The sequence below is a fragment of the Salmo salar genome, chromosome ssa03 (assembly GCF_905237065.1).
Source record: "Salmo salar chromosome ssa03, Ssal_v3.1, whole genome shotgun sequence".
NCBI lineage: Eukaryota > Metazoa > Chordata > Actinopteri > Salmoniformes > Salmonidae > Salmo > Salmo salar.
In genome coordinates, this window is record NC_059444.1 from 35,573,156 (window position 1) to 35,644,713 (window position 71,558).

Genomic DNA, 71,558 nt, shown 5'->3' on the forward strand with positions numbered 1-71,558 from the left:
CAGGTGTCCCCATAGGAGTCCAGAGACGCAGTCCAGTCTCAGAAAGCATGACAATCTCAAGTGCACACTTGATGTCTCCCCTGAATTCTCTGTCCTGTCAGGGCATTGATCAACAACCCAACAGGACACTGCTGCAGTGCTGCTTATAAAATATACAGACAGATCTGCTCATCGGTGTGAAAGGTCTTTGTTGAAAATGTATTATAACCACACAACCTTGCTCCAGGGACCGTACACACAGACACAAATAGACCATAGTCCTTTTTATTCCCGTTGCGTGCTTTTCTCACCTGGCTGGCTGGCAAGTCCCCGGGGTAGGTGACAGAGGTCAGGGGAAGCGTGATGAGGGTTCTGGGGCTCACACACACACACACACACACACACACACACACACACACACACACACACACACACACACACACACACACACACACACACACACACACACACACACACACAGGAGAGGGGCCCGAGGGCAAACCACCCCACCACCATCATCATCATCACCATCATCACATCTTCTTCTGAAGGTACCCAGGGGGGGTAACCATAGTGACAAACAGAATAAGGGGGCAACTTACTCACTAGTTAGAGAGTGGTGCAGACAGTGTCACTCTTACACTATGCCTTGTACAGGTCTCTGTAGCAATACATTTGTTAAGGCACTGTAAAATAACTTCTTTACATGCATGTTCAGTCTCAGTTCATTGTGGATAAACATCAGGATTGCGTTCAGTAGGGCACACCGTAGCATAACGTTTTGTATACGAACCGCGAAAAGACGTGTTCTTATTGGACAGCTCAGGTAGTAACCTAGTTTGTCGGCGGGCTCGTTAATCACCGGTTATCACTGGTCATCAGTCACAATGTCATCTAGAAACACAGATATGACTCAGCTATCAGCTGGCTAAATGTGAAACGCCTCTAAGGAAGTGCGTGTCCATGTGTGCTTATGATGACTCCATACCGCAGGCTGGGGTGTGTGTGCTGGGATTAGTCAACATGTCTCAGCCATGTGTGCCCAGTGCACATGGGCAACAATTCCACCTTGCATTGGGTACGTGTATGTAGTGAGAGTCCATATTGTCCACATCAATATTGTATGTAGAAATGATGCGAGTGTGTGTGTGCATACAGTATGTGTGTGTACATGTGTGTGAGTATACACCATCACACCTCAACGAGCCATGATCACACACACACTTCCTGCCTGCCCTGTCAGAGAGAGCAGCAAATCTCAGGCGACAGAAGGGCCACGGAATGAAATAAACCCATGAAACATTGAGCTTCTCTTCTCTGGGGAGCCTCTCTGCTCAATGTTTTATGGTTCTTCAATATATATATATATATATATATATATATATATATATATATTAGCTCTCCAGGTCTTATCAAATGTGACATGTCAGCCTCTGCTATTTCAATGGCTGGTCCATTCTACACGCCTGGCCTAATCATACATTAATGGGGCTGGAACGGGGCTGGGGAGGCATCACTGGGGACTTATAAGGAGGGGTAAAGGCATGGCTCAATTGATTTCAAGTGGCTGCCAACGTCTTATCAGTCTGTGGCTAAGCGGACCACTAAACACCCTCCATCAGAAGGCTATTGTTGCTGAGGCATGAAGAAGATATCGCTGAAGTATAAATCGCACTACGACAGTTTATTGTGATGCTTTTTCTTACTGCAGAACCACATCAAATGTGCAGTGAATTCTAAAATTGGAGGGGGCAAAAAAGAAGCGTCTCAATAACAGTCAAAATACGGTGGGGGGGGGACATCTGGAACATAAATTGCAAATCCTCATTTTATTCGGTGGTCTCAAAGGGTATCCGCGTAACATCAAAGAACATCCCCCACAAATCAAAGCAAGCCAAACACTCAAAGGATTCTCCTCCTCCAATCACAGAAGGCCTCACTGAGGGGATTCTCTTCTCTCTTTTTCTGCACTCACAGATGAGCTCATATACTCCCGGACCCAGAGAGAAGGAGAGAGAGGGGGGAGGGGGCAGGGAGGGTGAGGGGGGATGGGAAAAAGATGGAGAGGGGGAGAAAGGGAGGAGAGAGAGAGAGAGAGAGAGAGAGAGAGAGGTGGGGTAGAGAGAGATGAGAGGGTGGGAGAGAGGAAGTAGGAGAGAGGTAGTGAGAGGAGGGGGAGAGATGGAGACATGGAGAGCAAGAGATGGAAAGAGAGACAGATGGAAAGAGAAGGAGAAAGGAAGAGAGAGGGGGGCGGAGAGAGATTGAGAAAGGGAGGGAAAGAGAGAGTGAAAGGAAAAGAGATGGAGAGTGGGATGGGACAAATAGGGAGGAGGAGAGAGACAGAGATGGAGAGAGGGTTAGCACCTCTAGGCTTGAGATGAGCATTTAACCTCCTTTAAAGGATGGATCAGCATTCTCAACTAATGAGACCTGACATTGGTATTTGAAAACCCCAACAGCAGCCAACACACACTCACATCCTCATCCTCCCACACTGACACAAAAAAAAATAAGAATCTAAGAATGCTGTCAAGATGAGAATGATTACAAGTGTTGGGAGAATGCTGTTGAAGGCAGCCCTCCCCTGCTGTCAATATTAGAAAACACTCTCAGTCATAACAGACAACTAGCCACAGTAAAGGTTTTCTGAAGGGGAAGTTATTCAAGAAAAATGTTAGCAAATACTGAGAGTAGCCAGTGGAGGACCTCAGATGAAAACAGAGCCCCAAAGTAAAGAGGATTGTAGCCTTACGGCAGTGCATTTACAGATAATCCTCGGGATGAGAGAGAGAGAGAGAGAGAGAGAGAAACCTCGGAATTCTGTGCACCACAGAACAGAGTGAAGGGAAAAAAAAGACCATCAGAGACGCTTATCTGTGAAACGGTCAAAGGAATAAAGAGGTTTTAACCTAATTTCTGACATCAACCACAACTCTCGCTGGGCCCGTCCACAGAGAGAAAGAGAACGAGGGGTGGGAAATTAATCCAGTTTTTCACATAAAAACAGCAGCAGCAGCTGTATGTAATAAATCCATGTTGGTCAAGGCTGCACATCAAAAGCTATAGCCTACAATGACAATAGAGCAGGGTTTCTCCCCCCATTATTTTTCACTACAGATACAGTAGGCTATACACAAAATGGGTCGGGTGAGCCCTTTGAGCATCATGGAAATGTATTTCAGATGCATTATGATCATACATACATAAGGGAACTGACAATCAATGAATTGCTGCCCCAACAGTGATTTGTAAGAAGGTAGATGTCACACAACTAGATTATTGGGGTTCAATTCCCACAGAAATGGAGGCACAGATGTAGGATCATAATTTGATCACCCTGTTGCAGGATAACTTTCCTGCAATGCAAAAACATTTCAGACTCGATACTCCCTTCCAGAAAATGTTTCAATCCCTACAAAAATTTAAATGAATTATAATCCACATAATAATTCACATTTCCTGTTCCTGCAGGATTATTTTCATGCTGTAGCAAACTGTCTCAAATTAAGACCCTAGATCTGTATACTACAGCCATCACCTCAAATTGAATCCAAGGCTACAGTGCCCTCTGCTGGGCCCAAAATGCCATCTCCACTCTCCAGCACTGAACGATGATGATGGTTTGCAGGTTTGTGTTGGACGGCACCTGCCTGTATCTGCTGGGCCTTTGATAACGGCTGACGTAAAAAGTCAAGTAAGTAAGTAAGTAGCCTTGGCTTGGATGATGTGAAAAGGGCTTTATAAATATATATGATTGATTAATACTGGGGAATGTTTAGGAGGGAGCAACATTCTGACTGTGGCAGATGTGATATGTGCGGACTTACCTCTATATGACAGAGACGCATGTCTGTTAAACACATTCTTGTTAGAGGCTACGTTAAGAACTAGTGAAGGTGCTCTTGTAATAGACATCGAGGTTTGGATGCAAAAATAGCCTTTAAAACATATGTAAACAGACCATAAATATTTGTTTTCTTGGTAAGCTGTGAGTGCTATTATATGATACAATATCAGTTCTTGTTGCTTTTACAACTTGTCTCGGACCTATCACCAACTGATTTCAGCCAGTGGATTGATGGCATTGTTTGAATGGAATGTTGGCATATTGGCAGTTAATTAGAAAAATGTATGGAATCATTCCTCTAAAACTGGCTGGCAAGCTAGCAAACAAACATACAGTGCAGATAAATTCTTCAAATTCATTGTTTTACACAATATTTTATCACAGAAGTGGCAAACCATGGTTGACAACTCCCTGACCAAAATGACTGACCTTTTATCCCATCATAAGAAGGTTCATGTCCATTCTAGTATTCTAGTATAGGAATTCCTATAGTCTGAGTCGATAAGGAATTTCCCTCGACCACAAATTGGGGAAAACAAACATTCTTTCCCAGTCACCCCCATTGTCAGAGCCAACTTCGGAGTTTATTTTGTGTTATACAGATACAACAAAACACACCGTATAGCTGCTGTTGTTCAATGTACATGTAACCAGATAAAAAAATACAGACCTATGGATCACAATGCTCCCACGTAGGGAAATAGAGCCTTCTGAAGAGCCCTGTGGCTTCAGGCTATTTGGCGTGGAAGAGTGGGAAATGTGGGGACCCGGTGTCCAAGTAGGCTACACGCAGCTGTGTGTGTGGAAAACATTTCATTACTGGTAAGACATTTAACTTGTTTAGTATAGTCCATTTGTTTGTGTTATTGGTCTTGCCTAGCGTAATGTTCTGGTCGGTAGCTAGTTAGCACCCACTCACCTGGCTGCTAGCACCGTCATGAAAAGGGGCATGAGGGAAGCCTTACAATATTACGTTTTTTTAAGTAGTGAGAACGCTCTGGAGGAGGCAATGTTGAAAAGTAATCTTTACACAAGTTGTACTTTCCTTAAATGTAGTTTTGTAATTGACTTAAACAAGGAAACAGGAAAATTGTGTTTGTTTCACAGTAAAAAAACTTTTCAATGGGGTAACCTAGGTAACCACAAGTTGTTTTCCTATTCGTTCTATCTAATACCGATTGGGGACTATATCAGCAGAGCTTGAAGATTATATTGACTTTTTATGAATATTCAAGGAAATAAATAAAAAAAAAAAATAGAACTTCATTAATTTGTCATTATCATGACAGCAAACAGAGCAATTCTGTATTAAAATATAAGATAACAAATGTATTATACGATATATTATACTAAAGGTCTTGACTTTTTCCAAATGTTACGTTACAGCCGTTTTCAAAAAATTATTAAATAATAAAAAATCCTCAATCTACAGTACACACAATACCCCATAATGACAAAACAAAAACAGGTTTCTAGAAATGTTTACGAATTTATAATAAATATAAAACAAATACCTTATTTAGGTAAAAGACTCCATGTGAAAGGCTGCCACCTGCCATTATGCTGCATGATAGTGCAGGCTGGGGGGGTCTTTCTGGGTGGGAAACAACCCATGGATGAATTTCCATGTGGGTCCTGCTTTTTGTTAGAAATCCATGGGCTTATCAACACCAAAGATAACAATTATATCATTAACGTAACATTCCTTTTTGAAAAACAACGGCAACGCTAGCTATTCTCTCTTGGAATTTGAAAGGACTAAATTGTCCTATCAAACATTCCAGCTGTCTTGATATCCTAGCATGAAACCATATTGACATAGCAATGCTCCAAGAAACACACCCGCTACAAAAGGACGCACATAGAATAGAGAACCATTTGTACAAACTGGCTGTTTTTTCCCCCCATCAGCCCCAAACAAAACTAAAGGTGTAATTATAATGACGCATAAGAAACTCAAAATCACCATCTTGGGTAAAAGCGAATAATAAAAAGGCAGAATCACTTTCCTTAACTGTAGCCATAATGGAAATAAAATTGCCTTTACTCATATGTATGCTCCAATAACATATGATCCTACGTTTTTTTATTCACTGAACAGCATATTGTTAGAATTAACTCAATTCTAACTGGTTATTGGGACAGACATGAAAACCATTTCGGACAAATCTAATAAGAAACTACAATCCGCACGCAACCAAGGGCTCTCCAACACATACTGTCTGATTACAACCTCATTGATGCCTGGTGAGCACATACTCCAAAAGCAAGAGAGTACACTTTCTACTCAAATAGATATAAAACATTCTCTCAATGTAATTTATATCATCTACACCTGTATCTTCTACAATGAAGAAAATAGAAACATGTGAGCTCGTCTGATCACCACGCTTACTACTGCCAACTGCACATTTCAGATTCCCCTAAAAAGAGCCACTACAAAATCCTACATTCTGGGATCAATTTGAAATTAAACTAAATGAATGAATGATGATCAATAGAAGTGTAGTCGATCTCAGGATTCTATGGAATGCCGTAAAAATAATGCAACTGCATTTGCATATGGGTTGAATAAATCACAATTAAAAGAAGGTATCAGAATGTAAAATGTTAACTGCATTAGAGCGTTCTCAACAAACCATTTTTTTCAGAGCAGGTAGCTACAGCGCATATTCGGGAAGATTCAGACCCCTTGACTTTTTCCACATTTTAGCCTTATTCTAAAATTGATTTAAAAAATAATAAATCCCTCAATCTACACACAATATCCCATAAAGACAAAGCAAAAAAAGGTTATATTTTGTGTGCACATTTATAAAAAATAAAAACCTGAAATATTACATTTACATAAGTATTCAGACCCTTTACTCAGAACTTTGTTGAAGCACCTTAGGCAGCGATTACAGCTTTGAGTCCTCTTGGGTATGAGGCTACAAGCTTGGCACACCTGTATTTGGGGAGTTTCTCCCATTTCTCTCTGCAAATCCTCGCAAGCTCTGTCAGGTTGGATGGGGAGCGTCGCTGCACAGCTATTTTCAGGTTTCGATCGCGTTCAAGGCCGGGCTCAAGGACATTCAGAGACTCCTGCTAAGCTGGGGGCTTAGGGTCATTGTCCTGTTGGAGGGTGAACCTTCACCCAAGTCTGCGGTCCTGAGCGCTCTGGAGCAGGTTTTCATCAAGGATCTCTCTGTACTTTGCTCCATTCATCTTTCCCTCTATTCTGACAAGTCTCCCAGTCCCTGCCGCTGAATAACATCCCCACAGCACCATGCTTACACCACCATGCCTCACCGTAGGGATGGTGCCAGGTTTCCTCCAGACATGGCGCTTGGCATTCAGACCAAAGAGTTCAATATTGGTTTCATCAGACCAGAGAATCTTGTTTCTCATGGTCAGTCCTTTAGGTGCCTTTTGGCAAACTCCAAGCGGGCTGTCATGTGCCTTTTACTGAAGAGGGGCTTCCATCTGGCAACTCTACCGTAAAGGCCTGACTGGTGGAGTGCTGCAGAGTTGGATTTTCCTTCTGGAAGGTTCTCCCATCCCCACAGAGGAACTCTGTCAGAGTGGCCATTGGGTTCTTGGTTACCTCCCTGACCAAGGCCATTCTCCCCAGATTGCTCAGTTTGGCCAGGCAGCCAGCTCTAGAGTGTTGGTGGTTTCAAACTTCTTCCATTTAAGAATGATGGAGGCCACTGTGTTTTTGGGGACCTTCAATGCGGCAGACATTTTTTGGTACCGTTCCCCAGATCTGTGCCTCAACACAATCCTGTCTCAGAGGTCTACAGACAATTCCATCGACCTCATGGCTTGGTTTTTACTCTGACATGCACTGTCAACTGTGGGACCTTAGATAGACAGGTGTGTGTGCCTTTTCAATCAATTGAATATACCACAGGTGGACTCCAATCAAGTTGTTGAAACATCTCAAGGATGATCAATGGAAACAGGATGCAGCTGAGCTCAATTTCGAGTCTCATAGCAAAGGGTCTGAACACTTATGTAAATAAGGTATTTCTGTTTTCGCTTTGTCATTATGGGGTATTGTGCGTAGATTGATGAGGAACTAAGTAATTGAATCCATTTTAGAATAAGGCTGTAACTAAACAAATGTTGAAAAAGTCAAGGGGTCTGAATACTTTCAGAATGCACTGTATATACAGTACTAGTCAAAAGTTTGGACACACCGACTCATTCAAGGGTTTTTCATCATGTTTTTACTGTTTTCTACATTGTAGAATAATAGTGAAGACATCAACACTATGAAATAACACATATGGAGTCATGTAGTAACCAAAAAAAGTGTTAAACAATCAACATATATTTCAGATTCTTCAAAGTAGCCACCCTTTGCCTTGATGACAGCTTTGCACCGTCTTGGCATTCTCTCAGCCAGCTTCATGACGTAGTCACCTGGAATGCTTTTCCAACAGTCTTGAAGAAGTTCCCACATATGCTTAGCATAACTAGTTGGCTGCATTTCCTTCACTCTGTGGTCCAACTTATCCCAAAACATCTCAACTGGGTTGAGTTTGGGTAATTGTGGAGGCCATGTCATCTGATGCAGCACGCCATCACTCTCCATCTTGATCAAATAGCCCTTACACAGCCTGGAGGTGTGTTTTGGGTCATTGCCCTGTTGAAAAACATATGATAGTCCCACTAAGCGCAAACCAGATAGGATGGCGTATTAATGCAGAATGCTGTGGTAGCCATGCTGGTTAAGTGTGCCTTGAATTCTAAATAAATCAGACAGTGTCATCAGCAAAGCACCCCCACCCCATCACACCACCTCCTCCATGCTTCATGGTGGGAACCACACATGTGGAGATCATCCGTTCATCTTTACGTCTTATAAAGACACGGCGGTTTGAACCAAAAATCTCCAATTTGAACTCATCAGACCAAAGGACAGATTTCCACCGGTCTAATGTCCATTGCTCGTGTTTCTTGGCCCAAGTAAGTCTATTCTTCTTATTGGTGTACTTTAGTAGTGGTTTCTTTGCAGCAATTTGACCACGAAGGCCTGATTCATGCAGTCTCCTCTGAACACTTGATGTTGAGATGTGTCTGTTAGTTGAACTCTGTGAAGCATTTATTTGGGCTACAATCTGAGGTGCAGTTAACTCTAATGAACTTATCCTCTGCAGCAGAGGTAACTCTGGGTCTTCCTTTCCTGTGGCAGTCCTCATGAAAGCCAGTTTCATCATAGCACATGATGGTTTTTGCGACCGCACTTGAAGAAACTTTCAAAGTTCTTGACATTTTCTGGATTGACTGACCTTCATGTCTTAAAGTAATGATGGACTGTCGTTTCTCTTTGCTTATTTGAGCTGTTCCTGCCATAATATGGACTTGGTATTTTACCAAATAGGGCTATCTTCTGTATACCACCCCTACCTTGTCACAACAACTGATTGGCTCAAACGCATTAAGGAAAGAAATTCCACAAATTAACTTTTAACAAGGCACACCTGTTAATTGAAATGCATTCTAGGTAACTACCTCATGAAGCTGGTTGAGAAAATGCCAAGAGTGTGCAAAGCTGTCATCAAGGCAAAGGGTGGCTATTTTGAAGAATCTCAAATATATTTTGATTACTACATGATTCCATATGTGTTATTTCATAGTTTTGATGTCTTCACTATTATTCTACAATGTAGAAAACAGTAAAAATATAGAAAAACCCTTGTAAGGTAGGTGTCCAAACGTTTGACTGGTACTGCATCTTTGACAAATAGATGCATATCTGTATTCCTAGTCATGTGAAATCCATTTATTAGCCTAATGAATTGATTTCAATTGACAAATTTACTTATATGAACTGTAACTCAGTAAATGTTAAATATTGTTGCATGTTGCGTTTATTTTTGTTCAGTGTCGGCGGTCTTGCATCCCTGTGTACTGTAAAAGCGGTAGCTGGGCTGGTAAAAGCATAACAGTTGTAAAGGTTTCAACTTCAGAGAATGAGAATCGATCTGGATACAGTACACTACTGTTTCTATGAACGATGTGTCTAGACCGGCCACTCCCCAGTAAAAGCATCTTCAAAACTTCAAATAAATTAGATTTTTCTAAAAAAATATATATATTCCTTTAGCCCATCATTGACATTGGCTATTATTTGCAGGTTTGATTGTTACATAGCGCAGCTGTAGGGTTGATAGTATTTACAAAAACAAAATGACATTTTGAAGGACAGATGGAAAATATATTTTTTCCATTGGTCAAAGCAAGAAAGAAACATCAAAGCCCGACAAAGGTTCAACAGAGAACATGGACAGAACATAACATACTGGTTGGGAGGTGGACGAAGAGCGATTGTCTGATTTCCTAGCCGAAAGCTTCCTGTGTATACAGGGATAACAACGTCCCTCCTTTCAGGGGCTGACTGTTTCAGAGTCTGTTTTCAGGAGGAGCAGACAGGAGACTTTAGTCTAGGTCCGACAGGACCTCAGAGTGCCGTCACTCCCAGCATCCCTGCAGACAGCTCCTTCCCCCCACCCATGAGGCCCTGCAGGGTGGGGGTTATGGGTGTTGCATCTCTCTGCGGGGCCTGCAGGAGATCCTCCACCACCACGCACCCAGGCTTGGAGCGATGCCGCTTGAACGCCCGCTTCTCTGCCCTGCTCCTGGGCGGGGGCAGGCCGTCACAGAGGCGAGTGCAGGAGATGGCGGCAAGGCCGCATAAGGAGGGCTCGTCCGACTGGGAGGAGCTCTCTGAACTGCCCCCGGACGGGGGGTCCATGAAGGCGTGGTGGCTGAGACGCCCCATGCGGGGTGTAGGGTCTGTGGTGCCACCAGGGGTGCCGCCGTTACATACGGATGCTCCGTCAGCAAGCAGAGGAGCGCAGAGTGCAGTGCATTTCAATGTCTCCACGGTCTTCATCTTACTCCGTTTCTTCTGCAGAGGGAGAAGGGTTGGGGACAGAGGGCGGAAAGGTTGAAGAGCGGGAGATTTGACTTGTCGAGGTTGGCGATGAGAGATCATGTTCACAAGACAGTTATACTCTGAGAGTATGAGAGAGATGTTCCTTGAGATAGGGACACTATTCCATCCATACCTTTTTATTAGCTGGTAGAAAACTCAGTGGTTCAATAGTGCGTGGTAACTCTGGACCTGCGAGCACAAGGAGGAAACCAAGTAAATACATTTTAAAAAAAAACATTTTTTTTACTGTTGAAACAATATTATTAATCAGCAAAACAAAAACTATCATTAACATAAATGACAAAGATCAAGACCCAAAGTCAGGTTATATTTATATTCATCAGCAACAAAGAAATCACAAGGGAGTACACTACACACAACACAGTCATAGGTAAACTTGCCTTCAGTGGTGGGTAACTGGAAGGAGCCCGAGTGCAGGAGAGGATACGACATTCCTCTCTTCAAGCTCATGTCTTCATATTCCCAGAAACGCCTGAGAGGAACACATGTGTCGGTTCGATTAGGACAAGACTTGAACACAGTATCCTGATGAGGCGAGTGTGTGGTGTCCCTTGGATGGGATAACTCCAATTCAAGGGTACCCTTGTAAGGACTTCATAACACGTTCATAGTAAGCAGTACATAAGCACAACCAATGGTGTTCCCCCCCCCTAGTGTAGATACCTCTCTGGGCAGCAGTAGCTATAGCTCTTGGATATAGGACGCTCCGGGTCTGTGGAGGGAGGATCACCGGCAGACATGCGACTGTGCTGGACACACAGCAGCAACCCCAGGAACAAACACAACACCAGGCACAGCAGGAGGTAACTCTGCCTTTCAGACACCTAAAACATCGGCAGAGCAAAACGAACACACAGTGCATCCATGTGGTGTGGGTTGGTAAAGCCTTTAAAGAAATATACAATTCATTTGAATACGGCTACATTCCAGGTTTGGGACCAATTCCATGTCAATTCAGGAGGCAAAACTTCCTTGTTCAAAAGTAATGAAGAATAGGACTTGTTTACTTACCGAATTGACTGACTTGAAATGAATTTGACCCCAACCCTGCTGTATTCAAAAGGCTAGGTAGGTATGCAGTATCTACCTGGCTCTGCAGCTGACTGACTCCGACAGACAGGTTGAGAACCAGCTGTGTGACGTCCTCCAGCTGGCCCTGCAACGACTGGATGGACTCCGTCTGTCTCTGGTCCTATAGGGATCCAGGAAACTAATGAGCTGGCCAATCACAAACACTCCCACAAGCCACATTCCCATACATAGCTTGATTTTTGATTGATTAACATCCAACCAGAGCCTTTCACACGACAGCCTTGACATTCTCATTATTCAAAAGGCCAAAACGGTGCGAGATTCCATCTTAAGATGGGCTTCGTAGTATGTAACACTCTATACAAACACATTGAAGGTGGCCCTCCACTCCCCACCTGCTCCTCTGCTATCCTGGATGTGTTCTGCAGTTTGATGATGGTTTTGTTGAAAGCCCTCTGCATCTCTTCCATCTGCCTTCGGTACCTTCAACACAATGACAAAACATCCCCATCTAAACCTTCAATGGACTGACTGTGTTCAAATGGAATTGAAAGCACTGGTTATTTCAACAGCATTTCACTGTTTGACATTGGACATTTTAACGAAGGCTAACTGGATGATGCACAATGCTTAGTACGAGCCATCAACCTTAAAGGACCCGTACCTCTGACTGAGCTGCTCTAGGTAACGTCCGCTCAGCGACATGTTCATCTCCAGGGCCTTGATGCGGTTGTTGAGCCTCATGAACACAGACTCCTTCTGGCTGGCAGAGGCGTGCATCGGGTTCCCGTTCGCCTGTTCCGTGGGTTTGTGGAGCTCTGTGTAGAAGTCTGAGGGGGAAGGAGAGGGGGAGGGTGGGTGAAGCAGCTGCTGCCCGTTGCCATTGGGCGACGAGGTGAAGAGGATGTCCTCCACAAGCTCTGCTTCCCCCTTGGTTTCTGTTGCGACAGCCTGGCCATGCGAGGGGGGTTCTGTCATAACCACGACGGGGACAGAGCGGGACTCCCCAGGAGTAGTGTTGCCACTGCCAGCAGCACTCTCTGGTTCAGCTGTGGGGGCGGGAGGCTGCTGCTGCTCTGTGGGTGTGGAGACAGTGGGGAGGGGATGGGGATCGGCCACATGTGGGGGGTGGATGACTGGGATGTCTTGTTTGGCAGGCTGGACGTCCAGACAGGGCCTCTCTACAGGGGCTCTCCAACTCTGCTCTAGTGGACCACTGGGGCTGGAGGTGGTGACAGTGGGAAAAGGCTGCCTGTTCTCCTCCTGCTGCACCTCCCGGTTCTTCTCTGCCCCAGTGGCGGGCTGCTTCTGCCCGGGCAGGTCTTTCGAGGAGGCCTGGTGTGGAGGCTCAACAGCAGGGGTGGGCCTAGTAGCAGAGCTGTCGGTGTCGGTGGAACTGGGTCTGGGCAGGGTGGAGGTCTGGCTGGGCTCCAGGTGGGGCAGCTCAGTGCTGGGCTCTCTCTCTCCCACTGCCTCCGTCTCAACCCATAGAAGGTGTGGTGGGGCTTGAGTGGGACTTGCTCCCCTCTCCCCGAGGGCAGGGCTGGCTTCTCTCTCCTGAGGCTGTTCTCCCCGAGTGTGGGGCTGCTGTGGGGTCTGAGTGGTCGTGGGGGAGATGGTGAGCTGCTGTGACAGGGTGATGCTGGTTCCTGAGACTGGGGGTGCCTCTGGCTCCCTCTCCTGGCTGGTGCAGGTCCTTTGAACAGAACACTGGTGGAGGAGGTACTCCTGGAAGGAGGCTGAGCAGGAGCAAGAATAGGAGGAAGACAGGCCACAGTAGTCAAGGCTTTCTAGCTGTCGGAGGCCAGGGCAATGGTGCACCTCTCTGTCCCTCCCTTCCTCTTCTTCTTCCTCCTCCAGCATGGTAACTATAGACTGGACCTCCTCCTCCTCTATAGGAGTCACAACCGGCTCCTCCCCAGTTAGATTCTCTAGTTTGGGTTCCTCTGTGACAGGGGGTTCTGGAGTAGGGGGTTCTGGTGTGGGATCCTCTGTGGTAGTGACAGGGTGTTCTTGCACCTCAGACTGTTCCACGCCTACAGTGTCAGGCCTGGAACAGCGAGACGGGGACATAAGCTACTACAGCTGCAAAACAACATTATCATGCACATCCAAGCACGGTACATGCTAGGCAGAAAGATGCAAGACTCAAAGTCTTACTAATGACAAAGTTACCTCTAATTTACCCTGGTAAATATCATTGCTTAAAAAAAATAAAAAAAATACGTTTTAAATGACAAGATGTGTGACATAATTGTACATGTAGATAAAGTAAAAGACTAGGAGAAGAAGTGATTGGTTGGCTGGTACTTACACAGGGCTGACGGTGGAGGTGGTGTCTGGGTCAGATGATTTACTGGCAGTCAGGTTCACTGCCTGGCCTGAGAAGTTCCCTTCCCCTGGTCCTCCTCCCAGCACGTTGACTTTAATGTTGTTCACCATATTCAGAATGACATCTGGAACAACAAACAGCCCATTAGTGAACACTTATCCCAGTCACCGAATCCATCTCCACATTGGCTTCGCAAAAGGATAGCGACTCAAGTATGACACAGCACATTCTTTCAATAGTGATATGCAGTTTGATACCATATTTTTGTGACTGGTGTAACAGGATATTTAGCTGGCTGTACGTGTCGGTAACTCACCCTTGGCTGATCCTATGAGGTCATTTGAAGCTTCGTCCTCTACAGGAACATATCCAGGAGGATAATCTGAGGGTCACACGGCAGAGCGATAACACCACACTTACCAACATCAGTCATCCAAACAGTTCAAAGGTGAGAGGTAACATGTACATATAAAACCTGCAGTAGAGTCGCTTCAGGACTTCAGACGTTCACATTATATTACATCAGGTCTCCTCATGAAAGTGAAAATGTTGTGTACATGTAACATATAAAATGACCATTGGTCAATGTGTCATATCTTATCTAGCATTCACTGTCCCGGTGATGGTAATTGACAGGTATTCAAGCTACTGTAGAAGATGAGGCTCTCCTCTCACCGAGGTGGTCATCCTGGTCGCCATCCTGGTCTTCCGGTCTGTCCAGGGGGTCAGCGATCTCCTCGTACTCCTCCACCATACTCGTTCCAAACACCCTTCAACAGAGTGGAGAGAAACAGCTCTAAGGCATCGCACATAGTTGTGTTTTTGAATGAGATTGAGGATTGCCAAAGAATGGCCTACACTGACTGGTGGCTATATTGGTGAAGAGATGTTATACTCTAGGAGCCACTAAAGGGAAGAGAGATACGCCAGTAGCCCAGTAATAACACGCCAGTAGCCCAGTAATAACACACCAAGTAGGTTGAATAATAGTTAAGGTTATTATAAGAATCCTAAAGGAAAAGGTTTCAACTAGGGTATCTACCATCAAACTGGGACTTGGAAATACTACAAATCCCACAGTACTTACTATGACTGTGATATGTGCTTGTCTCACCTAGCTACTTTAAGATGAATGCACTAACTGTAAGTCATTCTGAATAAAATGTAAATGTAGTCATTATCAAGGGTGTATGCGTGGTTGAGTCTTTGGTCCCTTACAATAATGACCCCCTATGGTCCCTAGTGATTGGATTTGGGACATTATATTCCAGTTGCCTTTAAAAACAATTATATAAAAAGTTATATAAAAAAGAAACGTCCTCTCACTGTCAACTGTGTTTATTTTCAGCAAACTTAATATTTGTATGAACATAAGATTCAACAACTGAGACATAAACTAAACAAGTTCCACAGACATGTGACTAACAGAAATGGAATAATGTGTCCCTGAACAAAGGGGGGGGTCAAAATAAAAAGTAACAGTCAGTATCTGGTGTGACCACCAGCTGCATTAAATACTGCAGTGCATCTCCTCCTCATGGACTGCATCAGATTTGCCAGTTCTTGCTGTGAGATGTTACCCCACTCTTTCACCAAGGCACCTGCAAGTTCCCGGACATTTCTGGGGGGAATGGCCCTAGCCTTTGCTCAATGGGATTGAGATACGGGCTCTTCGCTGGCCATGGCAGAACACTGACATTCCTGTCTTGCAGGAAATCACTCACAGAACGAGCAGTATGGCTGGTGGCATTGTCATGCTGGAGGGTCATGTCCACCTCCAAATCGATCCCGCACCAGAGTACAGGCCTCGGTGTAACACTCATTCCTTTGACGATAAACGTGAACCCGACCATCACCCCTGGTGAGACAAAACCGCGACTCGTCAGTGAAGAGCACTTTTTGCCAGTCCTGTCTGGTCCAGCGACGGTGGGTTTGTGCCCATAGGCAACGTTGGTGCCGGTGATGTCTGTTGAGGACCTGCCTTACAACAGGCCTACAAGCCCTCAGTCTAGCCTATTGCGGACAGTCTGAGCACTGATGGAGGGATTGTGCGTTCCTGGTGTAACTCGGGCAGTTGTTGTTGCCATCCTGTACCTGTCCCGAAGGTGTGATGTTCGGATGTACTGATCCTGGTCTGCCACTGCGAGGACGATCAGCTGTCCGTCCTGTCTCCCTGTAGCACTCTTAGGCGTCTCACAGTACGGACATTGCAATTTATTGCCCTGGCCACATCTGCAGTCCTCATGCCTCCTCGCAGCATGCCTAAGGGACGTTCACGCAGATGAGCAGGGACCCTGGGCATCTTTCTTTTGGTGTTTTTCAGAGTCAGTAGAAAGGCCTCTTTAGTGTCCTAAGTTTTCATAACTGTGACCTTAATTGCCTACCGTCTGTAAGCTGTTAGTGTCTTAACGACCGTTCCACAGGTGCATGTTCATTAATTGTTTATGGTTCATTGAACAAGCATGGGAAACAGTGTTTAAACCATTTACAATGAAGATCTGTGAAGTTATTCGGATTTTTACGAATTATCTTTGAAAGACAGGGTCCTGAAAAAGGGACGTTTCTTTTTTTGCTGAGTTTATATATTTTTTTACAACCATTCATGCCTCTATAGGAGAAAAACTATGTCGGTGATTGGTTGGCTGTAGTTTTTGAAGAGATAATGTTCTGCAATCTCTGACTGCCAGAGCTGCCCCCCAGTGCCCCTGACAAAAGGCATCTTATTTCTATGGTGTTGGAGAGAGCTAAGTTCAAAGGCACTAGACTAGCAGTCTCAGATGCAACAGTCCCCTCGGCTCAGCCTTACCAACTGGTATAGGAGGGGCGACTAGGGGCACATTTTTACCACTCCTACTCTATTACTTAACAACCCCCCCCCCCCACACACACTATCTTCAGCTTGATGGTAATCCATTACTGTACAATACCTGTGGATTCGGTAAATTGCTGCTTTTTACAGCTATATGTTATTTTATCTGCGATTTTCCCAATTTCCTTTTAAAATGTTCCATTAATTCAGTGTTTTTCTATTCATTGCCTACCTTACGAGGCTGAGAGGGCAGAAGTGTTCAGATCCATGGTGAGAGACCAGCTCCACCTGCGATGAAACACAGACACCATGAATATCCAGGAAACAGGCATCAGCGCATGGTGGGATTTGGCCGGTGGTCAAATTCTCATTGAAATCGTTGGAAAAATAGTCAAAATCCAGAAGTAAGTTGTTAACGTTGATGCTTTTCTGGGTGACCAGCGACAAGCTAGCGCACTTTGAAGCTGTGATCAAACATCCTTGCCCTAAAGAATGGGCTTCTCTACAGTAAAAATGATATGGAATTCTCATGAGTGACATGACTAGATGAATGATAATAATTACAAATATATTTTGATTGGCTTGGTCCAGATTGTATAGATTCTGTGCTACCTGGTCTGCAGTAAGCTAGGGCTGATCAGTTAGCAAGCTTCTCCTACTGTTAGCATTGTGACTAAACACCAAAGCCCTTCCATTCCCTCCACTCCTCTGTCTACATGCTCCTCCACAGACCGACCACCTCTAAGAGAGAAATGGGCTAACCTTTATGTACTTGGTGAACATCTGAAGCAGGAGAAACAAGAGAAGAGAAACATATAATTACAAGAGGAAACATGCACACATGCATTTAAAACAGGACCAAGTGTATGAATGCTGGTTCCTGCTCCAGTCCTCGGAAAAGAGGTACAGAAGCATCAGATTAAATACGAGAAGAACAGCGAGGTTTATACAAATCTCCACCGTTGAAAATGAACTGTTAGTCTAAAAGAAATGTGAGATAATGTCTAGATGCTTTTTATAGTGGAGATCAAGTTTATAAATTGCCTGGCTGGGCTGATGAGACAGTGGATTACGCATTCAGATGGAACAGAGTAAAAAGGCATTTTAACGTCATAGATTTGGGCGGTGGTAACTTGTGGAATAGACACCGGCTAGAATGCGGTTTTAACCAATCAGCATTCAGGATTAGACCCACCCGTTGTATAATTGTAAACTATTACTCTAGAATGAGAGGACAAGCATATATAACACAGCCCTGCAGGATTTGAGTAAAGTGGGGGATACTCTAGTATTGATGATCTTTTCTTTTAATTTAAATAAGAAGTCCCATTCAGAATACCTCTTTCCCAAGAAAAACCTGAAAGAGTAGAGTGGGAGTAGAGAAGGAACAGGAGGACGCCATACACACCTTGACATATTTGGTATACAGATGCTCATCCAGAGGGAAACTCTGAACAGTGCGCTCGTCCCGAGCATGAAAAGTTCCCCGCTTCACCCACTTGTTGGTTGGGTACCTGACGGAGCATCATCCAACATCATTCAACCTACTGATCTATCCTTAGTGCAGTAGTAGTGACTGTTTCTGTTTGTAGCATTTATGATGTTCAGTATCAAAATGACAGATTAAAAGATATCAAAACGAGACATTCCCATTGGGGTCGTGTTCATTAGGCACCAAAAAGAAGAAAACTGACTAATACAGGGAGAGAATATCTGGTAAAAAAAAAAAACAGCACTCATTTTCATTTCAGTTTCTAAACGGTGTAAAAATGTCATTGTTTTGTTGTTGAAACTGAGAAACGGAGGAGAGGAGCCTCCGGTAGCGTGGTAAAAAAAAATGGCGGAACATATTCTGCTGTTCTATCGCGCGTGCAATGATGTCCGAGGGGGGGAAAAAACAGTGTTCGTTATTTGCAGTAACTTCTTTGTTGTTGTAATATCCCAAACGGACGTGGCAGTTTCACCAATTTAAGGACACCAGCTTTAATGAACATGACCCAGGTCAAACCTGTCACTGATGGAGACCAGGAAGTCTTTGGGTGTGGAAGAGAAGAGCTCAAAGTTAGCGATGTCCAACTGCTTCACCTGGATGGGATCACACAGCTCAATGATGAACCTGAAGAAGAAGAAGAAAGGAGAAAGAAAAGAGAGAAAAAGAATGAGAAAGGAGAAAGAAAGAGAGAGAGGATGTTGAGGGATGAGGATACAGTAGGTGGTGAGTGGAGTAGTGGATGTTGTCCTACCTGTGGTTATAAAGGGAAAAAGCAACAGGGAGGTTTTACAGGAAGTATAAGCATAAGGACAGAAGACATTTTTGAGAGACAGATACACGAACTCTTAGAGCAGCAACACACAGGGATCTACACACACACACTCACCAGATCTTGTTGCTGCAGGGATTTAACATGTAATGATCCATGCTCTCCATTAATATGGCCGAAGTGCTCTGAGAAACAAAGATCCTTCCATCAAAATCTGCAACGCTAAACATAAAAATCTATATATTAGATAGGTTTGGAGGGTGACAGTTTGAAATAGATACCTTAGCCTCTGGGTTAGAACCCAGGATCTTTGCCCCACACTCCACCGATGCATAGTTGTTGAAGTTCTTCTGCACCTTCTTTACAGCGTGGGAGCCGCCGTTGCTGGAGGTATGAGTGGCCTGAGCTATGAAGAGAGATAGACTTTTAAATCAAAACCAGTAATTGATTGAGTGACTGAGACAGGCCAGGAACACCATCTATCTTACTCTTCTCGGTCTCCACCTCCATCATTTTCTTCTTCCACTCGTCAAAGGTGGGGATGTCCTCCGGATCCTTGGTTGCCACGCTGGGATCTGTCTCTGTGATGATGTGTGAGCTCAAGTCCTAAGAATAGCAGTCAACAGACAAGCATCAGACCTGGATCAAATACATAGTGTCTGTGTGTCAAATACTTTCATTTGAGGTCGGGATTATTAAGCTTGGAGGTTGTTACTTTTGGGACTATCAGCATCAGAAAACGTTATTGCTGTGCAACAAATGTTGGTGTTTCTCTACCTGTTCTTTGAGCATGTGGGAGGCGTTGGCCCCCTGAGCCAGCCCCACTGAGGCCTGACCTACCTTGACCAGAGGGGGGTCTATGTCAGTCTTGGTGCCCTTTCCCAGGGCATTGGATGTGTTCTCCAGGACAACAGGAAGACTACATATGGGGACAATAGAAAGAGAGCCTACATTGAAAAAATGTGTTTCGAACCTGAGCATCACTTGACTGTCTTAACCTGCTGATTTAAGCCTAGTCATTAGCTCTCTGGGTTCAGTCCTCAGGTAAGGCTAATAACTACGGGACCACCTCCGTTACACTGACCTGGTGAAGGTGTCGTCAAAGGGGTTGGTTTCTCCAGCTTCACAGTCGGCTATGGCCAGATCAGCATCGCTGGATTCTGACAAAGGGACATCAGACACAATTTCCTCTGGTACACTAGAGGATGAGCTAGGGGTGCTGGAGGGGTCTTCGGGGATGGGGTTGAGGGCAGGGGCAGATGGTGGAGGGGAGAGGTCAGAGGCGGGGGTTGGCTTCTGCTCTTGGGTGACAACGGCCTCTGGAGGTGGCTGCTCAGCCTCTAGCCGGGCCTCTGGCCATGCTGTCTCTTGCTCCTTCTCTGCTACAGAATCCTCCAGGTCCAACGTCTGGGAAACATCATCACCGCACTAAAACACCGAACTTAGTATTGATGGCCCACGACAACCACCCACCAGCCTGAGCCATACGTGCTGTATAACATTTAACGCTAAAAAGATTTCAGGAACAATCAAAATGTCTGATCAATAGGTCTGACGGACAGCATCCAAGTCTCAATTTGCACTTACACTAAAGAGAGAGAGACATCTGCTTCACATCTAGTAAACAAGCCAGGGTGGAGTAGTTTTTCAGGCCTAGTCGTTAGGATTCATCATTGCAGTACCGTGTGGACCCCAGGAGCAGTAGGTTGTAACAGCTAAATGGGGGATCTAAATAAACCAAACGAATACCTTGACATGCTCCTTGTCCTCCACCTCTGTGCCTGGAGTCTCCGCCTCCTCCCCTGCTAGGCCCTGCTGCTGTGTCTCCACCTCCTCTCCCTCTGGCAGCACCTCCTCTTCAGATAGGTACTGGGCATACTGGGACCCCCAGCCCTCCTCTACCTGAACAACACCCTAACAGACGGGACAGGAAGGAAACATTCGTTGCCGTTTGCTGTCTGGGCTAGGGGGCAGTATTTTCACGGCCGGATAAAAAACGTACCCGATTTAAACTGGTTACTACTCTTTCCCAGAAACGAGAATATGCATATTATTAGTATTTGGATAGAAAATACTAATACTGTTTGAATGGTGTCTGTGAGTATAACAGAACTCATATGGCAGGCAAAAACCTGAGAAAATTCCAAGCAGGAAGTGGCCCGTCTGCGAATTTGTAGTTCTCCCTTTGCTTCTCTATCGAAACTACAGTGCCCGTGGGGTTATGTAGCACTTTCTAAGGCTTCCATTGGCTCTCTAAAGCATTCAGAATGTGGATTGACGCGTCTCCTGTCTCCGGGCAGAGTACAGGAGCACAGTTTGTCAGTGGACAGCCTGGTGGCTAAGAGATTGGAAATGCGCGTTCACGAGACCTCGCCATTTTTTGTCTTCCTTTTTGAATGAAGACAGCATTGTCCGGTTGGAATATTATCACTATTTTACGAGAAAAATACCATAAAAATTGATTTTAAACAGCGTTTGACATGCTTCTAAGTACGGTAATAGAATATTTTGAATTTTTTTGTCTCGAAATGCGCTTGCGCGTTACCCTTTGGATAGTGACCTGAACGCACGAACAAAACGGAGGTATTTGCACATAACTATGGATTATTTGGAACAAAAACAACATTTGCTGTGGAAGTAGCAGTCCTGGGAGTGCATTCTGACGAAGAACAGCAAAGGTAATCCAATTTTTCTAATACTAATTCTGAGTTTAGTGAGCCCCGAACTTGGCGGGTGTCAAATTGGCTAGCCGTGATGGCTGAGCTATGTACTCAGAATATTGCAAAATGTGCTTTCGCCGAAAAGCTATTTTAAAATCTGACATCGCGATTGCATAAAGGAGTTCTGTATCTATAATTGTTCAAATAATTGTTGTGTATTTTGTCAACGTTTATCATGAGTAATTTAGTAAATTCACCGGAAGTTTTCGGTGGGAATACAATTTCTGAACATCACACGCCAATGTAAAAAGCAGTTTTTTGATATAAATATGAACTTGATTGAACAAAACATGCATGTATTGTATAACATAATGTCCTAGGAGTGTCATCTGATGAAGATCATCAAAGGTTAGTGCTGCATTTAGCTGTGTTTTGGGTTTTTGTGACATATATGCTTGCTTGAAAAATGGCTGTGTGGTTATTTGTGTCTATGTACTCTCCTAACATAATCTAATGTTTTGCTTTCGCTGTAAAGCCTTTTTAAAATCGGACAATGGGCTTAGATTAACGAGAGTCTTATCTTTCAAATGGTGTAAAATAGTCGTATGTTTGAAATATTGAAATTATTGCATTTTTTTGGTTTTTGTATTTCGCGCCACGCTCTTCCACTGGCTGTTGAATAGAGTGGGACGCTAACGTCCCACCTAGCCCCTAGAAGTTAAAAGAAATGTGTGTCAATAGGAAAGTTGCTTATATTAGGTATGTAGAAAGAAAATTTAAAAACATCTTATGGTCCAACAGGTGGGGCAGGTTATGTACCCTGTGATGGGACTTGTCGCCTGGGTCTTCCTCTCTGCTGCTGTCCTGAGCAGGTGCAGGCATGCTCTGAGCCTCTGGGGGCTGCTCTGCACAGCCAACATATTTAATTGGGTGCCTGGGGAAACACAGGAGAAGACATCAGTGTTATTGTTTTGGGCAAGGGGAGTAGAGTTAGGAGAGACCAGAGTAATGGGAAAAGTGGAATTGGAATTTCAGTTGACTTCCCGAATCGGCTTCATTTAGATTAAATTGACCCCGAATCCTGTTAAGATGTGGCAATATCCTGTAACCTAGCGTCACTATGTTTACTATACCAACAAGGACAAGCCTTAATCAGAAGGAAAACAACTTGATTTCAAAGAATCCGTGACTGAGTCATGAGCAATCAGAGGGGGCTGCTGCCCAGCAGTCAGAGTTGAGAGAGGTGATATGGGAACGACCAGGTGGCTGACAAACTGAGAGAGACACACATTTTATCTTATCACTGTGGGGGGCTGGCCAGGCTGGGAGGTCAAAGTCAAAACCTAAAGCCATGTGGCTGCACAGAGAAAGTGACAACTGCATGCCGTCTGTTGACAGTCTGACGGTGTGACAGGGAAATGGACAAGTCAATGTCACAGCTGTCCTGTTCATCCTGGCATGGGACAACAGAGATCACCGGTCAGTCAGAACAAGGCTTTAAATAGTTCCACTAACAACAATGTCACATTTCTACTGGGGACAGAGGTCCTTGTCTTGAGCTCCAGTGTCAAAATACTTCAACACAAACTTGGCCTTGTCAACAGCAAGTCTATTGTCTAGTAGTGAGGTTTATAGGGTAAGTCATCTACTCTGCTTGGCCACTGGAGTCTGGTAGGACACAAATACTGTAAGCTGTACAGTGTTTGTTTACCTTTTAATTCATAGCCAACAGTCTTAATGTAACCCCTGAGAAGCCATGCTGATTTTAAGGCACTAGACAATGAATAACGTATCAGAGTGTGTGGCCATTTTAACAACAGAATGGATTGTGGAAGGACATGTACTCCCGAGCATCTGCTGACCAACTGGCAAGTGTCTTCACTGACATCTTCAACCTCTCCCTGACCGGGTCTGTAATACCAACATGTTTCAAGCAGACCACCATAGTCCCTGTGCCCAAGAACACTAAGGTAACCTGCCTAAATGACGACTGACCCGTAGCACTCACGTCTGTAGCCATGAAGTACTTTGAAAGGCTGGTCATGGCTCACATCAACACCATCATCCCAGAAACCCTAGACCCACTCCAATTTGCATACCAACCCAACAGATCCACAGATGATGCAATCTCTATTGCACTCCACACTGCCCTTTCCCACCTGGACAAAAGGAACACCTATGTGAGAATGCTGTTCATTGACTACAACTCAGCGTTCAACACCATAATGCCCTCAAAGCTCATCACTAAGCTAAGCTGGGAATAAACACCTCCCTCTGCAACTGAATCCTAGACTTACTGACGGGCCGCCCCCAGGTGGTAAGGGTAGGTAACAACACATCCGCCACGTTGATCCTGAACAAAGGGGCCCCTAAGGGGTGCATGCTTTGTCCCCTCCTGTACTCCCTGTTCACCCATGACCGCATGGCCAAGCACGACTCCAACACCATCATTAAGTTTGCCGACCACACAACGGCGGTAGGCCTGATCACCGACAAAGATGAGACGGCCTATAAGGAGGTCAGAGACCTGTCAGTGTGGTGCCATGACAATAACCTCTTCCTCAACGTGATCAAGACAAAGGAGATGATCGTGGACTACGGGAAAAAGAGGGCCGAGCACGCCCCCATTCTCATCGACGGGGCTGTAGTGGAGCAGGTTGAGAGCTTCACGTTCCTTGGTGTCCACATCACCAACAAACTATCATGGTCCAAACACACCAAGACAGTCGTGAAGAGAGCACGACAATGCCTATTCCCCCTCAGGAGACTGAAAAGATTTCGCATGGGTCCTCAGATCCTCAAAAAGTTCTACAGCTGCACCATCGAGAGCATCCTGACTTGCTGAGTCACCACCCGGGATGGCAACTGCTCGCTACAGAGGGTAGTGCATACGGCCCAGTACATCACTGGAGCCAAGCTTCTTGCCATCCAGGACCTCTATACCAGGCAGTGTCAGAGGAAGGCCCTGAAAATTGCCAAAGTCTCCAGCCACCCTAGTCATAGACTGTTCTCTCTGCTACCGCACGGAAACTGTACCGGAGTGCCAAGTCTACGTCCAAAAGGCTTCTTAACAGCTTCTACCCCCAAGCCATAAGACTGCTGAACAGCTAATCAAATGCCTACCCGGACTATTTGCATTGACCCCCCCCCACCCACCCACACACACTTTTTTCTACGCTGCTGCTACTCGCTGTTTATTATCTATGCATAGTCACTTTACCACTACCTACATGTACATATAACCTCAATTACCTCGACTAACCTGTACCCCCGCACATTGACTCGGTTTCGGAACCCCCAGTACATAGCCTCGTTATTGTTATTTTGTTGCTCTTTTATTTTTATTTTTTTACATTCGTTTATTTAGTAAATATTGTATTATCTTAAACTGCATTGTTGGTTAAGGGCTTGCAAGTAAGCATTTCACGGTAAGGTTTACACCTGTTGTATTTGGCGCATGTGACAAATACATTTTGATTTGATTTAGACAGTAGAAAGAAACTAGACAGTAAAGCAAAAGTAGGCCTACTTGCCAAATATAGTAAAATGTCATCAAAACCATTAGCCAAGACTACATCCCTACACTTCTGAGGAATGTCAATGATGAGTCAAGATCAAATAGGCTAAACTATTATCTGTCACATCACCTACAGTGGGGGAAAAAAGTATTTGATCCCCTGCTGATTTTGTACGTTTGCCCACTGACAAAGAAATGATCAGTCTATAATTTTAAATTGTAGGTTTATTTGAACAGTGAGAGAGAATAACAACAAAAATATCCAGAAAAACGCATGTCAAAAATGTTATAAATTGATTTGCATTTTAATGAGGGAAATAAGTATTTGACCCCCTCTCAATCAGAACGATTTCTGGCTCCCAGGTGTCTTTTATACAGGTAACGAGCTGAGATTAGGAGCACACCCTAAAAGGGAGTGCTCCTAACCGCAGATTGTTACCTGTAAAAAAGACATGTCCACAGAAGCAATCAATCAGATTCCAAACTCTCCACCATAGCCAAGACCAAAGAGCTCTCCAAGGATGTCAGGGACAAGATTGTAGACCTACACAAGGCTGGAATGGGCTACAAGACCATCGCCAAGCAGCTTGGTGAGAAGGTGACAACATTTGGTGCCATTATTCGCAAATGGAAGAAACACAAAAGAACTGTCAATATCCCTCGGCCTGGGGCTCCATGCAAGATCTCACCTCGTGGGGTTGCAATGATCATGAGAACGGTGAGGAATCAGCCCAGAACTACACGGGAGGATCTTGTCAATGATCTCAAGGCAACTGGGACCATTGTCACCAAGAAAACAATTGGTAACACACTACGCCGTGAAGGACTGAAATCCTGCAGCGCCCGCAAGGTCCCCTGCTCAAGAATACATATACATGCCCGTCTGAAGTTTGCCAATGAACATCTGAATGATTCAGAGGACAACTGGTGAAAGTGTTGTGGTTAGAGGAGACCAAAATGGAGCTCTTTGGCATCAACTCAACTCACCGTGTTTGGAGGAGGAGGAATGCTGCCTATGACCCCAAGAACACCATCTCCACCGTCAAACATGGAGGTGGAAACATTATGCTTTGGGGGTGTTTTTCTGCTAAGGGGACAGGACAACTTCACCGCATCATTTGACGGGGCCATGTACTGTCAAATATTGGGTGAGAACCTCCTTCCCTCAGCCTGGGCATTGAAAATGGGTCGTGGATGGGTATTCCAGCATGACAATGACCCAAAACACACGGCCAAGGCAACAAAGGAGTAGCTCAAGAAGAAGCACATTAAGGTCCTGGAGTGGCCTAGCCATTCTCCAGACCTTAATCCCATAGAAAATCTGTGGAGGGAGCTGAAGGTTCGAGTTGCCAAACGTCAGCCTCGAAACCTTAATGACTTGGAGAAGATCTGCAAAGAGGAGTGGGACAAAATCCCTCCTGAGATGTGTGCAAACCTGGTGGCCAACTACAAGAAACGTCTGACCTCTGTGATTGCCAACAAGGGTTTTGCCACCAAGTACTAAGTTATGTTTTGCAGAGGGGTCAAATACTTATTTCCCTCATTAAAATGGAAATCATTTTATAACATTTTTGACATGCGTTTTTCTTGATTTTTTTGTTGTTATTCTGTCTCTCACTGTTCATATAAACCTACCATTAAAATTATAGACTGATCATTTCTTTGTAAGTGGGCAAACGTACAAAATCAGCAGGGGATCAAATACTTTTTTCCTCTACTGTATGCTTCACGGAGTCGTGTCTGAATGAGGACATGGTTAATATAAATCTAGCTGGTTTTTCTATGCATCCGCATGACAGAACAACAGTGTCTTGACAACTCAAGGGCGGGGGCGTGTCTCTCTTTGTTAACAACAGATCGTAGGCGATCCCTAATATTAAGGAAGTCTCGAGGTTCTGCTTACCAGACTGAGAATAGCTCATGATAAGCTGTAGACCATACTACACTGAACAAAAATATAAAACGCAACACCATATCCCATATTTCATGAGCTGAAATAGAAGATCCTAGAAATGTTCCATACGCATAAAAAGTTTTTTTCTCTCAAATGCTGTGTACAAATTTGTTTACAACCCTGGTAGTGAGCATTTCTCCTTTGCCAAGATATGCCACAACTGTCAGGTGGATGGATTATCAAGAAGCTGATTAAATAAACAGCATGATCATTACACAGGTGCACCTTTGCCTATAATTTCCACCTGTTGTCTATTCCATTTGCACAACAGCATGTGAAATTTATTGTCAATCAGTGTTGCTTCCTAAGTGGACAGTTTGATTTCACAGAAGTGTGATTGACTTGGAGTTACATTGTGTTGTTTAAGTGTTTAAGTGTTTAAGTGTTCCCTTTTTTTTTTGAGCAGTGTATATTGGTTCAGTGTATTTCCCAGCATATTTTTCGTAGCTATCCATTTACCAACACAAACCGATGCTGGTACTAAGACCGCACTCAACGAGAAATATAGGGCCATAAGCCAAAAAGAAAATGTTCATCCAGAGGCAGCGCTCCTAGTGGGCGGTAATTTTTATGCAGAAAAACTGAAATCCTTTTTAACTCATATCTACCAGCAAGTCACCTGTGCAACTAGAAAAAAATATATAATAACTCCACACACAGAGACATATAGAAAGCTCACCCTTCATTTGGCAAATCTGAACAGAATTCTATCCTCCTGATTCCTGCTTACAAGCAAAAACTCAAACAGGAAGTACCAGCGACACACTCAATTCAGAAGTAGTCCGAGAAAGCGGATGCTAAACTACAGGACTCTTTTGCTAGCACAGACTGGAATACGAAGCATGTGACAAATAAAATTGTATTTGATTTTGCTACACATTCCATAATTTGTTTAACCAGAGAGGCTCGTAAACAATAACTAATGCTGCATACTCCAAGAAAGGTTCAAATCTCACCTTTACGGTAAAAAAAATATATAAATTGCTGAGGTGTAGTCACAAGCTCAAGTAAACAGTACAAATATGATAAAATATGAAATATTTTATATGTTGTATTTCTTATTCAACAAAACTGTATGAATGAGTCTTGAAATGACTTATGTTTTCTAAATATAGTATAATCAAATTATAAAATGACTAACTATAAGATTTCACCTTCCTCACAACTGTAAAATACATATTTGTATGTTCAGTGTTACAGAAAATGTGCATAATTTCTAAAGGTCTCTCTTGATCAAAACGTCTGCGGCCATCACTGTGAACGTATCACACAGCTCTAGCTTGGCTACCTGAACTCGTTAGGAACTTGTCTTTCATGTCTATGACAAACAGAAAGTGCTATTTTTTTTTTTTTTTATCAATTAATTCATTATTTTAGATTATTGGCTATAAATTGATCTCCAAACAGGGCTTGAATTTATCTTTTGTGGCAACTTATCCTTCAGACAAGTAGGACAGATTTTTTACTTGTCCGCGAGCTCAAATCACTTATCCCAAAACTAGAAAAAGGTCTGTAACACCACGGGCCAAAAAGGTGACTGAAAATTGTGTTGTATGATGCAAGGAACCACTTCACAAAATAACACTCATTATCATCACTGGTATTGACGACAGAGGACTGCTGGTCTCTGATCCCATGTATCACACAGTATATCCTGCCGTTGACGCCTTGAGAAGGGCACTTAACCCTCCATAAAGTAGAATACTGCACTGACAGGCTACTGTATAAAACACGTGGTCCGTCAACCCTCCATCTGGAGAGCAACTGGGTGTGCAGGCTTTTGATCCAACCCTGCTCAAACGCACCAGAGTCAGCTTATCAAGGTCCCGTTGAGCCACTGATATTTTACAATGTGGGGTGTTCGAGCATGAATGGAGCAAAAGCCTGCACACCCAGTAGCTCTCCTGGAGGATGGTTGGCCACCCTGCAACATTACAATCGAATACGTTTTATGTCTTTATAAAATAATTCCCTCATTCAATGAACCAGGGATCATATGGCTAAGATGAGTGAGGTAGCTAACTAAGATGTTTATCTATTTGTAAGGTTAAAATATTCAGTGTTCAGGGGAGATCTTGACAGCATAGGAGTTACTTGTCAATAAGGCTATTCTAAGATTTTTTTAACAAATTTTTTAACTTTGTCAGAATTACATGGCCAGTATTGAATAGCGGAGAATCCTAGCCAATTTTGAGCGCTTGAGAGACGGTTTTATAACCAGAGTATGCAGCATTGGTTTCAACTGAGCACCCGTATCCACTGCGCACCTGTATCAACTGTGGTTATACACGAGTGCCGGTGGAAGGTTTTTAGGACATTGGACACAATAAATGACATTAATACAAGCTAATAGCTAAATAGTTAACTACCAAGATAGCCAATTCAAAACATAGTGTAGTTTGGCAGGTTATCTAGTTAGTATAATGTATATCATTATTTTACCTACCTCTCTCCCCTCTGGAAGGCCCACTGGCACACACAGGTGATGCATACACCATGACTTTTCCAGGATTTCCCTTGCTGACCAAAAATTATGCATTGATCTCAAAAACGCATCTCGCAACTGCATGATTGAAAGACCGCTTGTGCCTGTCAATGCAGGCCTACAATAATTATACTCTGATGCTCTCTGCAAGCAGACAAGCGTTAATGTCGAGCCCTGTCTAAATGTACTACAGAGACGAAACCACTCTCTACTGCTGAGCTACAATGTAAGAATTCCAGGCATATGCGTTGTTAGTGGCTGTGACGTAAGGTTCAGCCAGGAGTTGATGGACAGTCAGAAGACCGAATTAAATGGTAGGAGGGACATATCAGCTTCTAGTGGTGTCACATTTCACATCCTGCTTCACACAGGCAAAAGAGACTTCCCTGATTCTCACGGACACAGGAGTATATCACTCAATGGAATCCATTTCAATCTATGTTCTCCACAAATCGATTTAGAAGCTAAAATGTCTGTTGGAACCGGCTTGTTGACCATGTAACGTACGAAGCGAACAATTTAGTGTGAGAAACCAGGCTAGGTTCTTTGACCTTTCCTCGATAAGGTCTTCAGGCTATTTAAATATCTGACTGAGTATGAATGTAGCATTGGTGTGTAGTTAAAGTAAACTAGGTGCATTCTTCTCCATAAGCACCTCTGGATGGACCATGTCAACTGTTGTGTCAAAGGATTTACAGCCAGGGGTCAAGACCTAATCGCAGCTAGCCTGCTAGCTGACTGACTAACGTTACGTGGGCTGTAAATCCCCTCAAGAGCTGAAGAGTCAAATCCTGTCTTTCACAGAACAGAACACACGCCCTCAGGCTCAGTACTGGCCGTGCAACAACCCAGCAAAGCAATGGCATACAATGCAATGCCAGTTTTTTTGACTTGATCTATTTTTAAAAGCTGTCCTATTCAGTATTATATAGGAGTGTTGTTTATTTAACTAATAGTTCCATGTTTGTTGCAATGGTGATGGATGGTGAGGCAGGACGAGGGCGGCATTTGACGGATTGTTGACATACCCTGAATTTGATAGCTAACTAGCTAATGACACTGAAAACAAAACAATAACACGGAAAAAATGAACAGTTTAATTGAACTAGTTAGGTATAGTAACTGGCAAACTGCATTTGACATCTCAGACGAGTCGACTGAACAAGCTACAGTAGTTAGTTACTGTATAGTATAGAGAGCTACGTTAATTTACCACTTGGCTAGACAGCGAGTGGCTAGCTACCACTAAAAAACAACTAGCAGCGAGCTAGTTAACGTTATGCTTGTTGTAGTTCATTATTTTAGCATCTCTTCGAACGACTTTTGAATAACGTTACTAAGTGCTACAAAACATCTTTCTTGATATGAAAGTGAAAGAAAGTACTGTAAGGCTGTACTTACCAACACGGTAAAAACACAAGTAGGCACACTGTCACAACTCGCCACAGTCTCTTTTTCATCATCATCCCGCAGGGACCAACATTCTCGCCGTTTACCTACAAAATGTATCAATACTGTCGTTATTCAACAGTTGTATGTTTTAAGTCCACGTAGTAGCTATCGAACTTCTAAATTGACAAGCTACAGATCTGACATCTAAAACTGCTAGCTAGCTAGTTTCCTACAAGTGTATTGTACTGTTGGCTGTCAAATCCAGTGGTGGTGTGTACTGTCTGGAGACCTTGCGTACGTACCGCCAACCAGCCCCAGCTGTCATCGTGTCCCCCCGCTCTGTCCAATGAAAACGCAGTAAAAATCTAAGACAGTACAGTATGAAGACAAGCAGAAACTGCTTCTCTAATAGAAATATCCGATATAGCTTTGAGTCGATGTCATGGCGACGTTGGATAGCTAAACTCATGAGCAGACACGTCCAACGGTCATCTCGCGCCGAACTGCGCATGTGCAAGCCGTCACCTCAAAAGCAGCTTTCGATATAAAGTTGTTTTTGACGAAAATGAAAACGTGTCAGTTTGTCACTTTCACGAGGTTGTAATAATAACATGTTCCACTACTTAATATATTGGCTCGAATCCAGGTTGTGCCTTTAGATTTCAAGAAAATTAACAACTAAGAAAGTTTAGTAAGATGGCAGACAGACAGACATGGCATCTCTGCATCTAGCCCGCAACCGGAAGGCTCTCCAGAGGCTGGTGCAGTCTGCCCAACGCATCACTGGGGGCACGCTGCCTGCCCTCCAGGACACCTACAGCACCCGATGACACAGGAAGGCCAAAAAGATCAAGGACATCAACCAACCGAGCCAAGGCCTGTTCACCCCGCTAACATCCAGAAGGCGAGGTCAGTGCAGGTGCATCAAAGCTGGGACCGAGAGACTGAAAAACAGCTTCTAACTCAAGGCCATCGGACTGTTAAATAGCCATCACTAGCCGGCAACCCCGCGACTTTAGAGGCTGCTGCCCTATATACATAGACATGGAATCACTGGTCACTTTGGAACACTAGTGACTTTAATAAATGTTTACGTACTGCTTTACTCATTTCATATGTATATACTGTATTCTATTCAATGCCACTTCGACATTGCTTGTCCTAATATTTCTATTTTTCTTAATTCCATTATTTTACTTTTAGATTGTGTGTATTGTTGTGAATTGTTAGAGCTAGGAATTGTTGGAGCTAGGAACACAAGCATTTCACTATAGCAGCAATAACATCTGCTAAATATGTGTGACCAATACAATTTTATTTGATTTTAATGTTTTTCACTTCTCTCATTGACTTCTCTAACCCCAAACCCCGGCCTGGTCTGCTTCACAAGCGTTCCCGGAAGTCTCGCGATGTTGCGCCTCTGGGTTTAGAAACTCTGTGGTTAAGTTGAAAGATTTTCAAAAAGTGAGGTAGCTCTCAAATTCCCAACTATCACACAAATAAGTGTAAAATATAAAATAAAAATATTTTGTTGTTGATTACTGGATATGTGAATGGACTTTTACAGTAAATTGGCAAATGACTCATTGAGTTGGAGCTTTCAAAAACAAATGAGTTGGAGCTTTCAACTGAACCCCCTAAAAATGTCTGAGTTGCTTTCTTTTCTCATTGTCTGTTAGAAAATATCCCACTTAAGACAATAACCAAATTCTTGTGTGCATATTAATATAATAATGTAGTTACAATGACGTAAGACCATAGTCTTCTCTGTGTAGAACTGTATTTCATGACCAGTGGCGATTTTAGCATGTAAATCTTGGTGGGGCTAACAAAAAAAATAATAATCTTAGATGAATGCCAGCAAAGCCACGACACAACACTAAACAATACATTAATTGCACTATAACGGTGACAAACGGTGCCCACAAACTGTTAGGGTCTACATAAAGCTGTCCCAACAGCAGAGCTTTATTTTCAGGACCATGTAGTGAATCCTTACCACTGCTACACCTGGCTATCAACAGAGTCTTCTCTGGCAGCGAAACAGTTAATTTAGCCTAATTTACTGCCATTAAAAAAACATAGCTGATATGGCTGACTTGCTTTAACAAATGGGGTTTCTACTGTATATTGAGATGTACAACTATGACATAAGGGGATAACGAGCGCATAAGAGGCAATCCGTAATTTGGATTAAGACATTAATGAGCGAACTGGGACGGACGTAGTCAATATAACTATTTGTTCAGCACTTTTGAAATGTACAGCAACAGAATTCAGAACATGGGCCGTTCTTACAGTATTCTCCCTGCACACCAAGTCAGAGCCGTATGATAAATAAAGGGGATATAAGCAGACAATGAAAGCTCTTACAATATTCAATGATTACATTTCTCTAAAACAGGCTATAGGATACATGTGCACCACCAAGTCAGAACAGTAGGCTAAATTATGAAGGGGAAAGTGACCAAATTATTAGGGTGAGGCAGATGGGCTACTAAAAGCTCACTACACAACATACACTTAGTATTACTTTCTTAGCTACAGTATGCATATCTCCCTGGCATTTTCCATCATTTATACAAGACATTTTTGGACTCACCTTGTTGCGCAGTGCTCACTTGAACAGGAAGGTGGCGACTTGGAATTCCGAGTTGGATGACCATTCAAAATAATTTTCCCAGTTGGAGCTAGTTTTATCTGAGTTCCCAGTTGTCTTGAACTCAATGAAGTCTGAGATTTCCCAGTTCCGAGTTTCCAGTTGTTTTGAACACGGCAGAAGTCATGCTGGATTGACAGCATGGCCAATGTATTCAATATTTTCTGGCCCATGGCGTTAACCCCTTTTTCGTGATATCCAATTGGTAGTTACGATCTTGTCTCATCACTGCAACTCCCCTACGGACTCGGCGAAGGTCGAGAGCCAAGCCGCACTGCTTCTTGACACACTGCTCGCTTAACCCGGAAGCCAGCTGCACCAATGTGTCGGAGGAAACACTGTCAAACTGACGGCCGTGAGGTCAGCTTGCAATCGCCTGGCCCGCCACAAGGAGACGCTAGAGCGCGATGAGACAAGGACATCCCGGCCGGCCAAACCCTCCCCTAACCCGGACGATCCTGGGACAATTGTGCACCGCCTCATGGGTCTCCCGGTCACAGCCGGCTGTGAGACAGCCTGGGATCGAACCCGGGGCTACAGTGGCGCCTTAGCACTCATTGTTGAATTTGAGATTTCCAACTTGTTGTGTAATGTTTATGTCCAATGGCCGATGAGCACCGATACGTTTTATCTATCATTTCTCTTCATATGACAAGGATTGCAACGGATTTGCCAGTAGATTGCCGACTTGATGCATGACGATGACTCCTCGTCTAGCTTGCTAGCTAATATTTTGAAAGTATGATGACGGTGACATGATCAGTCCAATCAAAGCTATGGTAGATATAACGTGATTTGACGTCATTTTGCGGTGACAGTGTCCCCATGAGTGACAGAACACTGAGCCAATCACGGCGCAACTAGAGAACATTACCAAACCCTACGTTTCGTATTTTCTGGTGGCTGCCCCACCACCACAGAAAGCACCGAGCTAGGCTGAAAACACCTGCATTTGGAGCTGCCTGACTCAAGAAAGAAAACAAGCAAAAGTGATGCAATGCAACCACTGATGTATATAAACCCTGGATTGCTATGTATTGACGCTATGTATTGGCCTGTTTGAGGCTTTGAAGCCACCGGTCGGTCATATTGGCAATGTACGGAAGGAGCAGTCCTCCATAGGAATTGATGGAATTCCACAGCATTTCAATATTTTTGTTGTAGTGGGGACAGTAACAGTAGAACATATATATACACACACACACACACACACACACATACATATATGTTTAGCTAACATACTGGATAGTTTAGAAGTATGCATTAATGTATCTGTAATAGAATAAAGAGCAAAAACAAATTTTTACATTAAATGCATTTCTATAGCTTCCAAAATATATATTTTTTATAACGGTGGGGGAGTGCCAAGATGGAGGCGCAGTGGTTTCAAAACAGTGCCCCCTGTGAGTCCTCTAGTGTATATATACATATTTGAATGTAACTGTGAGGTGTTCATTTACCCCATAATAAATTGAATAGTTTCGTTCCAAAATCCTTTTCATCAGAAATTGTTTATGGGTGTTTAAAATATGACTGTTCTCAGATTTTTTATCAATAGATTTTAGATGTGTATTCAAATGGGTTGTGTTGCTAAATACTATATATTCATTGTTTAGCTGGAATGGAATGTTTGTATCCTGTATATTTGACTTATGCGGTTGTCATCTAGCCATCTTAAGAGGAATACACTTACAGTAACTAAGTCGCTCTAGATAAGAGCATCTCTTAAATGACTAAAATATTAAATGTACATTTTTACATAGAGATTTCATTATTGTATTGATTCATTTGTACACTTTTTTTAATAAAAAAAAAATGTAGTTATAACATTTCACTGTAAAACTTAGTAGTATACTCGGAGTGAGGCAGATATACAGTATAGCATTTTGCAACACAACATGTCTCTGAAATAAAACCAAGTGATAATTTTTTATACATATGTCATTGAACACCTCATGCCATGATTAGATGGTGACAAAACATACCAATATAAGTTCTTTAAACAATAAAAGGTCACTTACCAACATTGCTGAAAATGGATGTATAGCTTTTTTGAATTAAACTTCAATTGTAGGCCTGCAGTTAGTTATGGCTACCCACCGCCATCTTCTGGAGGAATACGTATACTGTTCCTGAGTGTATCATGGATTATGGTTATGCTGATAGCCTAATACATGCACCACACCACAATATAATCCGTTGATTCATTTTAGTTGAGTGGATTTTTGATTCATTTAAAAACAAACCCGCCGTCTTAGTGTGCAGTGCAGTCAAGGTCCTTGAAAGAATTGAACGTGTATGTTCAGCTACTGTTTTTAGTTACAGAGGGGCTAATGGGTTGGCATGCAGGGGTTAGTCAGGGAAATATATTTTGAAGAGAAACACTATGAACAAATGAAAAGTGAGAGGGGAATAGTTTATTTTAGAGAGATACAGACACACAAATAAAATATCCACTGTTGTTGCAATTCAATTCCCCAATTACTTGTTATGTCTATCTATACCCTCCCACAGGCGAGATATTTTGTTGATGTTCTGCTTAATATTGTATTATTTCCTTTCATGCCATTGAAGTGGTCTAACTTCCAGATAAAGAAGTAGAGTGAGATGCTACTAGAGACACGGAGTGCTAGATTGTAACAAGGTCATTATAGTCAACAGTTCTCATTAATACCTATGTTTGTATGTGTATATACACACACAGCAGGAAACAGTTTCAAAAAGAGGACAGGCCCACACAATAACATACTGACAGAGAACACTTTAGACAAATCCACCTTAAGCTCTGGCACAGTGGCTGAAAATAAATGGGGAGGTGGTGAGTGAGAGGAGAAAAAGGTTTTACACATGGAGAGAGTTCTGGAGTGGCCTGTGATCTGTCATGAACATGCGGGAGGCTTCAACCCAACCTGAGGAAAAGGCTAAATGGAACACGTCACCATGTTCTCAGTCATACAGGGATATGTATATTCCCATAAATTGTGGTAGGCGAAGTAATATCAGTGAACTTTTCTGTCTGTCTTTGTGTTGGGAACACCCTCCCCTCCATCTTTCCAACCAGCCTCTGAGTTTGAGCTTAAAAAAAAAAAAGGTGTGAGGAAGATGCCCACTTGACCAGCAATACAGCAGATACAGGCATACCAGACTCCATTGACAGGGTTAAGTGCATTTATTGCGGCGGTTGTGTGTGAAATAATATACTGTTGGTACTGGTCCTCAGCCTTGTTATATGTGTATCGGCTGCTGCGGCTGCTGCTACTACAACACAGGAACAAATCACACAACGATCCAACATCAAATTACTCTCAAGGGTCTTGATTTATTAACAGCTTGGACCATGAAAACAAATACAACTTAAAACAGCAACAAACGTGCAGACAGACAATACATGCACACGGGGTTGACACAGACACACTCTCACACACACACCCTTTCGTCTCTAAGAGAAGAACACCTAGGCAAAAACATACAGAAAGGGGGTGTTGTACAATGTGTTATATATAATACTAAAACGAACTTGGCATATATATATATATATATATATATATAGGCCAATTTTTCCGCCTCCCACATACACACAAGTACGTGCAGTAAAAGCAGCCTATGTGCCATGCTGCATTTGGAATGGGTAGGGCAGTGCCACTGCTGAGCATAGATATGTAGAGAAGCAGCAGCTGGGGTGGAGGGGTTCTACGCAGGTTGTGTTCTAGTTAAGGGAGATGGAAGTTCTAGAAGTTCGGAACTGAATCTGCTAAGCAAACCTGGAGCACAGGCGAGCACAAGCGCACATAGAGATATATACACCACAAGACAAGCACCATACTGTACATAGATACATGGACATTGATCGTCACCTGGGCAAAGGGTTCAATGTCTGCACTGGGGGGAGGGGGGGGGGTAAAGACCAAGGAGAGATAGATAGCAGAGGGGCTTGGGGAGGATAGGGGAAGGATGAGCGCTGGAGGATGAGCTAGGGGATAAACACTAGTCCCTTTAGAGATCGCAAGCTCCTTTGACTGCTTATGATGGGGGGATATTTCTTGTTGGAGAAGGAGGGGGTCGCCTACTGGTGGAGAGGAAGGGAGGGTGGGAGGGCAGTAGTGTTTAGAGGCCAAAGGATGACAGAGGGAGAGGGAAGAATGAGAGGGGGAAGGAAGAGTGAGAGGGGGGAGAGAAGAGAGGGAAGAGTGAGGGAGAGAGAGAGGGAAGACAAGCAGATAGTTTAAGACGGGTTTAAGACGGGTTAAAAACAGGCAATCACATTACTTTTTACTTTAATTTTTTTTTTTTTAAACCATTCAGTTGTGTATATTACTTTGTTTTTTAAATGTTATTTGTCATTTCTTAAAGTCATCTCATCTCAAGGCAGTAGCATCCAGCCAACCATTTAACGTCATCTCCGTGCTCCCCATTGAACGAGTCATCCTTTTTAGCAAGGCTAGTAGTAGCTAGCTGGCTGACAAAATCATTTTACTAGTTCGTCAATGTAGATAAGGCATACTTTCAAGGCTGCTCATTACCAACTACTATAACTATCCATTGGGTAGAGCTACCTCACAAACTGTCTCTATCCCGCTCGTCGTTATGTTGTGTTGCGTCATTCCTCTCTCATGCGGAAAGAACAGGTGCAATGGATTAGGGTCATTGTAACTAATTACCACGTTTCTGCGCTGAACTAAGTTGAATATTTGCCTAACTTCCAAATCAGCCCAGCGTCCCACATAGTTTTTGACTTTATTTCTCATGGAAGATTTGATTTCTCTCTAGAGAAACGTCAGGTTGAGCTCACAAAAAAAAAAAAGAAAAGAAATGGAATTCAAGTAATTTAACTGACGTCGGTCAATTCGTTGTTTAATAACCAGGAAAATGTAGCACTTTCGTTAATCACTAAGAGATTCACTTGAGCTTGTGGACTCTTCCTTGTTTCAGTAACCACAAACCACTGGAATGTGTTTGTGTGTTTTACTTGAACTAATAACCCTCCAAATATTCCGCTTAAGATAATGGAACGTCTATACATGATGTAGGGAACCGAGTCAGGTTAGCTATATGGTCAGGAAAAACTCAGGGTTACCCCTGGTTATGGGTACCAAAGTGGTCAGTGTCTCCATGTCCATATATATCAGACCCTTTTATCCAAAGGCCAAAGCAACTTAGTGAGTACACACATTTTTCATATGTGATCCCTGTGGGAATTGAACCCACGATCTTAGCATGATCACGCTCTTACCAACTGAGCTACGCAGGAGCATATAGGCCTAAAGTAGGATGCCCTGGCCTCACCTGGGGATGCTGGGAGGGGCCCGGTTGGGGCGGCTGGGGACCTGGGGGCTGTCAGCACTGTTGTTGAAGGGCCCCAGGGGTCCTGGGCGATTAGGAGGGGGTGGAGCCCCTCGCCCTCCTCCGGGACTAGGGCGTTGGCCTGATGACATCCTCCTGGAACCAGTGGGGCTGGTTGGAGGAGACCTGGGGGGGGGTGGGGCATCAGTACCCTTTCATGCATGACATATTCTTGACATCACAAATAGTTAAGTCTTATCCATGTTAATTTTTTCTTGCAACAGTCTCCCAGTAAAAGAGAAAAAAGTGACAGTCTTCAAACACGGTTCTCCTGCTCGCCAACCCAACATCTTCACCTGTAGGCCAACAGTTGACTCCATTACACTTAGATATCTATGGAAGTCATTATCCGTGGACTACCAGGATGCCTACCTGTTTCCGCCTCCACTGCGCCAGTCGTTCACGGGCGGGGGCATGGGGGTGGAGATGGTGGTGGTGGAGATGTCTCCTATGATGGCCAGGGCCTCCTTCAGGGACTGGTGGGTCCTGAGGACCTCGTCCCTCCTCTGGACCTGCTCCTGGGACTCATCCATCAGGGCGCCCTGGTCCCCGGCCGAGTACAGCTGGGCCAGCAGCTCCGCGTTGATGAAGTCCTTCACCTGGTGGCGGGGGAGAGAGTTGATGGATCGATCAATCATTCAAATTATTTTCTAAAGCTCTTTTTACCATGGTTGTCACACAGCGTTATACAGTAACCAGGCCTGTTTGAGTTAGCTTGCCTGGCACAACGGAACCGATTGAATCATGTGAAAAGTTGCACACCAGCCAGGCTCAAGCGAACGCTGAAAGTACTTGAAAAAACGCCAAGTACTATTTGAACCCATGCCCGATACCATTCCGCCAGCGTGGAGCAGAGGTCCCTTACATTACTGATCATGAGGTGCATGATGGTCTTGGGCATGAGGTCACGGATGCACTTGTTGACGATGGCCATGTAGGAGTCGACCAGGTTCCGGATGGTTTCCACTTTCCGCTCCAGCTGAGGGTCCATGGAGAAGTTGTCCTGGGACGAGGACGATGAGCCGCCTCCCTCACTTTCCACCTGGAGGAAGACAGCTTTAAGTTAACACACCTGTATTTAGTGATACAGATCTTGTGGCTTGCATCTTTAGATGTAGAAAACTCCTGTGCATATCAAATGACAAATAATTGAATTTGTAAAGCGCTTTTCATTACACATGGAAATCACAAAGCTCTGTACATCAGCAACAACCTTAAGAAAGGCTTTAAAAAAAAAAGGGCTAAAAACTTTTAGCAAAAATGTGTCACTGTAACAGTAGCATATATGCATGTCAGTCTCTCGTGGTTCAAAGTGGAAGAGAGATTGACGTCGTCACTAATTGTTTTTGTAAGAAGTGTTGACAAGCTGAACGCACCGAGGTGTCTGTTTAAAATACTAGCACACAGCTCAGACACCCACGCATACCCCACAAGACATGCCACCAGAGGTCTCTTCACAGTCTCCAAGTCCAGAACAGACTATGGGAGGCGCACAGTACTACATTAAACCATGTCTACATGGAACATTATTCCACATCAGGTAACTGATGCAAGCAGTAGAATCAGATAGATAGATATCTATATATATCTATATCTATCTATATATATTTTTTTTTAAACAGGTATAAATAAACCTTATGGAACAACGGAGACTATAGAGACGCACACACAAAAAGGTACAGACACTCATGGTTGTTGTACGGTGGCATTATAAAGTTTGTATTGTACATTTTGTATTGTAAGTATGTAGTGGTGAAATGATGTTATATGATGTACTGTTTAATGGGGAACAGTATGGGGACCCTTAATAAATACAAATATCAAATCAACAAGGTGTAGCCTACATCTATTGTGACTCACTACACCATCTTCACAGTTACATCAAACTTCACTGAGAAAGAGAGGATGGAGAAAGGGAAAATAAAGTGATATGATGGCTCACCTGGGAAGCGATAGGATGGATGACATAACAGAAGTGCAACATGGGAAGTGAGCGAAGGGTAGTCATGGGTAATAGGGAACAGGATAAACAGGGCAGATGAGGTGGACAATAAGTTGCAGTGACTAATATGCAGTGACACCACGGTAAGTGGTCACAGTGGTGGGCACCAGGGTTGGGGTCAATTTCAATTCAGCCAATTCAGTTCACTTCCTGAACTGAAATGGAATTGACCCCAACCCTGGTGGCCAGTGCAGTGGTCACTCACATTAGAAGACCTTTCGGGGTAGACTCCAGCGCGCAAGAGAGAAGCCCTCCAACTGTCCACCTCTTCCTGAGTGTCACAGGCCAGCTCCAGGAAACGATTGTCCTTGTACACATTCCTGTCAGACCACAACACAGGGGAGGGGAAGAGGAAGTTAGTTACGCTTCCGGGTCATTTTTAGGGGCACGTGGCAGGCTCATCAACTTAAATAAAAGGAAGAAAACGAGCCCACCAGACTATCTGGTTTCTGTCCCCTTCTACAGTATGCATCGTTATTATTAAAACAAGTGGTACTAAAGTAGGAATATTCTAAGTAGAAGTGGTGCAATAATATTACAAGTGATGTTAAGATGCGTCTGTCTGCTTTCCGACCTTTGTTCTGTGTTGAAGATGGCAAAGGCGTGCTTGCTGGACATGAACCCTTTCTCCACGTCGCGCACCTTCAAGTTGTCCAGAGGGAGCATGTATTTCTTCTCCTTCTCCTGAGAAACAAACAGAAAGGGAGGTACCATCAGCAGGTTTTACAATATAAACAAGCAACTGCAAAGAACCATGTTAGGGAAATGTTTACTTCGTTTCTGATTACTATCTGATCTCTGCGTGTCATATTATGTTTATTTCTCAGCTTGATTTTTAAAATCAACAGGTTGGCTGAGTCGGGCGATGATCCAAGGAGAAAAAGGGAGAGAATGGAGAATGTGGAAAGATGAGTAGGGAGAAGGAGAAGTTGGGGGGAGCACAGAGGTGGAGACTGAGTGGAGTGGGAGGAAGAATGAGAGTGGGAGGTAGAGCGGGGCGGGGAGGGGGGAGAGAGAGGGGGAGACGACATGTGGAAGTCATTAGTGTGTGGGTCGTTCTCCACGGTATGTTCGAAAAGGGAGGGAGAGCTGGGGCCGGAGGAAACGTTCTGGCTACGATAAAGAGGAGAAATACAGATGTGGAGAAACACAGGGGACTCCGGGAATGCGCTGTGGTGTGCAACTGAATGCATGGATGCCGGATCAAACAGAGGGCTGCCGGTCAGGATAACACTGAGCATGACACGGTTTTAATCGTGAGTACAAAGCGTTGATAGAGAGTACAATTTACTGTAGAATTCTCCATCACACACACTCCATCAATCCTCACCATCTCAATTCTTCTCTCTCCATTATCCCTCCCCCTCTTATTCCTTCAATATTTCTACTTTCCTTTCCAGAGGCCCACTTCCTGCCTGATTTTCCGGGGAGTGAGGGAGAAGGAGAGCGAGAGATTAAATGACAGCCTGGCGTTAAGACTTGACATCTGGTACTGCTTAACAGCACAGAGAGATGGAGTGCAAGAGAAGGAGGGAAGAACTTCCAGAGCGGAGTTTAGAAAGAGAGGGAGACCTGAAGAAGAAACAACGTGAAGGATTTCAAAAAGTGGTTCAACAGACGTGTCCATATGTGACCCCCTGCAGAGCGATGGTAGGGTCTCACTAGGATCGGAGGGTCTCACTAGGTATGAAACGAGAAAAGAACCATTACCGACTTCTCTCGGTTGTATTCCCCAAGGGGTCACTCCAACCCATATATGGTCACACGTGTCCCTCCCTCTTCCTCCATCTCTCCCTCTTTTTCCTTCCCTCTCTTTTTTTGCAATATCCCCTCCCTGAGTGCTCAGACAGTCTGTCCCGGTCGGTCGTCTGAGTGAATGTGCCACGTCAAGCCTGGATACTCTGCAAGGCCGGCATGACCCGGACGGACAGCGAGGGGAGCAACACCCAGAAACACAACAGACAATTGACAGAGAGGGGGGAGAAGAGGCGACACAGACGGGTGAAAAGAAAATAAGTTTTGGGGTTTGAGAGGGGGGGGATCCCTACTTCTTGATGCCAAAATGGAGGAGGAAGGAAGACAAAGATCAGCGAACGTTACTGCCTACGGAATGGCAGAGAGTCAATGTCTTTGGGGCCTAAGACAGTCTGTCCGGCTCCGTCCTCCCAGTGTTCAGACTACCTGTTCATTGTCATACTGGTGTACAGTAGTCTGCACATTGGTTAGACTGGGCAGGGAAGCACTTCTCTTCTATTTGGGCAAACACTGGCTTTCAAGGAGGTTTCATAGTGGGTTTGACTATCTACACTCCACCACCGACCATCTTCCACTGCCGTTTGCTCATCTCTTTGCTTCGTCTTCTACTCTGTGTCTGTGTCGGGTATCGGTTCCTATTTTGTACTTTTTTAATGTTCTGACTGCATTTAAGACTTATTTTACGTCGTGGAATAAATGTATATCATTGGTTAAAAAAAAATGAAGAAAAAAAGACCTATATAATGTTAAAAAGGTCAGTCAGGTCTCAGACCAATGTGTTCTAATCTCCTTGAAACAGTCTGTTTACTAAGTGTACGGTATAACAGCAATAGAAGTGTGTAGGCTCCTGGATCTTTACACAAAGAATCCAGCCCCGACTCTGATGCAGTAGATGGGAGAGGGAGGAGCAGCAGAGGCTCCGTAGACTCAAACAGTCATGCAAAGTGGTCAATCCATCAAGTCCTGCTTCAAATACAAAAACGCATCCTTCCAGTATTTCATTGGCGTTAGGTTGGGAGGTCACAGTAACAATGTTGCCTAAAGATACAGTCAAAGTCAGAGATAAATGATAATACTATTATATTCTAACTCTGTGGTCAAACTATTGTGTGGCAGATGGTCTTCTGTCCAGTGTGTATAAGCAGCTAAAATAATATTTCACTGATGATATAATAAACCAACTAGAGGAGAGGTCTAGTGGTTTGGTGGGGCTAGTGGATGATGGTGTTAAAAATATGAATAAGGTTTATGTATGTAAGGTTATGTTACAGTAAATTACTGTATTGGGAGTTGTGTACTGTATAGGGAATCATATTTGATTGGGTAGGGATGCTACTGTAGGATTAGCAATGGTGGTGGGAACACGATTAATGTAATATTAGGGTGGCTGTGGAGTTGTATTGGTGATAGATGGTTTGGATAATGAAGGGCTATTGGGTTCAGAAACAGAGAGGGAGGAATACTGCCATTTAGGTTATTTCTCCCCGCTGAATCATTGGAGGCTGATGTTTGGATTACAAATGTGTGATTTTCCTGCCAAGAATGTGTGCAGTTTCAGAGAAACTGCCAACTGCCCCAAGAAAGAGAAGGGGGGGGGGGGGTCAGAGAGAGAGAGAGAATAAATAAATATACAGTAAGACGCCCAAGGAAATATGGAAAAAGGCTTGGTTGAATGCAGTGGTGGGATTAGTTATACATTACATATTACAAAAGTAATGTGTTACTTTACAATATTACTTTGTGTGGAAAGTAAAGCATTACTTTATCATGTACTTACATGAAACAAATCTAAAAATCTCCCCGTTTGTTTGACTGTCAGAGGGAGCATGGCGAGCCGTGAGCGCACTACCAAAAATAGCTACTTACTAACTTGGGTTTTATGTCTAGTTTCTCCTTTCATCTGCGGCGCTGCTTTCCTGTTGCTAGTCTACAAGTGCTGCTTAATTAGCCATCTATAAATGTAAGCCAAAACATCTGTACAGATTTCTTATCGTTTCATTCAAAATCTCTCTCGAGCCGCCAGTTCTGGTTATAGACCGCACGTAAAAGGGCCCCATAGAGATGTACAGAGGGCACAATTACCACTAGATGTGAAAGCCCTCTATGGGCTTTGCTATCACAGAAGCGATCGATGGCAAAGATCAGAGGTGCGTACTCTATACATATCTATGGACAGCAGCTGTTATGACATTTCTCCAAACAGCCTTTCTCCGCTCGCTCAAGAACTAAATGAGGAAACAAGTCGGGATTGGATCATGGAAACACGCATCCAGTAGAGATATGATTCTGAAAGTCCACGCACGTGTTGTTTGACAAAGTAACTAATATTACCCATCCGTTACTCATTAAAGTAATCAGATTACACAACGTGTTACTTTTGTCCCTAACACTGGTGGAATGTCAGAGATTCGTAAAACAACTACTGTAAAGTCAACGCGACATGAGAACGTCTACGATCCATCGAGTTACCGTTTTGAATTATTACCTCATCAAATAATGTGTCATAAAGCCGATGTGTGTATTTGCATGTGTGTGAGCAGTGGTTTTCTTTGGGATGGTTCCAATTGTGCAAAAGAAAACCAAATGCCTTAACTCCCAGCAGAGAGGTGGAGAGACAGACAGAAGAGGGGAGAAACAAACAAAAAAACAGACAAAGCGAGCGAGACAAAGAGAGAGCGATTTCTGTCCAGGGAATTTAGCTGTGTATCGACCACGTACTGTATATAGAGACGATTTAAACCATGTGGACTGCTTGTTACCCGTGTGATGTCATCTGCTGACCAGTGCATGGATTGGCTGACTCCGGGAGTTGCCGTGTGTCTGCCTGTCTACACTTGCTGTGCAGAACATCCTGGAACCTGTACAGCAGGCACAGACAGGCAGACAGACACCAGCCCGTCAAGCTATGAATGACACAACATCCAGCCAATCAACGAGCACCCTGCATCGCAAGGGGAAGAGCAACGTCACTGAAGAGCCAACGTGGAACCACCGTTGAGTTGTGATTTAGTGGGTAGTCAGAAGGTATGGTTTACATTATGTCCTCTACAAAGATATCCAACAAAATACTTATCACTTGGGAATTGGCCAGAGATTCAAAGCGCATATGTATATTTTACCATTTGTTGACCTGCCCACCCTTCTGCCAGACATTAAACAGAAAGGAGGGCTGTATCAGGGGTAATGGTGTTCCAATCCACCATCACCTGAAGTCTAGCCATAAACTACATCAGACTTACTGTGACTGACTATACTAACTCACCCTGAAGAGGGTGGACTAACTCGCTCACCTCATCATCCTTGAACCAGGACAGACTCTCAGCGGTCAGGACAAACCAGTACTCCTTAGCCCCGCCTTTAATTATGCTGATGTTGTTGATGGTCAGCCAGCCCTTACGGATTACCTGTAGAGAGAGCAGGGGGCAGAGGTTAGAGGTCAGGGGATGAAAGATGGGGTCATAGTTGTGGTGGGTGGTGTGATTGCCAGGAAGTATGAGAGGTTTAAAAAAGCAACTGAAGAGTTATCATGTCCACACAGAAGCATCATCTACTGTACCTCATCCTACTTCAATCATAGTCAGTCAAACCTGGCCAGCTAGTCTACTGCATGTACCCAAACCGATGTGCACAAAAGTGACGGATGAATAATAAAATGCAATGAGAAAGTGTGTTGTGTGAGAACTCCAAGTTAATTGATATTATCAGTGTATATCTTTGTGAATAAACCGCAGGTTGGCATTTATTGTCATGAATGTTGCCCTGGAGGCAGCTCTGTAGAGTGGTCACTAGCTGGCACAGCCACAGATCTGATTTTAAACCTTACCCTAACCACACTGCTAACCCAAATGCCTAACCCTAAATTATGACCAAAAGCACATTTTTGTTTTAATGAATTTTTACGATATAGCCAGCTGGCTCATCTAGCGGAAATCGCTCAGTTCTGCCTCCAGGGCAAGATTCATGACAATAAAATATCAACCTGTAAATAAACCAAACCATAATTTGTGACTGAGTTCAGTTTGGTGATAGTGCCCCGTTGTGGCTGGAGACTATGTTGAAAGTTACAAACAGAGGTCTGTGTCGCAGTGTTAAGAAGTGACCATCGTGTTATTAGTGCTTCATAACATCCCCCAAAACAAACAATATTAGCATTATAGCATTAGAGCTACATCAGTGTTTGTGTTAAGTGTGTTAACTAGCCTGCACACACACACACAACAAGCCAGTGGCAATCAAAGGATCGAGTGATTATTAAGTTAGGTGTCTCAGATGGCCTAGAACCACTAAGGGGGTTACCCAAAAGCATATTTCTAAAGTCTTATTTTTGTTCAGTCCTGGTACAAATCAAAGATTTTTTCAACACCGTTTATAGTGGGAGGCTGACTGACAGGTAACCCCCTGTGGTCAGAGGGATGAGGGAGTGTCTTAACGTAAACTGTTGCTCTTACAATCAGGCCTGAGGCGGGAGGAGAGGAGGCCTGAAACAGGAAGGAGGTGGGCCGTTAAAACACCACGTCGGGATACAATCTCAAGAATGGAACCTACCACACCGGGCTCAAATACATCATGGTAAACACTTTATTACTTAAGGTGTGCTTAATTTAGCTCGGAGCTTATGCTTTTGGGACTATTCTATTGGTCCCATTGTATAGCAAACTATATCAATGCAGATCGAGCATTTTAAAGTATTTCGACATGTATTTGACTGACCCATAACATGTGTAAAGTAGCTAACCAACAGCCGTAGCAGTTGAGTGGGTTCAAGTTAGCGCTTTACACTTGTACCCATACATGGGTTGAAGATGGCAGATTTGGGCACTGATAAGTGCATAAATTGGAACACAGTAACATGCTATAAATGATGCCAGAGCTCAAAGCTCAGCGCTGTATGGTTTTGATCTAACACCAACGGAACCTGCCAACTCCCACTCCTAAGAACACATCCAACTTACTGATGTTGACTCTGCCGGGTTTTAGAAAGTAACATGACATTGTTGTTATCTGCCTATCAGCTTTTCTGGAATGAAAACAAAGTAATGTTCCCTAGTTATTTAACTTTAACTGAGATTGTTCCTGTGCCACTATAAGTAGCCCTTTACACTCGTACCTCTATACGGGTTGAAAATGGCAGGTTTGTGCACTGACAAGCGCATAAATTGGAATGCAGTCGGTGTACAGTAACGTGCTATACATGACGATGAAGCTCAGGCCTCACAGTGCTGTGTGGGTTCTGACCGAACCCCGTTCTGATCTTCAGCAACACAAGCGATAAGAAGTTTCCCCCCATCCCTCCTGCTAATTGGGCAACTTTTGCAAACTCTGTTGTCGGAGTGAGGAAATGCTGTAAATGACGACGACTATGCGTTTCGAAAGATGAGACGTCGCACGAGCAAACCTGCGAGTCCAAATGTGCACTTCACAGTTTTCATATCATAAAATTCAAGTCATACACAGTGTCAACGTTTATGACCACTTAGGTCTGACGTACAGACACAACGCGGCGCGGCGTCATTCCCTGGGTTGTTCGGAACAGGACGTCTGTCTATCGTGAAAAGAATTCGCTGCGGAACACGGTCCTGAATGCACCCGTGAATTCCTATGCACTCCAAAATTACAATCCGTTTCTCTGAACTGCCCTTTGAATGCCTAACACTAATATATTTTCTAACTTAGCTAGTCATGTTGGCAATGGAACAAGCTTTCAAAAGATGCCCGCCTGACCTAGATTGCCATGTATAAATGGGCCTTTTTTTTGATTGCGTAAACAACTACAGTAATTGTGTGACGGCAAGGATGCAGGGCTGTGTTCAAAACAAGCCTGCTTCCTCAACGGCACAGCTAGGAAAGCTGCAAAAAGCACATTCTAGTTAAAGACTCTTCTTTGAGTCATAAAAGTGTATTGAAATGACTTAGGAACTGTGTCCACCTTGGAGACACCAGTTAGTTCTTTCACTCAAACCCTTGTCATTTTTCCCCAGTTACTGAATTTATCCAGAGTATTTTTTACGTTTCGTTATTAACACATGCGGTAAAAAAAAAGTACAGTAAATGTAAAATGCACATAAAATCAACAGTGTAATTGTCTGGATTCAGTCTTGTGAACTGTTGTGCCATCAACTTTGGTCAAATCATTTCCCCAGAATCTCCAAACTGTTCCCTTTCATTCGCTACCATGCTTATGCTTTTTCAAATGTATTTTGTAAGAATCATTTCGATTTATCCCTATAGGCCAATTCCCAGGAGTGTAAAGGGTTACGCTTGAGACGTGGAAAAAGCTATAAACAGTCAACTCAGGGTGGCCAAAAGAGGGAGCCACACTCTGGGCAGTAGAGTAAATACAGACAGCAGGCAAAGCCCAACCCTAACCCCAACGAGTGATACTCACCAACCAGGCCAGACACCCAAAACAGGGCTGCTCAGATTCTCACTAAGGGTTTGGGATGAAATGCATGGGGGCACCTTGATGACATAGAAGGGGTTTAAACATAGTGATAAAAGGTAAATAAAACTTAAAAACATCAATTTGTTTTGCACACACACCCAACATAATAATAAAAGTGTCACCATCCAACTGAAAAAGGCAATCAAAAGGCCCCCCAAAATCAACATGAAATGTAAAAAAAGCATGCAACAAAGGTAATAATGTATGTAGAATGTACAGGAGTATATATATACTGTGTGCTGTGTACAAATTAATGACATAAAGAAACCAGGAAGCATACAAGGTCGCTGTCCCTATGGCCCTGTTTCCTCCTATATGGCCTGCAGCCCACTGTGTGAGTGAGGGCACCCTCGGCCTTTTGTTCTGCAGTGCGTGCGTGCGTGCGTGCGTGCAATAATTCAGATCCTCCTCTGTATCTCACCTGGCTGACCTGGCTTGCAGCACTACTCTGTTTGTTGCTCTGCTTGCTGCTCTGCTGTGCACTATGGAGCAGAGAAAGCAGAGAGACAGAAACAGACAGCGGTAGGAAAGTAAGCACAGAGGGAAACAGACAAGGGACGGAGAGGTCTGTACGGTATTATCTGCAGGTATTCAGCATCTATTTTCTTTGTAATAACATTAGCAGGCCAATAAAGGCAGGCCTGGTCAGTCATTTACTTAGCAAAGCCTATGAAGTCCTCGTGGTTAGTGTTGATGTACGAGAGCTGGACATCGATCAGCAGCAACACCTGCAATTGGAAACAGAAAGATTGGGTCAATAATACATGGAAGCTTCATTTACAGTGCAGTATTACTAGCCCCTGGGTCAATAAGTCTACTGTTTACATAACCGTGTGTGTGTTTGTTCTTCTTCTAAAAAAATTAATTCTCCCTCGCGGGGACCTAAAATGCCCATGAGGACCAAGGCTATTTTAAGCTTAGGGGTTAGATTTAGGGTTATAATTAGGGTAAGGGTTATGTTTAGGGTTAGATACACGTTATGTTTTTCAAAATCCTAGTTTGTGTGATATGTAGGTTGTTACCTGGTCCTTTGCCCTGCTCTCTCTGTCTCTGATGTGTGAAGTCACAATTCTCTCGGTTTCCTCACGCAGCCTGGGGAAGCAATCCAACTGAAAACACACGCACAAATCGCATCCTATCACCGTACAATCATAGGAAATAATATAATTTAAAAACGCACCATGTTTGTGATTTCTAAAAGGATACCAGAATGAGGACTGATTGACTAAAAAGGTTACCTTGTTGGTACACTGGCGCACGGTGTTGATCAGCTCCTGAATGACCATGTCCACACACTTGATACACGGCTCCTTGATCTTCACTATCTGCTTCTTCACGATGGCCTCAAATGCCATGTCTGGAGTGAACAGGCCAGTCCTGCAGAGAGAGAGGAGAGAGGAGAGAGAGAGAGAGAGAACAGTCAGGAAAGGAGGTGTGTAGGAGGAAGAAGAGGATAGTTGAAGGTGGTAGGAGAGAGGTAAACAGTAAAACACCCACCTGATACCGTGGATGTTCTTGATGGCGTAGCTGATCTCCCGCCGCATCTCCTTGTCATCACACTCCATCTGGCAGAGAGAGCGAGAGCGATTGAGAATGAGAGCGTTTTCTAGCCAAGCACCAAATGAAACAAGATGTGCATCAGTCAGCTAGCTAACCTTAACCAGCTCGAAGGGGAATCGCTCGTGGAAGATACGGTTGATCTTGGCTCCACCAGAGAGCTCTACAGTATCCACCTGGTCCCCAGAGCCCTCGATACGCTTCTCAAAGTCCACTGAGAACTGCTGCACCATCCTAAAAACACACACAAAATGTCAATTGATTTGCTGAATTGAGAAGAAATTGACCCCAACCCCGATTGTGAACCTTCTTTTTTTCCTGAAGGACTCACTGCAGCAGCTGCTTGGTCTTCCGTCCCGGGTCATCAGGGCGGTATCCTCGGTACTCCTCTGCCTCCTTGTCCAGAGACAGCAGCTGGGTCTGCAGCTTGCTACGGAACGCCGGCAGTGTGTCGCGGATGTGGTTGGTCAGTTGCTATGGCAACACAACACAAAAAGTACCCTAAATATAAACGTTGCTAAGCAAGCCTATTATACTGGCTTTGGGATGCACAGCGAGGATGTAATAACCTGTAGGAGAGACTCAGTTACTGTTAACTGGTCAGTCTACAGTCTGTCCGTTAGCCTACCTGGTTGAGAACTTTCTGCAGGCACGGGGTGCCCATCTTTTCGGCCATGTGTCTGTAGGCCGGGTGAGTCAGGAAGAACTTCCTCTCAGCAGCCATAGCCATCTTGATGTCCTTCTTCCCATCAATGTCCTTCTGACTGCGGTTCACCACTCCAATATAACCTGGCAACACACACAGATGGACAGGGTGAAACCAGTCCAATATAACCTGGTAACACACACAAATGGACGGGGGAAACCACTCCAATATAAACACAGGCAGACGGTCGGGGGGGTGTAACATGACTGGGATGGAACCAAAATGAAAAGTACTTGCGGGAGGATAGAACAGAAAAGCTGATACCAAAGATAACCAAATTAGATTGGTTGGACATAACAACGGATAAAGAAAGACAAAGAAAGAGAGATATTGGTAGAAAGATAGAGAGAAAGAGTGAGCAAGACACAGATGTCCCACCTCTCCTCAGGGGCAGCAGCTTGTTCTCCAGGACCTCCCTGGCATCGGTTCCCTCATCCATCAGGTCCAGCTTGGTGATCACGCCTATGGTCCGCTGGCCTGGAGTTCAAAGGGTAAGGGGCAAAAGGCAGTGGCAGGCCAGTCACAACACAAAGGCTACGTTCCAGGCTGATGTGATTGCAGACGCCTGCGAGGTCTCACAATGGCTGGACAGGTGTTTAAAATATTAGGTAACCCCATCGTATGACAGAGCAATAACGATCAACGTCTTACCCTGGGGGTCGACGTCTTTGGCCAGTTTGAGGGCGTCTGAGTTGGCCAGGTCAGAGTTGGCCGGGGTGACAGCCAGGATGAGACAGCTCTCCCTGCAGATGAACTGCATGATCATGTCTCTAATCTGCTGCTCGATGTCCGCTGGCTGGTCCCCCACTGGCACCTTGGTGATGCCTGGCAGGTCGATCAAGGTCAGGTTCAGCACTGCAGGCAGAGGAGAGAGGACACATGTCATAGTGAATATTACCTAACACACAGGAGGGTGAGGATAACAGCCCACAATGAACAATACACAATTGTTCAGCAGTGCAGGAGGTAGAGGACAGAGATGAGAGAGAGTGTAGTTAAGGGGTTGTGCATGTCTACCATGTGGGGAGTAGACGCGCAGGTTGATGGGGACGGGAGAGATGCCCTTATTGGCCCCAGTAATGCGGTCAGTCTCTGCCTCAATCTCCTGGCGAACCTCGTCGAAATCTGTGAACTTCTTCCCTTTGCAGTGTAAGAACTCTGCCCATTCTGTGAAGAAAAATGCAAAGATCAGATTCCAAATATGTGTGTGTGGGTGTGTGTGTGTATGTGTGTTACCTGCATTGGCGCTGATAAGCTGCAGGACAAGGGGCCTGCGGGTGACGATCCCAGAGCCTCGGGGCAGGAAGTCCCTGCAGACAGATAGCCAATCAGGACAGATACACAGAGAGGAGGTGGGTTTGAATTTAACCTTGCCTTCCAGGAGCGAATGAGACAATGAGATGGAGTCTGGCTATGTGAGACTATGTTGACGGTGACAGAGATAGTGTTGCACTGTAGGAGACTGAGGCCTTGTGAACCTAGGGTGAACCACCAACAGCCAATGACTGCTATGGTGTACAATGACTCACACATACGGAACGCACACAACCACATAATGTAGAATTACATCACAGCACACAACCAAATGGAGTCTCTTCTTACTAACAGAAGATATTATGAATGGAAAAAAAATGTTTATCTGAAAATGTCATCAGGCTCTTTGACATTGTCCAGTTTACCCTCAGAGCCCCCTGGGTACACCGAGATCCCCTTAACGCTGCTGATCAAATTAAATAGTCCTTAAAGTCAGCAATTCTGACCTAAAGTACAAGAAGTCAACACGAATAGCTGCACAGTGGCAAGTAGCAGAGCACTCCGTTAATAAACGACGACGTCGGTACATACCAGTCTGCTACCAGGCGAGAGAGTGCATGTGTAGGTGTGTTTGTGTGTGTGTGTGTGTGTGTGTGTGTCTATTTTACCAGGCAGGTCAGTTAAGAACAAACTCTTATTAACAATGATGGCCTGGCAAGTGTGTGTTGACCTGATAGCCAGCAAGGTGAGACAAGGTCTCACCAACACCCCACATGCTTAACCACTCTTGTGTAAGGGGAAGCTGGTTTGATGAAGATGATCTGTGTTCCTGTGGGCCAAATACACCAGATATTGTTGTTGTTTTGGGGGGGGGTGCTCATTTTGGAAGTGGGCTGCTCATTCGACGGCAACATGGAGCCGGGAAGCTGCCAAGAAGCTGCTTAAGTACCAGCCCCTCGTGGCAGGCTTGGACAGCCTCGGGCAGAGGTGCTAGCTGCTTGCTTAAGTACCAGCCCCTCGTGGCAGGCTTGGACAGCCTCGGGCAGAGGTGCTAGCTGCTTGCTTAAGTACCAGCCCCTCGTGGCAGGCTTGGACAGCCTCGGGCAGAGGTGCTAGCTGGTGGCGCTGATATTCAGCAGTCTCAGTCACGCACACAGGCTTGCAGTGTGTGGCGTCCAGATTGCTGGCCTGACAAAAAACTAGGACAAAGCAACTGGCTAGGTACCGCTCTGTTTCAGCTGTCCTGGGCAGCCTAGCTGTTTGGAGAAGGAGGTGCTTCCTGTACCCTGGACTGCCATGCATACAGGGACCTTTCAACTGTTTGGATCCTTTTTTTTGTACAATTTGATTGATGGATTCAAATAAAGTATTTAAAAGTGTGTGTGTGTCTACATGCATGTTTAGGGCCCTTGTCATCGAGTTGGCTAGATGAATGAACACATATTGATATTGAGAACTCTATCTATGGGCTAGCAGAAAATATGAGTCAGACACCTGCTGTCCATTCGGCAAGCAGTGTGGGTGGGGGAGCCAAGCCTGGACAGCAGGACCATTACTCAGCTGGATCCCAGGTCTCAGGGGTGGCTGGCTGGGCCTTGACTGATGCTGCTGCCAACAACCCTGCACTTCATCTATCTAGACCTGGGTCATATTCTCTAGGCACGGGTCATATTCTCTAGGCACGGGTCATATTCTCTAGGCACGGGTCATATTCTCTAGGCACAAAACGGAAGAAAACAGACTGAAACAGAGAGGGACTGTGAACCTTGTTCAATAAGAAACTCTCCTTTTTGTTACCACTGCAAAATGTTTTGCTACATTGTGCACTAATTCATATGACCCTGGAGATTAGTAGGACGCCTTCTATACCTAACCTCAATTGCCAGTCTTTACCATTCACATGTAGGTAAATATTTGAAGGTATATGCAATCTTTCTGAACCTATACCATCCTGTCCATATCTAATGGTATCTGTTTTATGTACCAACCACATTGTCATAAGGTACCACTTAATCCCACAGTGCAGACAATCTAATGGAAACTCTTCTTTGTGATTGACAACAGAACGGATTTGATCATATTAATGTAATAAGAGTGTTGCCTGGTGTTAACATATATATCCAGCCGTCCTTACATGTCATTTCCTTATCTATTTTACTGGGGGTCCTTTTACATTTCATTGAGTTTAAGCAAATGGTTCAAAGCAAATGCTGAGAATTCAGGGACTGAAACAGGCTAAATGGGGCTGGCTGATTGGGCTGGAGTCTCGAGTGGGTTGCGGTAACCCAAATATCGGCTCCCTTGTTATAAAGCCGGCAATGAAATGCGCGTTAAAAATAAGATGGAGACGAGCTCCTGGCTCAAAGAAGATCGGGACGCCACAGACGTTTCGAAAAACGAAAACGTGACCATCCCCGACCCCATGCTTAACACGAGATAGTATTATTTATTGCCCTATAGTGATGAATTTGGCTTGCTGTGCTTGGATGCTGCTCCTTTACCTGCCAACGAAGTTCTCCAACACGGAGCTCTTGCCAGCGCTCTGTCCGCCGACTACCGCGATCTGTGGCAGGTCAAGATTGCAGCTCTGACCGATGCCGCTGAAAGCGTCCTGAAGCTTGTTGACCAACGGGATCAAGTCCTCCATTCCCCGGTTACCCATGTTGCTAGCGGGCGTGAGAGGCTCAAGCTGAGAGAGAAGGAAGTGGGCGGTTATATCTTTAGTCCAGTGCTACCGTGCTTGTTGATGTAGTAGTCATCCAGACGCGCATTGCCCCAAGCAAAGCAAGGGTTGATTCGACTGTGAGAGAGAGGGAAAGAGAGGCAGTCAGAGTAGGATTGCGCAGCTGCTTGCCACCAACACCGCGCACACACACCATTTTCTTCAAGGGCATTTGGGTAATGAAGTCCTTGATAAAACCCCGCTCTAAAAACATATAATATAAAACCGTGCATTGAATTGTAGACAGTCTTATTCCATAGGTTTGGAATGACCTACCCACACCAAATGATTCGCGTTGCATCGAACATGTGTTTTGCTTACAGGCAACACGTTTACAATAAATAAATCACAGCATTCATTCTATTCTTTAGCTATAGCCATTTCTTATTTACCCTTTCTCAAGGATTCCTTGGCGTTTGAAGAACAGGCAGATCCAAACCAAAATCCGTATCCATACGCAATTATAGCCTACAAGCAACGCCACCTGCTGTAACTGAGCATCGGCTTAATGTGAATGTCCTGTGGTATATAATTATGTTTTGGTAGCGTTGTTATGCTCGGATGGACTTCAAAACCTCATTCCGAGCGAACACAAATTCGCCTCTATAACGGATTAATCATATTTCTTTTACGCAACCGCGATAATTGCGACGCTCGCCGCGCCTGGTGATAAGATTGACATATGAGGTGCCCAATGACAGCAATGGAGTTGTGGTCGCGGCACAACATACGCGGCGCGGTAGGCCTATAGGCACAGCGCACACAGGTTAGGCAAAACAAACCCGCCCCTTGTTTACATCGTGCCAGCTTTGCTGTCGTGACTCGCGGCTGCGAATCACCTCACTGAGCATGACTGGTTGGATGCACTTCATCAATCCCCTGCAGTGAGATAAAAAAAAATACATTTCGAATATTTGAGGCTGAAGGACACATTAATGTCCAACCCAGCCCCCCTTTCCATCACGGCCTCTTCTATCGTGTGTGCATACATAATGTATTTTGTTAGATGGCAAAGCATTCTGTTCCATAGCAGGTGGCCGGTATAGTGGTCACCACAGTCAGTTTGTAGGCTAGGGCTAGGCTACTGTAGGCCATAGGGATGTCTGGAGAAGGAAGTCATGCAGAGACAAGGCACAGCCTGCCTATTTTAACCTCACCAGGCCAACATCTGTGTTAGATAAAAGCCATTTTGTTTCTTCCATTCGTTATAACAATAGCTATACCCTACATTTGACATGCTCATTAAACAGCAGCATTAGAATCCGTTGCTAAATGTGATTTGGCATTAGGCCTACCAATTGTCTTTACCTTGGTGGGGGCAGACATGCTACGGGATGACCAAAGCAAATCAAATTGTAGTTGTCACATGCTTTGTAAACAACAGGTGTAGACTAACAGTGAAATGCTTACTTACGGATCCTTTTCCAACAATGCAGAGTTAAAGATAAAAAAAATATATATAAATAGTAACACAAGGAATAAATACACAGTGAATATTGAATAACACTAACGAGTAAAAATAACATGGCTATATACATGGAGTACCAGTACCGAGTCAATGTGCAGGGGTACCAGGTAATTGAGGTAGCTATGTAGATGTAACCGATGTGAAATGGCTAGTTAGTTAGCGGTGGTGCGCGCTAATAGCGTTTCAATTGGGTGACGTCACTCGCTCTGCGACCTTAAGTAGTTGTTCCCCTTGCTCTGCAAGGGCCACGTTTTTTGTGGAGCGATGGGTAACGATGCTTCGAGGGTGTCAGTTGTTGATTTTGTGGGTGTCAGTTGTTGATGTGTGCAGAGGGTCCCTGGTTCAAACCCAGGTTGGGGCGAGGAGAGGGACAGAGCTATACTGTTACATAGATATACAGTATCAGTCAAGGTAGTTACCTGGAATGCATTTCAATTAACAGGTTGTGCCGTACATTTTTGGAATTTCTTTCCTTCTTAATGCACTTGAGCCAATCATTTGTGTTGTGACAAGGTATGGGTGGTATACACAAGATGGCCCTAATTGGTAAAAGACCAAGTCCATATTATGGCAAGAACAGCTCAAATAAGCAAAGAGAAACGACAGTCCATCATTAATTTAAGACATGAAGGTCAGTCAATGCGGAAAATATCAATAACTTTGAAAGTTTATTCAAGTGCAGTCAAAAAAAAAAACATCAAGAGCTATGATGAAACTGGCTCTCATGAGGACTGCCACAGGAAAGGAATACCCAGAGTTACCTCTGCTGCAGAGGATAAGTTCATTAGAGTTACCTGCACATCAGATTACAGCCCAAATAAATGTATCACAGAGTTCAAGTAACAGACACATCTCAACATCAACTGTTCAGAGGAGACTGTGTGAATCAGGCCTTCATGGTCGAATTGCTGCAAAGAAAGCACTACTAAAGGACACCAATAAGAAGAAGAGACTTGTTTGGGCCAAGAAACACGAGCAATGGACATTAGACCAGTGGAAATCTTTCCTTTGGTCTGATGAGCCCAAATTTGAGATCTTTGGTTCCAACCGCTGTGTCTTTGTGAGATGCAGAGTAGGTGAACGGATGATCTCTGCATGATTGGTTCCCACCTGGAAGCCTGGAGGAGGAAGTGTGATCGTGTGGGGGTGCTTTGCTGGTGACACTGTCAGTGATTTATTTAGAATTCAAGGAACACTTAATCAGCATGGCTACCACAGCATTCTGCAGCGATATGCCATCCCATCTGGTTTGCGCTTAGTGGGACAATCTTTTGTTTTTCAACAGGACAATGACCCAACACATCTCCAGGATGTGTAAGGGCTATTTGACCAAGAAGGAGTGTAATGGAGTGCTGTATCAGATGACCTGGCCTCCATAATCACCTGACCTCAACCCAATTGAGATGGTATGGATGAGTTGGACCGCAGAGTGAAGGAAAAGCAGCCAACAAGTGCTCAGCATATGTGGGAACTCCTTCAAGACTGTTGGAAAAGCATTCCAGGTGAAGCTGGTTGAGAGAATGGCAAGAGTGTGCAAAGCTGTCATCAAGGCTAACACCATACCCAAACCGGGTGCGTGCGTGCATCCTCATACGCCATCGTGCGCAAATTGATTTTGTCCCCCCACACCAAACGCGATCACAACACGCAGGTCGAAATATCAAAACAAACTCTGAACCAATTATATTAATTTGGGGACAGGTCAAAAAGCATTAAACATTTATGGCAATTTAGCTAGCTAGCTTTCAGTTGCTAGCTAATTTTCCTATTTAGCTAGCTTGCTGTTGCTAGCTAATTTGTCCTGGGATATATATGTTGAGTTGTTATTTTACCTGAAATACACAAGGTCCTCTACTCTGACAATTAATCCACACATAAAACGGTCAACCAAATCGTTTCTAGTCATCTCTCCTCCTTCCAGGATTTTTCTTTTTTGGACTTTATATGGCGATTGGCATCTAACTTTCATAGTATTACCACGACGACCGACCTCAGTTCGGTCGTCGTGGGTATCTGCTTCTATAAATCAATGAGGAGATGGGAGAGGCAGGACTTGCACTGTGTTCAGCGTCACAAATATAACTGACTTCTATTTTAGAGCTTGGCAACGCATACGCTCATTGGCGCGCATGAGCAGTGTGGGTGCAATGATTGAATAACATGTATTTGTACATTTATTTTGCAACGCTCGCGCACGTGACACGAGCGGTGTGGTCAGCATGCAAGGATGGCTAGTTTGAAGAATCTAAAATATATTTTGTTTAAAAGATTTTGGGTTACTACATGATTTCATATGTGTTATTTCATAGTTTTGATGTCTTCACTATTATTCTACAATGTAGAAAATAGTAAAACTAAAGAAAAACCCTTGGATGAGTAGGTGTGTCCAAACTTCTGACTGTACCCCCCCCCAAAAAAAATAATATATATATATGGGGGATTGGAAATGATGCAGACAATTACATTGATAGAAACCACAATCTATCTGCAATATTAATGCTGATCTACCCCGCATGATCCAGAACGGGGTCAATAGCGACCGCGGATCCCAGTTTTAGTTATTTTGGCGGGAATTTGGTCGGGATTCAACTGCTGGTATCACATGAACACACATAAGACATGGAAAATGTGTCGAATTTCAGGAAATTAGCTTTAAAACGAAAATGTTTTCTCTCTGCCATCAAGAGGTGTGAACAGTTTGGGGTCGCATGGGTTGCAAGGTGAGGATTTGTTACTTGGCCATGAAATTACCATCCAGACCTTTGCCACCTAGGAAATGTGACTGACTGTAACGGCCGTCGTCAGAATAAAACCAAGGTGCAGCGGAGGATGTGTTCATCTTAGCAATTTAATTGAAAAAAGAGAACACTTTACAAAAATATACAAAAGACGACAGCAAAACAGTCCTGTCAGGAAATACTCTAAACAGAAAACAATCACCCACAAAAACCCAAAGGAAAACAGGCTACTTATGTGTGACCTCCAATCAGCAACAACGAACTACAGCTGTGCCTGATTGGGAGCCACACACACACGGCCCAAAACAAAGAAATACAAAAACATAGAAAAATGAACATAGAACGCCCACCCAATGTAACACCCTGGCCTAACCAAAATAAAGAACAAAACCCCTCTCTATGGCCAGGGCGTTACACTGACCGGACCTTCTCAAATAGCATTTGAGTAGCCCTGCTCTAAATGCTATAGGTGCTACTGCTGCTGATGCTCAGTGTTGTTGGTGTCAAAAATCACTTCATGTGTCCACGAGGAAACAATGGGAGGTTTTAAATTCAGTAGCTTTATTTGAATTCATCCCCTGAATTTAAATATAATTTAACCCTACCCTATCCTCTCCCTCCTACCATCTCTCCTCCCTCCCCTCTCGACCTCCCTCCGCTCTCTCCTTCCTCCATCCCTCCCCTCTCACCTCACCTCTCCCTCTCCCTCCCTCCCTCCCTCCCTCCCTCCCTCCCTCCCTCCCTCCCTCCCTCTTAACCTCTCCCCTCCCTCTCCTCCCTTCTCCCTCCCCTCTCCTCTCTCCTCTCCCCTCCCCACATATCTCCTTCCTTCTACCCTCCCTCCCCTCTCCCTCACTGTTTTGATGGCAGACTCTCTAATTCTTAGATTAGCTTCACCAGAGTTCACTGTTGTTAAGCTGTCATCAATGAGGAAAACAGTTGTCCCTTACATAACATGCACATAACACCTTCCCCATGTGCGCACTGTACACACAAACACACACACACACACACACACACACACACACACACACACACACACACACACACACAAAATGAATACACACACAAAACCAGGACACAGACACATACATACACACGTACAGTGGTTGTGTGGCTAGTGGAATGTCTTCTTTACATCTCCTTCCATCTGGTCAGGTCTCTCCAGACTACTTGGAGGAAGAAGAGTTATAATTCCCTTACCTCTTTCTTCATCCTCTCCTCCCTCTTTCCTCCCTCTGCTCTCTCCCCTTCCTCCCCTCTCCCTTCCCTCCCCTCCCTCTCTCCTCCTCTCTCCCCTCCCTCTCTCCCCCCTCCCTCCCCTCTCTCTCTCCCTCCCTCCCCTCTCCCCTCCCTCCCCTCTCCTCCCTCCCTCCCCTCTCTCCTCCCTCTCCTCTCCTCTCCCTCCCTCCCCTCTCCCTCCCTCCCTCCCTCCCTCCCCTCTCCCCTCCTCTCTCCTCTCCCCTCTCCCCTCCCCCAACTCTCCTTCCTCCTACCCTCCCTCCCCTCTCCCCTCCCTCACTGTTTTGATGGCAGACTCTAATTCTTAGATTAGCTTCACCAGAGTTCACTGTTGTTAAGCTGTCATCGATGAGGAAAACAGTTGTCCCTTACATAACATGCACATAACACCTTCCCCATGCGTGCACACACACACACACACACACACACACACACACACACACACACACACACACACACACACACACACACACACACAAAATGAATACACACACAAAACCAGGACACAGACACATACATACACAGTGGTTGTGTGGCTAGTGGAATGTACTTGGTTGCATGACAGAGCCAAAGTATTTATTGGGGCTTTTAAATATACAGTATTATGGTCATTGGTATTCCGAGGACCTATACTTATGGAACAATGTGCCTGAAGGCTGCTTTGTGAAGAGGGTATTACTGGAATTATGAACTGGAATTCCATGATTTGACCCTATATATTTACATTACGTGATCGGAGACAGACAGACGGACAGACATACAGATGGACAGGGGAAGAGAGTGAGGGAGAGAGATGACAAATGGGGATATATTTGCATATTATATGACAGCGTGGTAGTGTTGTCCTTTACAGTAGCAAATGTCAGATACGAAAATAACATATCTGAATCAACATCCGACTGTTTTCATTGGATCAGAGAGAGAAAGAGAGAGAGACATTTGGTACTGTGTGCATCTCAGTCTCTCTACCCTTTAAATTAGTGTTTATGTGTATGTGTGTGTGGCGGGGGGGGGGCACTGACGAGGGTGACTATGTAGCCAGTCTACAATGGAGTGTTTGTATATCAGTCTGGTGCCATGTTAGTCTGTCTGCATTCTTAATAAAGGCTTATGTTCAGAAACACCTGGCTGGCTGCATTGGGCTGGCAGTCAGCACTGAGTGACAGTCAGTGACTGAACAACACTTCCAGTAAGGGTAGCAGTAGGAGGGCGATAGTGTGTGATCCGCCATCATCACACCTGGCAGACAGTCATAACAGACAGAAAGCAGACGCTCTTTAAAAACATCCCATCCCACCATCGAATCCTATCCTGAAGGCTCAATTCGGACTCAACAAAATACCCCCGGTATCCACCCCAGTACGCAGTACCAGTACTACTGTACCAACCTTGAAGGATACCTTTCCCAGAAACATGAATCAAAAGTAATGAGTCATTTATGTTTTCACCAATCTTATACTATGGTACAGCGTATGTACTCACATGCTTGTAATGCTACACGTAGCAAAGTAAACACTGAGGTTAGAATGTCTGTGTATGTCTCACCCTGTATATCAGAGACCAATCAAGCAGCGCCGCAATGTAAATTAACCTTTACCCCGCTACGTAACGTTTCATACAAGTGAATGGGTCGTTCCACGAAATGAGTGACTTTTGCGTCCGTTTGACATTTTAAGTAGAAATTGTGCACCAGTATTGAATTTTAAAAACGTGTTATATTAAATGAAGTGCCCTTTGATATAGACCACACATAGATATCAAATCTGATTTTGAATATGAAAAAAGGCTTGCTAAAGTGCCAAAACTCTGCATTTTGGCATGTCCCAACATCAAGATTATAATTTTTTTCATGTGATTCATTTACATCTGTCCCTCCTTTTAAGCTCAACCCTGTTATGTGAACTGAACTCTTGTTTTAATATGGTGAAACTATTCCTTTTAAATATTTATTTCAAAAGACACATTGAACATCTAATAGTCTAATCATGGAGTAAAAGCAGGTGAGCTGGTTCTGAGCATGTCGAGCATAACACGTTAACCCTGTTACCCATAGATAGACAGGCTAGACATGTTTTAACAATTTCATTTTTATTGTGAAGCTTGTATTCAATTGCCATTCCCTGTTGCACACAACAAGCTTCTATTCCCCCTGTCACAAGGGAATTTATGGCTGATTTAAGAAGAAATCGTCAACCCTGTTACAGTCAACCCTGTTACGGTCAACCCTGTTACTTTATTTGGCACTTATTAGGCATTTACTATAGACATTTTTTTATGTAACTTCTTGAGATGGTAAAACATGTTTATATTAAGTTGAACATGCTGCTGGGTTTTCGCACTCAACTGTTTCCCGTGTGTATTAAGAATGATTCATCACCGGAAAGACATCCAGCCAAATTGACACTGTGGAACGCTTTCGACACCTTATAGAGTCCATGCCCAGACAAATTGAGGCTTTTCTGAGGGCAAAAGGGGGTGCAACTCAATATTAGGATGGTGTTCCTAATGTTTTGTACACTCAGTGTATATTGTACATAGCCCAGTTGTTGCACATATTGAAATTACACCTGTGTATGTACTAATGTGTCTTCTGTTGCATTAAAAGTCAGTAGGGCCTTTTAAGGTTAAAATCAATGAGCGCATGACTGACTGGAATTTATGTTTTTGTCTCAGTCGAGAAGATTTTGAAGCTGCTACATGTTTTCAGAGCAGAGGGGAGGCCATTCCATTTCTTAGCTGCTTTCAATGAGAAGGCCGTCTGGGGATGCTACTGTCCCCACTGGTTTAGAGTCTTGTTTCCTTGCTATTTTGCTTGGAGTAGAGGTTTACAAAGACCCTCAGAGATGGAGGTGCTAGATTGTGAGTTATCTTGTAAACCAGGTAGACACATCTGAGAACCGAATTAAGTTGTCGAAACTGAACAGGTTGAACTTGGTGATTATATTGCGGTGTTGGTAGTGCCGTAACTTTTTGTCCAAGATTTTCAGCGCTGATTTGTAGAGGGATTTGAGAGGTTTCAGGCATGTCTCACCAGCTGGTGATACAGTATGAGTGATGTGAGAAAACCATAGCATGCAAGAACATTCTGGAAGTCTCAATGGAGAGAGTTTCTGATAAACCCGGAAATTGTCTAGGCTGTGTTTGATTGTGTTGGTAATTTTTTCATGTATTTTATTATTTTTTTAAGTTGAGGGTTGGATCAAGGATTATGCCGAGGTATTTGAATTCTGAGACAGTTTTGATCTGTTGGCCATGTATGATGATGTTGGGGTAGACCTGCTTTTGATTGATGGAGAAATACATGGTCACTGTTTTTTCCCACATTTAGGGTGAGACAGGAGTCATTGAGCCATTGTGAAACATCATCCATAACTGATGTGAACTTGGCAGCCACTTTCTCTTTCCACTGTGTCGTCAGCATACATCTGGATCTCCACTCCCTGGCACACAGAAGGAAGGTCATGGTCATTGATGTACAGTATAGGTTGACTAACAGGGGCCCAAAGCTGGACCCATGAGGCACTCCTTACCATACCTCCTTTATCCAGCTTGTCCTAGATCATCTCTAGGAGATAGCAACATGCTGTCTCTTTTGAGTGGTTCACCCTAAACCCGAACTACATGGGTGAAGAGGGACAGACCCTGTTTTCAGGTGTGCTGTGAGCTTTTTCAGCAGCCTTAGAGATGACAGGGAGTATACTGATAGGCCTGTAGTTGCTCACTTCCTGCTGGTCTCCAGATTTATGTACAGAGGTCACGATGGTCTTCCATGCCTTCGGGAATGAACTTTATTGCAATGATAAGTTGATTATCTGGGTAATTGGGGTGTTTTTTTTTTAATGCAGTATCAAGTTAACTCCTTTGGTGAGAGTAACTAATGTTGTCTGTTTGCCTGTTGACAGGCTGGCAACACTCAGATATTCCAGATACCAGAAGTTCTTTCCACAGTCCCTTTAAATCAAATCAAATCAAATGTATCTATATAGCCCTTCTTACATCAGCTGATTTCTCAAAGTGCTGTACAGAAACCCAGCCTAAAACCCCAAACAGCAAGCAATGCAGGTGTAGAAGCACGGTGGCTAGGAAAAACTCCCTAGAAAGGCCAAAACCTAGGAAGAAACCTAGAGAGGAACCAGGCTATGAGGGGTGGCCAGTCCTCTTCTGGCTGTGCCGGGTGGAGATTATAACAGAACATGGCCAAGATGTTTAAATGTTCATAAATGACCAGCATGGTCAAATAATAATAATCATAGTAGTTGTCGAGGGTGCAACAAGTCAGCAACTCAAGAGTAAGTGTCAGTTGGCTTTTTCATAGCCGATCTTTGAGAGTATCTCTACCGCTCCTGCTGTCTCTAGAGAGTTGAAAACAGCAGGTCTTGGACAGGTAGCACGTCCGGTGAACAGGTCAGGGTTCCAGCAGGTCTGGGACAGCAGGTCTGGGACAGGTAGCACGTCCGGTGAACAGGTCACGGTTCCATAGCCGCAGGCAGAACAGTTGAAACTGGAGCAGCAGCACGGCCAGGTGGACTGGGGACAGCAAGGAGTCATCATGCCAGGTAGTCCTGAGGCATGGTCCTAGGGCTCAGGTCCTCCGAGAGAGAGAAAGAAAGAGAGAAAGAGAGAATTAGAGAGAGCATATTTAAATTCACACAGGACACCGGATAAGACAAGAGAAATACTCCAGATGTAACAGACTGACCCTAGCCCCCCGACACATAAACTACTGCAGCATAAATACTGGAGACTGAGACAGGAGGGGTCAGGAGACACTGTGGTCCCATCCGATGAAACCCCCGGACAGGGCCAAACAGGCAGGATATAACCCCACCCACTTTGCCAAAGCACAGCCCCCACACCACTGGAGGGATATCTCCAACCACTAACCTACCATCCTGAGACAAGGCCGAGTATAGCCCACAAAGATCTCCGCCACGGCACAACCCAAGGGGGGGCGCCAAGCCAGACAGGAAGACCACGTCAGTGACTCAACCCACTCAAGTGACGCACCCCTCCCAGGGACGGCATGGAAGAACACCAGTAAGCCAGTGACTCAGCCCCTGTAATAGGGTTAGAGGCAGAGAATCCCAGTGGAGAGAGGGGTGCGTCATTTGATCAGCAATGAAACTGTTTCTCTCTTTATTTATTTTGTTTGTCCTGCGTGATGAAACGTCAACTTACTTGTCCCACTTCACCAATACTTCTCAACGTTTCTCAAGCTCCTGGATCAATCGTCTGGATCGTTTGCCGTTGTTTTCCTCGCTCTCTTTTGGGGGGAATCATGTACAGCGCATTCAGAAACTTTTCACACCCCTTCACTTTTTCCAAAACATTTTGTGTTATGATTAAAATTGATTTAATTGTCTTTTTTTTGGTTAACAATCTACACAGAATTACAGCTGTGAGTCTATTTGCCCATTATTCAACAACAACAAAATTGTCAAGCTCTGTCGAGTTGGTTGTTGATCATTGCTAGACAGCCATTTTTAAGTCTTGCCATAGATTTTCAAGCCTATTTAAGTCAAAACTGTAACTAGGTCACTCAGGAACATTCAATGTTGTCTTGGTAAGCAACTCCAGTGTATATTTGGCTCTGTATTTTAGGTAATGTCCTGCTGAAAAGGTACATTTGTCTCCCAGTGTCTGTTGGAAAGCAGGTTGAACCAGATTTTCCTCTAGGATTTTGCCTGTGTTAGGGGTGTGTATGGGAGGCGAAGTCAGGTGCAGGAGAGCAGAGTGTAGTAAACAGGCGCACTTTAATTCCGGTCCAAAAATGACAGCACATAAAAACAATAACGTGCCATAAACACAGAACATAGCAAAAGTATAGCGCCTGACAATATCCACATAACAATAAACAATTACGCACAAAGACATGGAGGGGAACAGAGGGCTAAATACATGCAGTGATTATGGAATGAAAACCAGGTGTGTAATGGAACAAGACAAAACAAATGGATATATGAGAAATGGCACGCCGCCCGAACAAGGAGAGGAGCCGACTTCGGTGGAAGTCGTGACAGCCTGTGCTTAGCTCTATTCCGTTTGTTTTTATAAAAACAAAACTCTGTAGTCCTTGCCGGTGACAAGCATACCCATAACACAATGCAGCCACTACCATTCTTCAAAATATGAAGAGTGGTAGTCAGTGATGTGTTGGATTTGCCCCAAACATAACGCTTTGTATTCAGGATAAAAAGTTCATTTCTTTGCCACATTATTTTAGTGCCTTATTAGAAACAGGACCCATGTTTTGGAATATTTATTTTCAGTACAGGCTTCCTTCTTTTCACTCTGTCATTTAGGTTAGTATTGTGGAGTAACTAAAATGTTGCCAATCCATCCTGTTATGTCCAATCACAGCCATTAAACTCTGTAACTATTCTAAAATCACCATTTGCTTCATGGTGAAATCCTTGAGCGGTTTCCTTCCTCTACGGCAACTGAATTGGGAAGGGCGCCTGTATCTTTGTAGTGACTGGGTGTATTGATACATCAGCCAAAGTGTAATTAATAACTTCCCCATACTCAAAGGGATATTCAATGTCTGCTTCTTTTTTTACCCATCTACCAATAGGTGCCCTTATATGCAAATCATAGGAAAACCTCCCTGGTCTTTGTGGTTGAATCTGTGTTTGAAATTCACTGCTCGATGATTTAACAATCATGTTAAACACTATTATTGCACACAAGTTGAGTCCATGCAACTTATTATGACTTGTTAAGCACATTTTAACTCTTGGACTTATTTTGGCTTGCCATAACAAAAGGGTTGAATACTTATTGGCTCAAGACATTTCAGCTTTACATTTTTTATTTATATGTAAACATTTCTAAAACATAATTTCACGTTGAGGTTATGGGCTATTGTGTATAAATCAGTAACAAAACATCTTCATTTAATCAATTTTAAGTTCAGGCTGTAACACAACAAAATATGAAAAAAGGCAAGGGGTGTGAATACTTTCTGACGGCACTGGTCTAAAGGGGTCCAAGAGAAGATTTCAGTTTGAGTTTCTATGGTTATCCTCCTTGCTATTATTTCTTCACTCCATCTGATCTTGCTGTCTATAATTGTCCTAGAAAATCTGCCACGCAGATTTTGTGTGTGTGTGTGTGTGTGTGTGTGTGTGTGTGTGTGTAGCCTAGTCTCATAGAAGAGATGTAACATAGTAAACGGAAATATGGAACACTCAAATCAGTATGATAGCCTATGTTACGTTTGGTGGTTACATAAGACAGAAGGTTAATTAAGGCAAAAACTAAAGGAGGGCGGTTGGGTCAGAACACACGTCCAGCAACCCAAAGGTTGCGTGTTTCAAATCTCATTACGTACAACTTCAGCATTTTAGCTCATTAGCAACTACTTCGTACAGTGCATTCGGAAAGTATTCAGACCCCTTGACTTTTCCCACATTTTATTACGTTACAGCCTTATTCTAAAATGGATTAAATAAAACATTGTCCTCATCAATCTACATACAATACCCCATAATGACGAAGTGAAAACAGGTTTAAAACATTTTTTTGTACATTTATTAAAATAAAAATCTGAAATACCTTATTTACATAAGTATCCAGACCCTTTACTATGAGACACGAAATTGAGCTCAGGTAGATCCTGTTTTCATTTATCATCCTTGAGCCCTCCTGTCTCAGCCTCCAGGATTTATGCTGCAGTAATTTATATGTCAGGGGGCTAGGGTCAGTCTGTTATATCTGAAGTATTTCTCCTGTCTTATCCGGTGTCCTGTGTGAATTTAAGTATGCTTTCTCTAATTCTCTCTCTCTCTTTCTTTCTTTCTTTCTTTCTTTCTTTCTTTCTTTCTTTCTTTCTTTCTTTCTTTCTTTCTTTCTTTCTTTCTTTCTTTCTTTCTCTCTCTCGGAGGACCTGAGCGCTAGGACCATGCCTCAGGACTACTTGGCCTGATGACTCCTTGCGGTCCCCAGTCCACCTGGCCGTGCTGCTGCTCAAGTTTCAACTGTTCTGCCTGCGGCTATGGAACCCTGACCTGTTCACCGGACGTGCTACTTGTCCCAGACCTGCTGTTTTCAACTCTCTAGAGACAGCAGGAGCGGTAGAGATACTCTAAATGATCGGCTATGAAAAGCCAACTGACACTTACTCCTGAGGTGCTGACCTGTTGCACCCTCGACAACCACTGTGATTATTATTATTTGACCCTGCTGGTCATCTATGAACATTTGAACATCTTGGCCATGTTCTGTTATAATCTCCACCCGGCACAGCCAGAAGAAGACTGGCCACCCCTCATAGCGTGGTTCCTCACTAGGTTTCTTCCTAGGTTCTGACCTTTCTAGGGAGTTTTTCCTAGCCACCATGCTTCTACACCTTCATTGCTTGCTGTTTGGGGTATTAGGCTGGGTTTCTGTACAGCACTTTGTGACATCAGCTGATGTAAGAAGGGCTTTAAAAATAAATTTGATTGATTGATTGAAATGTTTCTACAACTTGATTGGAGTCCATCTCTGATAAATTCAATTGATTGGACATGATTTGGACAGGCACACACCTGACTTTAGAAGGTCACACATTTGACTGTGCATGCCAGAGCAAAAACCAAGCCATTATGTCGAAGTAATTTTCTGTAGAGCTCAGAGACAGCATTGTGTTGAGGCTCAGATCTGGGGAAGAGTACCAAGAAAAAGATCCCAAAGAACACAGTGGCCTTCATCATTCTTAAATGGAAGAAATTTGGAACCACCAAGACTCTTCCTAGAGCTGGCAGTCCGGCCAAACTTAGCAATCGGGGGAGAAGAGCCTTGGTCAGAGAGGTGACCAAGAACCTGATTGTCACTCTTACAGAGCTCCAGAGTTCCTCTGTGGAGATGGGAGAACCTTCCAGAAGGACAACCATCTCTGCAGCACTCCACCAATCAGGCCTTTATGGTAGAGTGGCCAGATGGAAGCCACTCCTCAGTAAAAGGTACCCACTTGGAGTTTGCCAAAAGGCACCTAAAGGACTCTCAGACCATGAGAAAACAATATTCTCTGGTCTGACGAAACCAAGATTGAACTCTTTGGCCTGAATGCCAAGCGTCACGTCTGGAGAAAACCTGGCACCATCCTTACGGTGAAGCATGGTGGTGGCAGCATCATGCTGAGGGTATGTTTTTCAACGGCAGGGACTAGGAGACTAGTCAGGATCGAGGGAAAGACGAACGGAGCAAAGTACAGAGAGATCCTTGATGAAAACCTGCTCCAGAGCGCTCAGGACCTCAGACTGTGGCAAAGGTTCAACTCCCAACAGGACAATGACCCTAAGCACACAGCCAAGACAATGTAGGAGTGGCTTCGAGACAAGTGTCTGAATGTCCTTGAGTAGCCCAGCAGGAGCCTGGACTCTGAACCCGATCGAACATCTCTGGAGAGACCTGAAAATAGCTGTGCAGAAACGCTCCCCATCCAACCAGACAGAGCTTGAGAGAATCTTCAGAGAAGAATGGGAAAACTCCCCAAATACAGGTGTGCCAAGCTTGTAGTGTCATACCCAAGAAGACTTGAGGCTGTAATAGCTGCCAAAGGTGCTTCAACAAAGTACTGAGTAAAGGGTCTGAATACTTATGTAAATGTCATTTTTCAATAAAAGAATGATCATCACTAAACAAAGTGAGAAATAAAGAGACTGAGCAAGGAATCCAACAGGACAAATTCCTGATCTAAGCTGAATGGTTCCATCCCAGATCCAATCTAAGACCAAGGTTACCCATTCACATGTCCTCCAGAATGTGGCTCCCGGCAGCCTTGTGTCTGTCCAGCCTGGTGCTGTCTACCCATGGCCGGGACAGAGTCTCCCTGCGACGCTCAAACGACCACACCGGGCACTGCCAGTACACCTTCACTGTGGACAACCCTGCCGAGGCCAGCTGCCCTGGGGCCAGCGGAGGACCTGAGATGGAGGGGGTCAAGTCTCATCTTACTCTACTGGAGGCCCTGATCAGCAGCATACTGGGAGGCGAGGGAGCCGGGGGAGAGGGGCTACAGGCTGGGGGTGACAAGGCCCTCCAGGACGCATACTCCCAGGCCATGGGAGAGAAGAGCCAGCTGCAGGAGGACAGGGAGCAGCTGAACAGGCAGGTGCAGGAACTTCAGAGGAGGATGGATGAGCTGATTGTGGGGGCTGAGACACTGAGACAGACCCCCTGCCACCAGTCCCAGGCCACTGGATCAGGACTGCCATAACACAAGCTCAACCAGAGACCAGCCAGCGGTGAGTCGCTACTGTCAACATCACAACTGAACCCCTGAACTGTGTGATGCTGCATGATTATATGTGTGACTTAGGAACCGTGGAAGGCGTGTGTTTGTTTAATTGATCGGATGAAATCAAAGTGTTGTAATGTAAACTGGGTGGAGTACAAGTCCGGTTTCTGTTAGGTGTGCTTCGTTGCCTTAGCAGAGGGGTATTAACGACACAGAAGATCCTTTTACAGC

At 44.2% G+C, this 71,558-nt stretch overlaps 3 protein-coding genes and 1 long non-coding RNA gene across 8 annotated transcripts in view; 2 read left to right on the forward strand and 2 right to left on the reverse strand.

The window, feature by feature from the left end:
* Positions 1-9,672: 9,672 nt before the first annotated feature.
* LOC106600415 (SUN domain-containing ossification factor) lies at positions 9,673-31,787 on the reverse strand. Of its 3 annotated transcripts, none has more exons than XM_014191735.2 (23): positions 31,523-31,787; positions 31,230-31,324; positions 22,692-22,806; positions 20,962-21,126; positions 20,297-20,619; positions 20,053-20,131; positions 19,701-19,818; positions 19,494-19,618; positions 19,330-19,397; positions 18,960-19,067; positions 18,360-18,465; positions 17,714-17,734; positions 17,184-17,239; positions 14,818-14,912; positions 14,459-14,524; positions 14,125-14,266; positions 12,475-13,860; positions 12,206-12,293; positions 11,866-11,970; positions 11,442-11,602; positions 11,159-11,250; positions 10,891-10,946; positions 9,673-10,730 (listed from the first exon to the last, which is right to left on the reverse strand). In XM_014191735.2, the coding sequence occupies exons 2-23, from the start codon at positions 31,292-31,294 to the stop codon at positions 10,281-10,283; spliced, it is 3,990 nt and encodes a 1,329-aa protein (XP_014047210.2). In that variant the 5' UTR covers positions 31,295-31,324; positions 31,523-31,787; the 3' UTR covers positions 9,673-10,280. The 3 variants fall into 3 exon arrangements, with proteins under 3 accessions (XP_014047210.2, XP_014047209.2, XP_014047212.2); XM_014191734.2 differs by having other exon boundaries at positions 20,297-20,640; XM_014191737.2 differs by lacking the exon at positions 17,714-17,734 and having other exon boundaries at positions 20,297-20,640.
* A 4,487-nt stretch (positions 31,788-36,274) lies between these two features.
* On the reverse strand, positions 36,275-56,460 carry LOC106600414 (dynamin-2). Of its 3 annotated transcripts, none has more exons than XM_014191733.2 (21): positions 56,050-56,351; positions 55,437-55,735; positions 52,918-52,991; positions 52,699-52,848; positions 52,333-52,536; positions 52,060-52,158; positions 51,604-51,764; positions 51,307-51,449; positions 51,074-51,209; positions 50,916-50,983; positions 50,657-50,795; positions 50,441-50,527; positions 50,076-50,146; positions 49,840-49,900; positions 46,267-46,380; positions 41,796-41,905; positions 41,427-41,541; positions 40,085-40,261; positions 39,592-39,818; positions 39,163-39,345; positions 36,275-37,942 (listed from the first exon to the last, which is right to left on the reverse strand). In XM_014191733.2, the coding sequence occupies exons 2-21, from the start codon at positions 55,595-55,597 to the stop codon at positions 37,900-37,902; spliced, it is 2,523 nt and encodes an 840-aa protein (XP_014047208.2). In that variant the 5' UTR covers positions 55,598-55,735; positions 56,050-56,351; the 3' UTR covers positions 36,275-37,899. The 3 variants fall into 3 exon arrangements, with proteins under 3 accessions (XP_014047208.2, XP_014047206.2, XP_045570725.1); XM_014191731.2 differs by having other exon boundaries at positions 36,275-37,945; XM_045714769.1 differs by lacking the exons at positions 36,275-37,942; positions 39,163-39,345; positions 39,592-39,818; ... (1 more) ...; positions 41,427-41,541; positions 41,796-41,905 and adding an exon at positions 49,362-49,435 and having other exon boundaries at positions 56,050-56,460.
* LOC123741629 (uncharacterized) lies at positions 42,185-46,644 on the forward strand. The gene is made up of 2 exons (XR_006769114.1): positions 42,185-42,477; positions 42,622-46,644. It is a non-coding gene; the product is annotated as an uncharacterized lncRNA (long non-coding RNA).
* A 14,192-nt stretch (positions 56,461-70,652) lies between the features above and the next one.
* LOC106599954 (myocilin) overlaps positions 70,653-71,558 on the forward strand; it is a 2,475-nt gene continuing 1,569 nt past the window's right edge. Inside the window, exons 1-2 of the mRNA XM_045716032.1 lie at positions 70,653-71,299; positions 71,409-71,422. Coding sequence (XP_045571988.1) covers positions 70,839-71,299; positions 71,409-71,422 — 475 coding nt within the window. The 5' untranslated portion in view covers positions 70,653-70,838. The remainder of the gene's footprint in view (positions 71,300-71,408; positions 71,423-71,558) is intronic.

Bases quoted from the DNA above. Each gene is read 5' to 3' on its own strand.
- LOC106600414 (XM_014191731.2), bottom strand. From the start codon at position 55,597: ATGGGTAACCGGGGAATGGAGGACTTGATCCCGTTGGTCAACAAGCTT. The intron at 39,819-40,084 runs GTAAGGGACCTC...CCCCGCCACCAG, and splicing joins TGCACCTCATGATCAGTAAT to GTGAAGGACTTCATCAACGC. The intron at 37,946-39,162 runs GTGAGGCCAGGG...CCTCTCCACCAG, and splicing joins GCCCCTCCCAGCATCCCCAG to TAGGCGACCCCCTCCTTCTC.
- LOC106600415 (XM_014191734.2), bottom strand. From the start codon at position 31,294: ATGATGATGAAAAAGAGACTGTGGCGAGTTGTGACAGTGTGCCTACTT. The intron at 20,641-20,961 runs GTATTCGTTTGG...TCGGTGTTTTAG, and splicing joins AGGACAAGGAGCATGTCAAG to TGCGGTGATGATGTTTCCCA. The intron at 14,525-14,817 runs GTGAGAGGAGAG...TGTGACCCTCAG, and splicing joins CGACCAGGATGACCACCTCG to ATTATCCTCCTGGATATGTT.